We start from the raw sequence: 72089 nt of genomic DNA on the forward strand, positions 1-72089 counted from the left end.
AAAATTCACTGCCACCACCTCTCATCACTGCTGTCCATTCCCCTCAACACACAGGCTTCCTTTTGAGCCTTCATTTTCTGACAAAAGCACTTCCTCAGGGCCTTTGCATCGGCTGTTTCCTCTATCAGGAAGACCTCTCCCTTCCACCCACTCTTCCATGAAGTCTCATTTCAAAGGTCATCTTCTTAGCCAACCTTGACTGAACACCCAACATAACACCTGACATATTCTCTCCCTTAACCTGCTTTTGTTCTGTTCATATCATCTCTCCCCATCTCATGATTATTTAATCGTTATATATGCATCTACCCTATCACCGTCATTGAATTGTAGGGACTTTTGCTTTTCAACACCCACTACTTTATGACTAGAATTTCCAAAACATGGTCAACATTGTATATATTTTTCAAATGCATGAAATGTTTTCTTACTGAAACTGTAAAATACCCGACCTTTTGGGAAAACATTGGATGTTGTGATGAAAATTCCTAATCAGAGAGGATTAGGGATCCTCTTAAGGGGCCCAAATTCATTCACAAAATACTGTGATTACTTTCTTGACTGTAAAACAAAAATTGTTGCATTTCCACAATGTGAGCAAGGACTATTTGTGTAAAAATTAATTCTGTTACTTCTCACTGTGCTGGTAGTCACCTACAACACATGGACCCAGAAAACAACACAGGAATTTCAGAGTTCCACCTTCTTGGATTTACAGAGAAACCAGAACTGCAGCCCCTCATATTTGGGCTTTTCCTCTCCATGTATCTGATCACTGTGTTTGGAAACCTGCTCATCATCCTGGCTGTCAGCTCTGACTCCCACCTCCATACCCCCATGTACTTCTTCCTTGCAAACCTGTCTTTTGTAGACATCTGTTTCACCTCCACCACTATCCCCAAGATGCTGTGGAACATCCAAACTCAGAGCAAAGTCATTACCTATGCAGGCTGCATCACACAGATGTATTTTTTCATACTATTTACAGGATTAGACATGTTCCTCCTGACAGTGATGGCTTATGACCGCTTTGTGGCCATCTGTCACCCACTGCACTACACAGTCATCATGAACCCCTGGCTTTGTGGACTGCTGGTTCTGGTATGTTGGATCCTGAGTGTCTTTCATTCTTTACTACACACTTCCATGGTGTTGCGGTTGTCCTTCTGCACAGAGGTGGAAATCCCCCACTTTTTCTGTGAACTCAATCAGATGATCCAACTTGCATGTTCTGACACCTTTCTCAATAATATGGTGATGTATTTTGCAGCCATGTTGCTGGCTGTTGGCCCCTTCATTGGTATCCTTTACTCTTACTCCATGATTGTTTCCTCCATATGTGGGATCTCATCAGCTCAGGGCAAGTATAAAGCATTTTCCACCTGTACATCTCACCTCTCAGTTGTCTCTTTATTTTATTGTACGAGCCTAGGAGTGTACCTTAGCTCTGCTGCTACCAAGAGCTCCCACTCAAATACAGTAGCTTCGGTTATGTACACGGTGGTTACACCCATGCTGAACCCATTCATCTACAGCCTGAGAAATAAAGACATAAAGGAGGCTCTGATGAGATTCTCTAGGATGACAGCTCTAAAAGGGATAATTGTTCTGGCACTGAAGACGTGCCCATGAGTGCGGGGCCCAAAGCCTGATCCAAATGTTGAGATACATTGATCAGATTGTGGAAGTGGAACATCCCTCTTCTATTTTTTTTTCTGGGAATTTCTATTTTTTTAACCTCTCTGCATAATTTACATAACTCAGTTTATTAAGCTTTGTGATAACTCTGATATCCAAGAGATTTTCCCTTTGTCATTATCCTGTTCTCTCAATGTCATTCCTAATCTCAAATGTGAAATATTTGGATATTCTCACTTATTCAAAGGACTCCATGAATCTGTTAAGAATTATTTCTTCTTGGGCCTTCTGGGTGGCTAACGGGGTTAAAGCCTCTGACTTCAGCTCGGGTCATGATTCCAGGGTTCTGGAATTGAGCCCCACATTGGACTCTCTGCTCAGTAGGGAGCCTACTCCCTCCCAATGCCTCTCTGCCTACTTGTGATCTCTGTCAAGTGAATAAATACAATCTTTGAAAAAAAAATCTTCTCAAATTAAATACATCAGGATAAGTATAGTTTCTTTAGTTTGACTGAATACTACTCCTATGGAAAATCTACTCTTGCCCACCAGGGCTATTTATGTAAATTTATAATAGAGGAAATTCTAATACCACTGTGCTTCCCTCTCATGAACATCATTCCTTTGTATATTGTTATCTTTACTGTTCTGTCTGAGAATGGATATTTAGATATACTGGTGATGGTAGCTGTTCATGGAGATTTTTCTACACATTAGGATCCTGTTGTTACACAGCTTATGTTCATCATGCCTACCATAGTCTTTAGGGGAAAAAAAAGATAGTAAAATACATTCTCCAAGTGGAATCTATACAGAAATGGATAAAATAGAATGATAATATATGGCCTTATAATCAACTTTGGCTTTAAGTGTGATAAAGCAAAATATTAAAGCATACATTTGTTATTGGCACTTCATCTATTCATTGAATTATGGAATATCAGAATCCATTCTAAAAGAATGCTCATTAAGATGAAAAAGTGATAGACACGTTTGGGGTTTTATTAAATTATTTTCTGGATTCTGGTCCTTCCATTTCTCTAAATGAAGTATTTCCCACTATTCAAAATTTTGCCATAACCTCTAAAGTGTCAGTGAGTAAAGAGTATCATTATCATACATTATATATCATCCTCATAACTATGGCTGACTTACAAGCAAGCTTGGATTCCTGTCCATGATGTGACCTAGAGTCACAAGTTTTGTGCACACAGACTTGTCCTTCCAACTTTTCCATGTTACCTCAAAGAGGCCTCAATGGAGTCATTTTTATTTTTTATTTATTTTTTTAGATTTTTTTTTTATCTGAGAGAGAGAGAGAGATGGAACACAATAACGGGGAGTAGTAGGCAGGGAGAGGGAGAATCAGACTCCCTGATGAGTAGGGAGCCATGCAAGAGTGGATCCCAGGGTTCTGGGATTCTGACCTCAGCCGAAGGCAGCCACTTAAGGTACTGAGCCACTAGGCATCCTGGAGTCATTTTTATAATACATGAGATAAACTTGAAGAACAGAGTTCTTGAAAGCTAATTTCAAGTATCAGAAAAAATTCTTAGAATAAAAAGAATCAGATAATTACAAATGCTATGTGTTCTCCCTGAATTGATTATTATAACACTTAGCTATTGGTACATACAAAACACCCTAAAACAAAATGGATTAGTATAGGGGTGCCTGGATAACTCAGTTGGTTAAGCATATGCCTTTGGCTCAGATCATGATCCAGGGGTCCTGGAATTGAGCTTTCTACTCAGCAAGGAGTCTTTTTCTCCCTCTACTTCTTTCACCACCACCTGCCACCATGCTCCCTCTCTAGGTTATGCGCTCTCTCTCTCTCTCTTTCTCTCTCTCTCTCATGTAAATAAATGAAATCTAAAGAAGAAATGGCTAATATAACGTCTTTATTATAGAAGGGGACTGTAGGGTAGGCAGTTGTTCTGATCTGTGCAGGGCTTCTCATGAGTCTGAAGTCAGTTTTGACTCTCTACATTGTGTTTCTAAGGGTCATCAGAGGCATGTTGCTATAGTGCTTTTCCATCTTGAACCAATTCATGCAGTTTTATTCCTTTCAAATATGTAGGTAATTTTGGGGAGCCTCGTGCCTAGAAGGGGTTAACCCAATAAAGCAACAGTTCTTGGAACCTCTTCAACCGAGGACTTTCACAGGTGGCGAGCTAGAGTGCCACCGTTTTTCCCTGGTGATTGTTATGAGAACATTGTAAGGTTTGGCTTGTTGCCATTGCCGCTGCTGTCTCAAGACTAAGTTAATAAGGCTCCTGTGTTTTGTGAATATTGAGTTATGGCCTAGGTGTCCAAACCACGAAGGTCAAGGCTGTCTGATATCTCTGCATGGCCTGCTACTCTCAGGCCAAAATAGAAACTAGCACCAGATGTACAGGAGGTGATTCCCTTACTGTGTGGTATAAATCAAAACTCTGCTAAATAAACTTTGGCACTATGGGACATCCTCCTTGGTGCTCCTCCTGCCCCCATCTCTTTGACTCTTAATTTCTTTTCACCATCCTCTTACCCTCACTTTCCTGGTCGGTATGTCGTGCTGGCCATGACAGGTAATCTTCTAAATACAAAATAAATGAGTTTATGAAATGTGAATGGCCTTAATTTATTTCCACTATTTTTTTTTATAAACATATATTTTTATCCCCAGGGGTACAGGTCTGTGAATCACCAGGTTTACACACTTCACAGCACTCACCAAAGCACATACCCTCCCCAATGTCCATAATCCCACCCCCTTCTCCCAAACCCCCTCCCCCCAGCAACCCTCAGTTTGTTTTGTGAGACTAAGAGTCACTTATGGTTTGTCTCCCTCCCAATACCATCTTGTTTCATTGGATCATTTCTATAGTTTGTTATTTCCACTATTTTAACATGCAGATGTGAACCTTTGCTTTTCCACAGTTGGAAGAGACCTCTCTCACCTGGACAGGGGTGGCTCAGCTACCTGTGCTCCAGATCTGCCCTGAGTCATAAGCACTACTAGAATTTTTTAAATTCTCATTAATTTACTGGAGCATTATTACATGTGATAAACTGTACATGTTTAGGTATACAACTTTGGATGTGCTATGGTGAGTGCTGTGAAGTGTGTAAACCTGGCGATTCACAGATCTGTACCCCTGGGGATAAAAATATATTATATGTTTGTAAAATAATAATAATAATAAAATCAAGTATGTAAAAAAATGTATACAACTTTGGGAATTGAAAGAATCACTAAAAAATCATGGGTACATACAGCATTATTCCATTTCCATAGAACTCAAGAAGGTGCACAGAAAGCTCTAACTACTTCAATTTTTTTTAATTTATTATTTCTTTTCAGCATAACAGTTTTCATTGTTTTTGCACCACACCCAGTGCTCCATGCAATCCATGCCCTTTCCAATACCCAACACCTGGTTCCCCCAACCTCCCACCTCCTGCACCTACAAAACCTTCAGGTTGTTTTTCAGAGTCCATAGTCTCTCATCGTTCACCTCCCCTTCCAATTTCCCTCAACTCCCTTCTCTCCATCTCACCTTGTCGTCCATGTTATTTGTTATGCTCTCTCTGCTTGACTTATTTCACTCAGCATAATCTCTTCCAGTCCCATCCATGTTGCTACAAAAGTTGGGGATTCAAGTAATACCCCTAATGCGAGAGCATCCTTCCTGATGGAGGCATAATACCCCATTGTGTATATGGACCACATCTTCCTTATCCATTTGTCCACTGAAGGGCATCTTGGTTCTTTCCACAGTTTGGCGACTGTGGCCATTGCTGCTATAAACACTGGGTTACAGATGGCCCTTCTTTTCACTCCATCTGTATCTTTGGGGTAAATATTCAGGAGTGCAATGGCAGGGTCATAGGGAAGCTCTATTTTTAATTTCTTGAGGAATCTCCACACTGTTTTCCAAAATGGCTGCACCAACTTGCATTCCCACCAACAGTGGAAGAGGGTTCCCCTTTCTCCACATCCTTTCCAACACATGTTGTTTCCTGTCTTGCTAATTTTGGCCATTCTAACTGGTGTAAGGTGGTATCTCAATGTAGTTTTAATTTGAATCTCCCTGATGGCTAATGATGATGAACATTTTTTCATGTGTGTGATAGCCATTTGTATGTCTTCATTGGAGAAGTGTATCTACTTCATTATGCAATTGTTAGGGTGTAATCCCTCCACCTTTGCTTTCAGAAAAGGCAATTCACCTTGCCTTCAGAAAAGGCAATATTGAATCATAAACATAACTTCAAGAGATGTTTTAAGGCAAGAAGAAATGTGAAATACCTTGTTGGGTCCAAAGAAGCTTAAGATTAAGAGTTGTGTGTATGTAAATGTATGTATATTCATGTATATATTTATTTCAAGAAAACACACTCACATGCATGGATGTACATGCACAAGGTTCATAACCCTCATTATAACTCATTATACTTGTCTATTGTGTTGAAAGAAAGCTTGAGAGAAACTTGGAGGGTAAATGAATGAAAAGAATGAGCACTTGCTTTCACGTGGACTGCTAGGAATGTAGAAATTCAGACCCCAAAATTTAGAGAACAGGTGGCCTGAATTTTCACAATGTATCACTTTTCTTACCTACGTGCCCAGAGGCCTCAAAGACAAAACCACACTGACATTATGCAAGGAGAACTCCTCTGTACCAGCTAATTGGGCTGAGTATCTCCAAAGTGACTTTAGATTTAAATCTCATGATTATAACATTTCACTATAAAGACATTCTCTGTCAAAAAGCCATGTCAACATCCTGGCAGAAGACCCACAAAATAAGTTTTTTGTTGATCTGACTGCAGTAAACTCTTCAATGAAAAAAAAATGTATATATTTTTTTCTTATCCTTAAGGTAGGGTATCAGCACAAAATGCCCTTACCCAAAGAAGGTAAGTGAATGATTTGAGAGGCTTAAATTAAGCTTCTTCTTCTTCAAAAAAAAAAAGTATTGGAGAAATGTCTTTGTCCCTTTTTATTGCTGCTATCACCAATTACCACACTGAGGGGTTAATAGAAACAAATTTATACTCTTCTAGTCCTTGAGGTCAATGCAATGCAAAAATGAATCTTTTGGGGCTAAAATCAAGATGTCTCAGCAGGCATGGAGGTTTCTCAAAATGTTGAAAATAGAACTACTGGAGGGGGGAAAAGATGGCGGGGAAGTAGGAGGAGGCGCCTTTTCAACCTGTACCCCAAAGTGAGCTGGTTACCTACCAAAGAACTCCAATCACTCATGAAATCAGCCTGAGATCAGAATTATACACGTCTGGATCTCTACAGGGCCAGAAGATGCCAGTGGGCGAGAAAAGTGGTGTGGGAATGGTGAACTAATATCAGAAGATAAACAAAAGGGGGAGGGAGCCACCAGAGGTGACCTGTTGGAAAGTAATACCCCAATAAGAGTGAGAGTGCCCTGCGTCTGGGGACCAGCATTAACTTGGAGACTGGTTGAAAGCACTCCAAAAGAGCAAAGGATCACAGTGGGGAAATTGTGGGAATCAGGGCAGCTAGGGACAGGGGCTTAAGTCCCCAGTCCCAGGACAGCCTCCCCTGGCACTGAGCCAGAGAGAGTGCGGTGGAGAAACCAGCTCTTGGTCCCTAGCCTGCCAGTGCGCCCGAGAACGCATGGTCTCTGGCTCCTGTGAGGGCATGGGAGACACACCAGACAGCAGAACACTGGAGCCCTGCTATAGAGCCTGAGATGCATGCACCCCTCATCCTCCCCTGAGAGAGGTAGAAAGGCCCAGCCAGCGCCCTTTGATATGCGCCATTGTTTCAGAGCCTAAGATGTATGCCCCAAATTTTACCCCCAGAGAGGTGTGCGAAGGCCCAGCCTGGTGCTTTCAGACCTGTGCCCGGTTCTCAGAGCCTGAGACCCCCATGTGACCCACAGCCTCCCCTGAAAGAGGTGCGCACAAGCTGGGCACTCTTAAACCCAGATAGACCAGGCACTCCCAGCCTGGGGCCAGTGGGAAAATCTCAGTGTGCAATCACTGCTTGGAACCTCTCTGGCAGTCTGGAGCTGCCCAGACAGCCACCACTGCCATGGCTTTGGGTAAAAGCAAAAGATCCTGCATCCCCAGGGACCGCGACTTGAAACTTGCTCTGCCAGTGGCCAAGGGGGAACTTATTTGGGCTCTGCAGCCAGACTGAGGCTTCTTTCTGAGAGGGAGGTCAGAGTGCTATTTGTTTTCCTTTAAAACTACAAAAACCATCAAAAGCGGTCAAGGTGAGAGAAAAAAAAAGTGAACAAACATAAAAACCGTCAGAGAATGAAAGCCTGAAAAAAACCAGTTTCCTCAGAGCCCACCCTCTTGAGGGGGGAGGGAGGACTTAACTCAGGGAACATCATTGACTCACAACCCACGTGGCAGGCCCCTCCCCCAGAAAACAAACCAAAAAAGAAAAAGAAAAAAAAAGGACGACAAGAGAACAACCACCACTACTTCATAGGAAAACTTTTATTTTTTACTCATTCCCACTACTCTGGTTCATTTTTTTTGTATATAGATAATTTTTTTAACCTATTTACCATCACAGTGTGCTGTCCAGTACATCAAATTCCATAATAACATTCTAACCTGAACTTTTTGATACATACACCTGTGTTTTTCTTTTCCATTTCTATCTTTTGAATTTCTTTTTTTTAATTGTAGTTTAGTCTAGCTTATTCCTTTTTATTTTTATTTTCTAATATTCATATAGAGTTAAACTTCAAAGTAGTCCCCTTTTCCCAATCAATACTACCCATATAGGTAAACCAATTTTTAATATCCCTTTATCTTAGTTGAATCCTTTAACAAAGATATCAAGATACATCCAGGAAGAATCAAATCAAACTTCCTCGCCCACACTGAGAATGGATAACCACTCTCCCATCTTTTTATTCCACCACTGTTTCTATGTTTTTGTGTTTGTCCTGATAGTATATAAATCTTACACTTGGGGTTCTTTTTGACAAGGTGCTTCCTTTATTTACATATATTTTTATTTCTCTTGTCATATACTTTTATCAGTCTCTTTGTTTGTCTGCATTTGTTTGTATACTTCCTAAATCTTACCTTGGGGCCCATTTGGGCTGAACCTTCTCTTTAATCTTCCCTTTCTTTCCTGTCTCTCTCTCTCTCTTCTTTTTTTTTTTTTTTTTTTTTTTACTTTTCTTTTGTCTCTCGTTTGGGTGGGGAATCCTGATCGCTCAGAAGTGTCCCAGGGTGCACCTTGACTGCACCACAGTCAATACATCGAGCTATATCTGTTCAGTCATCTCTCACCAAAATGACTAGGAGGAGGAATGCCCAACAGAAGAAAAATACAGAGGATGGACCTTCTGCAACAGAGCTAACGGCTATCAACATAGACAATATGTCAGAGAAGAAATCAGGCTAACAATTATCCAGGCAATATCTAGGTTGGAGAAAGCCATGGATGACCAAACAGAATTGATTAGGGCTGAGCTGAAAGCAAACAGAGATAATGTTCAGAATGTTAGGGCAGAGCTTAAAGCTACCAAGGCTGAGGTACACAATCCTCTCAATGAGTTCCAACCTAATCTAAAGTCTCTCAAAGCTAGAGTAACTGAGACAGAAGATAGAGTTAGTGATCTGGAGGACAAACAGATAGAGAGAAAGGATCAGGAGGAAGCCTGGAACAAACAGCTTAGAAACCACGAAAACAGATTCAGGGAAATAGATGATGCCATGAAGCATTCCAACATCAGAATTATTGGAATCTTTGAAGGGGAGGAGAAAGAAAGAAGTCTAGAAGATATAGTGGAACAAGCTCTTCATGAAAATTTTCCCAATCTCGTGAATGGAACCAGCGCTCATGTACTAGAGGCTGAATGGTCTCCACAAAAGATTATACATTCCAAAAAAACATCACGACAACTGATAGCCAAATTGAAGAGACATAATTGTAGGTATAATCTCTCGAAAGCCTCTAGGACAAAGAGTCTCCTTACTTACAGAGGAAAGCCCATCAGAATAACGTCACACCTGTCCACAGACAGACCTGGCAAGCCAGAAAGGGCTGGCAAGATATATTCAGGGCACTAAATGAGAAGAACAGGCAGTCAAGAATACTTTATCCAGCAAGACTGACATTCAAAATGGATGGAGAGATAAAGAGTTTCCAAGACCGGCAAGCCTTAAAGGACTATGCAACCACCAAGCCGACACTGCAGTAAATATTAAGGGGGGTTCTATAAAAGAAAAAAAATCCTAAGAATAGCATTGAACAGAAATACAGAGACAATCTACAGAAAGAAGGACTTCAAAGGTAACTCGATGTCAATAAAAACGTTTCTATCAATAATCACTCTCAATGTGAATGGCCTAAATGTGCCCATAGAACAGCACAGGGTTGCAGATTGGATAAAACAACAGGACCCATCCATATGTTGTCTACAAGAGACCCATTTTGAATCTAAAGATACACCCAGACTGGAAGTGAAGGGATGGAGAAGAATTTCTCATGCCAGTGGACCTCAAAAGAAGGCTGGATTAGCGATTCTTGCATCATATAAATTGGATTTTAAACTAAAGACTGTAGTCAGAGATACAGAAGGACACTACATAATCCTTAAAGGGACTATCCACCAAGATGATATAACAATTGTAAATATCTATGCCCCCAATATGGGAAGAGCCAATTACATAAGAAAACTGTTAATCAAGATAAAGAGTCATATCGATATGAATACACTAATAGTAGGAAATCTTAACATGCCTCTCTCAGAAATAGACAGATCATAGTAGCAGAAAATCAATAAAGAAACAAGAGCACTGAATGACACATTGTAACAGATGGACCTCATAGATATTTGCAGAACATTCCACCCTAAAACAACAGAATACTCATTCTTCTCAAGTGACCATGGAACCTTCTCCAGAATAGACCACATACTGGGTCACAAATCAGGATGCATCCGATACCGAAAGACTGAGATGATTTCTTGCATATTCTCATATCACAATTCTTTGAAACTGAAACTCAATAACAAGGAAAAGTTTGGAAGGAACTCAAACACCTGGAAGCTAAAGACCACCTTGCTTAAGAATGCTTGGATCAACCAGGAGATCAAAGAAAAACTGAAACAATTCATGGAAACCCATTAGAATGAAGACACTTCGGTCCAAAACCTATGGGAAACAGCAAAGGTGGTCCTAAGGCAGAAATACATAGCCATCCAAGCCCCTCTCAAAAAAATTAATAAATCCAGAACACAGAAGCTGTCTCTACACCTTAAAGAACTGGAGAATCAACAATAAATCAAGCTCCACACGTAAGAAGGGAAATAATCAAGATTGGAGCTGAGATCAATGAGGTAGAAACCAGAGATACAGTAGAATGTATCAATGAAACTAGAAGCTGGTTTTTTGAGAAAATCAATAAGATCGATAAACCATTGGCTACACTAATCCAAAAAAAAAAAAATAGAGAAAGCACAAATTCAAAAATTATGAATGAAAAGGCAGAGATCACAACTAACACCAAGGAAGTAGAAACAATCATCAGAAGATATTATCAACAGTTAGATGCCAATAAGCTTAGCAACCTAGATGAAATGGTTGCATTCCTGGAAAACTATAAACTCTCAAAATTGAACCAGGAAGAAATCGACAACCTGAATAGACCGATATCTAGTAACGAGATTGAAGCAGTGATCAAAAACCTCCCAATAAACAAGAGCCCAGGACCTGACGGATTCTCTGGGAAATTCTACCAAACTTTCAAAGAAGAAATAAGACCTATGCCCCTGAAGCTGTTTCAAAAAATTGAAGCAGAAGGAAAACTTCCAGATTCTGTCTATGAAGCCAGCATCACCCTGATCCCCAAACGAGGCAAAGACCCTATCAAAAAGGAAAATTTCAGACCAATATCACTGATGAATATGTATGCTAAGATTCTCACCAAGATCCTAGCAAACAGGATCCAACAGTACATTAAAAAGATTATCCACCATGACCAGGTGGGATTCATCCCTGGGCTACAAGGATGGTTCAACATTCGCAAATCAATCAATGTGATAGAACAAATTAATATGAGAAGAGAGAAGAACCACATGGTCCTCTCAATAGATGCAGACAAAGCATTTGACAAAATCCAGCATCCGTTCCTGATTAAAACGCTTCAAAGTATAGGGATAGAGGGAACATTCCTGAACTTCATCAAATCTATCTATGAAAAAATCACAGCAAATATGATCCTCAATGGGAAAAAGCTTGCAGCCTTCCCGTTGAGATCAGGAACAAGACAAGGATGCCCACTCTCACCACTCTTGTTCAACATAGTATTAGAAGTCCTAGCAACAGGGCGCCTGGGTGGCTCAGTGGGTTAAGCCGCTGCCTTCGGCTCAGGTCATGATATCAGAGTCCTGGGATCGAGTCCCGCATCGGGCTCTCTGCTCAGCGGAGAGCCTGCTTCCCTCTCTCTCTCTCTGCCTGCCTCTCCATCTACTTGTGATTTCTCTCTGTCAAATAAATAAATAAAATCTTAAAAAAAAGAAAAAAGAAGTCCTAGCAACAGCAATCAGACAACAAAGAGAATTAAAAGGTATCCAAATTGTTAATGAAGTAGTCAAACTCTGTCTCTTCGCAGATAACATGATTCTTTAATGGAAAAACCAAATGACTCCACCCCCAAACTACTAGAACTCATATAGCAATTCAGCAACGTGGCAGGATACAAAGTCAATGTATAGAAATCAGTGGCTTTCTTATACACTAACAATGAAAATACAGAAAGGGAAATTAGAGAATCAATTCCATTTACTATAGCACCAAAAACTATAAGATACCTGGGAAATAAGCCTAACCAAAGAGGTAAAGAATCTATACTTGAAGAACTACAGAACACTCATGAAAGAAATTGAAGAAGACACAAAAAGATGAAAGACAACTCCATGCTCTTGGATCGGAAGAATAAACATTGTTAAAATGTCTATACTGCCTAGAGCAATCTATACTTTTAATGCCATTCCGATCAAAATTCCACTGGTATTCTTCAAAGAGCTGGAGCAAAGAATCCAAAAATTTGTATGGAATCAGAAGAGACCCCGAATCGCTAAGGAAATGTTAAAAAACAAAAATAAAGATGGGAGCATCACGTTACCTGATTTCAAGCTTTACTACAAAGCTGTGATCACCAAGACAGCATGGCACTGGCATAAAAACAGACACATAGAGTAGAGAGCCCAGATATGGACCCTCAACTCTATGGTCAATTAATCTTCAACAAAACAGGAAAAAATATACACTGGAAAAAAGACAGTCTGTTCAATAAATGGTGCTGGGAAAACTGGGCAGCTATATGTAGAAGAATGAAACTCGACCATTCTCTTACACTGTACACAAAGATCAACTCAAAATGGATAAAAGACCTCAACATGAGACAGGAATCCATCAGAATCCTAGAGGAGAACATAGGCAGTAACCTCTTTGATATCAGCCACAGCAACTTCTTTCAAGATATGTCTCCAAAGGCAAAGGAAACAAAAGGGAAAATAAACTTTGGGGACTTAATCAAAATTAAAAGCTTCTGCACAGCAAAGGAAACAGTCAAGAAAACAAAGAGGCAACCCACGGAATGGGAGAAGATATTTGCAAATGACAGTACAGACAAAAGGTTGATATCCAGGATCTATAATGAACTCCTCAAACTTAACACACACAAAACAGACAATCCTATCAAACAATGGGCAGAAGATATGAACACACACTTCGTCAATGAAGACATACAAATGGCTATCCGACACATGAAAAATGTTCATCATCACTAGCCCTCAGGGAGATTCAGATTAAATCCACATTGAGATATCATTAAATCCACATTGAGTTAGAATGGCCAAAATTAGCAAGACAGGAAACAACATGTTTTGGAGGGGATGTGGAGAAAGGAGAACCATTTTACACTGTTGGTGGGAATGCAAGTTGGTGCAGCCTCTTTGGAGAACAGTGTGGAGATTCCTCAAGAAATTAAAAATAAAGCTTCCCTATGACCCTGCCATTGCACTCCTGGGTATTTACCCCAAAGATACAGATGGAGTGAAAAGAAGGGCCATCTGTACCCCAATGTTTATAGCAGCAATGGCCACGGTCGCCAAACTGTGGAAAGAACCAAGATGCCCTTCAATGGACGAATGGATAAGGAAGATGTGGTCCATATACACTATAGAGTATTATGCCTCCATCAGAAAGGATGAATACCCAACTTTTGTAGCAACATGGACAGGACTGGAAGAGATTATGCTGAGTGAAATCAGTCAAGCAGAGAGAGTCAATTATCATGTGGTTTCACTTATTTGTGGAGCATAACAAATAGCATGGAGGACATGGGGAATTAGAGAGGAGAAGGGAGTTTGGGTAAATTGGAAGGGGAGGTGTACCATGAGAGACTTTGGATTCTGAAAAACAATCTGAGTGGTTTGAAGTGGGGCAGGTGGGAGGTTCGTGTACCAGGTGGTGGGTATTATAGAGGGCATGGATGGCATGGAGCACTGGATGTGGTGATAAAATAATGAATACTGTTATGCTGAAAATAAATATAAAATTAATTTTTAAAAAATGAAAAGAAAATAGAACTACCTTATGACCCAGCAGTTGCACTACTGGGTAGTTACCCTAAAGATACAAACGTAGTGATCCAAGGGGCACATGCACCCGAATGTTTATAGCAGCAATGTCTACAGTAGCCAAACTATGTAAAGAACCTATATTTTCATCAACAGATGGATGAATAAAGAAGAAGTGGTATATATACACAATGAAATACTATGCAGCCATCAAAAGAAATGAAATCTTGCCATTTGCAAGGATGTGGATGGAACTAGAGTGTATCGTGCTTAGTGAAATAAGTCAATCGGAGAAAGATAGCTATCACATGATCTCCCTGATATGATGAAGTGGAGATGCAACATGGGGGGTAAAGGGGGTAGGAGAAGAAATATGCAACAAGATGGGATTGGGATGGAGACAAACCATAAATGACTCTTAATCTCACAAAAAAAAAAAAAAAACTGAGGGTTGCTGGGGGGAGGGTGGTTGGGAGAAGGGAGGTGGGGTTATGGACATTGGGGAGGGTATGTGCTATTGTGAATGCTGTGAAGTGTGTAAACCTGGCGATTCACAGACATGTACCCCTGGAATAAAAATATATTATATGTTTATAAAAAATAAAAAAAAATTTTAAAAATGATGTCTCAGCAGGACACAGAGAGCAGTAATTTCTTCCACATTATGTGATTCTGAGGCACTATGTATTCTCCACAAAAATGAATATCCTTCCAAACTCTTCTTGGCACGTGAAAAAGATCTTCATTAGGTTCACCCTTTTTTGTGTGTGTTCAGTTAGCCAACATATAGAACATCATTAGTATTTGATGTAGTGTCCAATGATTCATTACTTGCATATAACACCCAGTGCTCATCACAACACACACCATTTAAGATTTACTTATTTATCTGATAGAGAGCAAGAAAAAGGAATGGGGCAAAAGGAGATTGAGAGAGAATCTCGAGCAGACTCCTAGCTGAGCATGGAGCCCAAAGTTGGGGTTCACCCCTGGAGCTGGAAATCATGATCCAAGCTGAAACCAAGAGTTGAAAGCACAACTGAATGAGCCACCCAGATGCCCTTAGAGTCACTTTTTAACAATTATCCAAAATTAACTTTAATAACTGAATGATTAAAAATGTTGCTGCATGGCAAGATATCCTAAAAACAAATGGCTTGCTATAATATCTATACTATCAAGTGAAATTGTATGGTGATGGATTGTTCTAATCTTTGTTGCTTTCCTCAAGAGTCTTGAACCAACTGTGTGTCAGCTGGGGGAGATCTGCTGATCTCTTCTGGGAATCCTAATATACCTGGGGATTAGCTAGCTTGTTGTGGCTGAGCTATGGTGGCCTTGGCTTTTACAGCTTAGCCCTGCTCCACCTGTCCTCACTTCCTCTAGCAGCCCACCTAGCTTAATCCCCTTTTTCAAGACAGAGTTCCAAGAAAGAGCAGCAGAAATGCACCAAGGCTCTCAGGTCCACTGTCACTCCTACCATATTCTGCTAGCCACAGCAAATAAAAAATCCTAACCCAGCCCAAATATAAGGCAGAGGAAAAGTCTTCACCACTTGAGGGAATGTGTTGGTCACATTGACAAAGACAGGGCTATAGAGAAAGATGAGGATCTAGGGCCATCTCTGAAAATAGTCTACCCCTGGTGTGAATTACAATCTGAAAGTTTTCATTTCCACTTTCCCTTTCAGCAGTGGAATGACCTCAGAGAAGACACTGAGACTGAATTATGTGTATATGGGGCTGTTATGGAAATTCTCCTTCACAGGGTCAGGCTTTCCCCCAAAGGAAAATATTTACCCCTTGCCTAGTGATTACCATTTCTACTCTAGGAAAAGATCAAATAAATAAAATCTTGTCATTCCAGATTCCTCAGAGAACAGGGACCTTGTATGTAACTCACTGATTAATGGAGCTAAGAACGGTTGCATCACTGATCCTATCTTCTTGGTATCCTTATGTAGATACTGTTTTCCTATTGACATATTCATAATGGTTTTCATCCTGGTACTGTGTTTTATTTATTTTTTTATGGGGAGTGCTCCACTGGAAGGAGGTGACATTTGAAATGCAAATAGAAGACAGAGACATAAGAATATTTTTCCACATTTACCCACTTTTATCGAAATACAATAGACAAACAAAAATTGTGAAAGTTGGAGGGCGGCCAAATGGCAGGGAAGTAGGAGGAGGCGCCTTTTTAACCTGTACCCCAAAGTGAGCTGATTACCTACCAAAGAACTCCAATCACCCATGAAATCAGCCTGAGATCAGAATTATACACATCTTGATCTCTACAGGGGCAGAAGACGCCAGTGGGCAGGTAAAGCGGAGTGGGAATGGTGGACTGATAATGGAAGATAAACAAAAGGGGGAGGGAGCCACCAGAGGTGACCAGTTAGAAAGTAATACCCCAATATGAGTGAGAGTGCCCTGCGTCTGGGGACCAGCATTAACTTGGAGACTGGTTGAAAGCACTCCAAAAGAGCAAAGGATTGCGGGGGGGGGGGGGGGGGGGGGGTTGTGAGAATCGGAGCGGCTAGGGACAGGGGCTTAAGTCCCCAGTCCCAGGACAGCCTCCCCTGGCGCTGAGCCAGAGAGAGTGTGGCGGAGAAACCAGCTCTTGGTCCTTAAGCGGCCAGCGTGCCTGAGAACACATGGGGTCTGGCTCCTGTGAGGGGATGGGAGACGCGCCAGAAGGCAGAACGCTGGAACCCTGCTATAGAGCCTGAGATACTCATTCCCCACATCCTCCCCTGAGGGACAAAGGCCCAGCCAGTGCCCTTTGATACGTGACATTGTTTCAGAGCCTGAGACGCCTGCACCAAACTCTCCCCCCAGAGAGTTGCACGAAGGCCCAGCCTGGTGCTTTCGGATCTGCGCCCCGTTCTCAGAGCCCGAGATGCACGCGGGACCCACAGCCTCCCCTGAAATTGGTGCACGTAAGCCGGGCGCTCTTAGACCCAGAAAGACCAGGCACTCACAACCCAGGCCAGCAGGAAAATCTCAGTGTGCGATTGCTGCTTGGAACCTCTCTGGCAGTCTGGAGCTGCCCAGACAGCCGCCACTGCCATGGTTTGGGTACAAGCAAAAGATCCTGCATCCCCAGGGACCGCGACTCGGAACTTGCTCTGCCAGTGGCCAAGGGGGAACTTATTTAGGCTCTGCAGCCAGACTGAGGCTTCTCTCTGAGAGAGAGAGGTCAGGGTGCCATTTGTTTTCCTCTAAAACTACAAAAACTGTCAAAAGCAAAGTGAGAGGAAAAAAAAAGTGAAACCACCAGAAAACAAAAGCCTGAAAAAAAACAGATCCTCAGAGCCCACTCCCTTGAGGGGGGCCGGGAGGACTTAACTCAGGGAACATCATTGACTGAAAACACAAGTGGCAGGCCCCTCCCCCAGAAAAAATACCAAGAAAGAAAAAAAAAAAAGAGAAAAAAAAAAGGACGACAAGAGAACAACCACTACTTCATAGAAAAACTTTCATTTTTCACTCGTTCCCACTATTCGGGTTCATTTTTTTTATATATAGGTAAATTTTTAACCTATTTACCATCACAGCGAGCTGTCCAGTACATCAAATTCCATAATAACCTTCTAACCTGAACTTTTTGATACATACACCTATGTTTTTCTCTTGCAATTTTATTTTTTGAATTCCTTTTTTTTATTTTATTTTAGTTTAGTCTAGTTTATTCCTTTTTATTTTTATTTTCTAATATTCATATAGAGTTAAACTTCAAAGTAATCCCCTTTTGCCAATCAATACTACCCCTATAGGGAAACCAATATTTAATCCCCCTTTATCTTAGGAAAGTTGAATCCTCTAACAAAGATATCAAGATACATCCAGGAAGAATAAAAAATAAAAAAACTTTCCTCGCACACACTGCGAATTTATAACCACTCTCCAATATTTTTCTTCCACCAGTGTTTCTGTGTTTTTGTGTTTGTCCTGATAGCATATAAATCTTACACTTGGGGTTCTTTTTGACAAGGTTCTTCCTTCATTTGCATATATATAGTTTTTTTTTCTCTTGTCATATACTTTTATCAGTCTTTTTCTTTGTCTGTTTTTGACTGTCTACTTTATAAATCTTACCTTGGGGCCAATTTGGTCTGAACCTTCTCTTTCAACTTTCCTTTCTTTCCTGTCTCCCTCTCTCTTCTTCTTTTTTTTCTTTTCTTTTCTTTCTTTTCTTTTCTTTTCTTTTTTTTTTTTTTTTTTTGTCTCTCTCTTTTTCTTTTCTTTTTTTTTCTTTTTTTTTGTCTCTCGTTTGGGTGTGGAATCCTGCTTGCTCGGAAGCGTTCCAGGGTGCACCTTGACTGCACCACGGTCGATACATCCAGCTACATCTGTTCAGTCATCTCTCACCAAAATGACTAGGAGGAGGAATGCCCAACAGAAGAAAAATACAGAGGACAGACCTTCTGCAACAGAGCTAACAGCTATCAACATAGACAATATGTCGGAAAGAGAATTCAGGCTAACAATTATCCAGGCAATAGGTAGGTTGGAGAAAGCCATGGATGACCAAACGGAACTGAGTAGGGCCGAGCTGAAAGCGATGAGAGATGATGTTCACAATGTTAGAGTGGAGCTTAAAGTTACCAGGGAGGACGTTCACAATGCTCTCAATGAGTTCCAATCTAATCTAAATGATCTCAAAGCTAGGGCAACTGAGAAAAAAGATAGAATTATGATCTGGAGGACGAACAGATAGAGAGAAAGGATCAGGATGAAGCCTGGAACAAACAGCTTAGAAGCCACGAAAACAGAATCAGGGAAATAATGATGGCATAAAACATTCCAACATGAGAATTATTGGAATCCCTGAAGGAGAGGAGAATGAAAGAAGTCTAGAAGATATAGTGGAACAAGTTCTTCAGGAAAATTTTCCCTCACGAATGGAACCAGCATTCATGTACTAGAGGCTGAATGGTCTCCACCCAAGATTATACATTCCAAAAAAACATCACGACAACTGATAGTCAAATTGAGCAGTCATGATTGTAGGTATAATCTCTTGAAAGATGCTAGGGCAAAGAGGCTCCTTACTTACAGAGGAAAGCCCACCAGAATAACATCAGACCTGTGCACAGAGACCTGGCAAGCCAGAAAAGGCTAGCAAGATATATTCAGGGCACTAAATGAGAAGAACATGCAGTCAAGAATACTTTATCCAGCAAGACTGACATTCAAAATGGATGGAGAGATAAAGAGTTTCCAAGATCGGCAAGGCTTAAAAGGCTATGCAACCACCAAGCTGACCCTGCAGGAAATATTAAGGGGGGTTCTATAAAAGAGAAAAAATCCTAAGAATAGCATTGAACAGAAATATAGAGACAGTCTACAGAAAGAAAGACATCTAAGGTAATACAATGTCAATAAAAATGTATCTATGGACATTGGGGAGGGTATGTGCTTTGGTGAGTGCTGTGAAGTGTGTAAACCTGGTGATTCACAGACCTGTACCCCTGGGGATAAAAATATATGTTTATAAAAAATAAAAAATTAATTTAAAAAAATGTATCTATCAATAATCACTCTCAATGTGAATGGCCTAAATGCGCCCATAAAACGCAACAGGGTTGCAAATTGGATAAAACGACAGGACCCATCCATATGTTGTCTACAAGAGACCCATTTTGAACCTAAAGATACACCCAGACTGAAAATGAAGGGATGGAGAAGAATTTTTCATGCCAATGGGCCTCAAAAGAAGGCTGGGTTAGTGATTCTCATATCAGATAAATTAGATTTTAAACTAAAGACTGTAGTCAGAGATACAGAAGGACACTACATAATCCTTAAAGGGACTATCCACCAAAATGATATAACAATTGTAAATATCTATGCCCCCAATAGGGGATCAGCCAACTACAAAGGAAAACTGTTAATTAAGATAAAGAGTCATATTGATATGAATACACTAATCGTAGGAGATCTTAACACGCCTCTCTCAGAAATAGACAGACCATCAAAGCAGAAATAAAGAAACAAGACCATTGAATGACATATTGGACCAGATGCACCTCATAGATATACACAAAACATTCCACCCTAAAGCAACAGAATACTCATTCTTCTCAAGTGCACACGGAACCTTTTCAAGAATAGACCACATACTGGGTCACAAATCAGGACTCAACTGATACCAAAAGACTGAGATGATTCCCTGCATATTCTCAGATCACAATGCTTTGAAACTGGAGCTCAGTCACAAGGAAAAGCTCAAAAGGAATTCAAACACCTGGAATCTAAAGGCCACCTTGCTTAAGAATGCTTGGATCAACCAGGATATCAAAGAAGAACTGAAACAATTCATGGAAATCAATGAGAATGAAGACACTTCTGTCCAAAACCTATGGGGTACAGCAAAGGCTGTCCTAAGGGGGAAATACATAGCCATCCAAGGCTCCCTCAAAAAAGTTGAAAAATCCAGAACACAGCACCTGTCTGTACACCTTAAAGAACTGGAGAATCAACAACAAGTCAAACCAACTCCACACATAAGAAGGAAAATATTCAAGATTAGAGCTGAGATCATGAGGTAGAAACCAGTGATACAGTAGAATGTATCAATGAAACTAGAAGCTGGTTTTTTGAAAGAATCAATAAGATCAATAAAACATTGATCACACTAATCCAAAAGAAAAGAGAGAAAGCCCTAATTCATAAAATTATGAATGTATTATGCCTCCATCAGAAAGGATGAATACCCAACTTTTGTAGCAACATGGACGGGACTGGAAAAGATTATGCTGAGTGAAATAAGTCAAGCAGAGAGAGTCAATTATCATATGGTTTCACTTATTTGTGGAGCATAACAAATGTCATGGAGGACAAGGGGTGTTAGAGAGGAGAAGGGAGTTGGGGTAAATTGGAAGGGGAGGTGAATCATGAGAGACTATGGTCTCTGAAAATCAATCTGTGGGATTTGAAGTGGCGGGGGTGTGGGAGGTTGTGGTACCAGGTGGTGGGTATTATAGAGGGCACAGATTGCATGAAGCACTGGGTGTGGTGAAAAAATAATGAATACTGTTTTTCTGAAAATAAATAAATTGAAAAAAATAAATAAATGTTAAAGAAAAATTTAAAAAAAATTATGAATGAAAAGGGAGAGATCACAACTAACACCATGGAAGTAGAAACAATCATCAGAAGTTACTATCAACAGTTATATGCCAATAAGCTTAGCAACCTAGATGAAATGGATGCATTTCCGGAAAACTATAAACTACCAAAATTGAACCAGGAAGAAATCAACAACCTGAATAGACTGATCTAGTAACGACATTGAAGCACTGACTAAAAACCTCCCACAAAAAAAAAAAAAAAAAGAGCCCAGGACCTGACATATTCCCTGGGGAATTATACCAAACTTTCAAAGAAGAAATAACACCTATGCTCCTGAAGCTGTTTCAAAAAATTGAAGTAGAAGGAAAACTTCCAGACTCTTTCTACGAAGCCAGCATTACCCTGATCCCCAAGCCAGGCAAAGACCCTACCAAAAAAAGAGAATTTCAGACCAATATCACTGATGAATATGGATGCTAAGATTCTCACCAAGATCCTAGCCAACAGGATCCAATAGCACATTAAAAAGATTATCCACCATGCCCAGGTGGGATTCATCCCTGGGCTACAAGGATGGTTCAACATTCGCAAATCAATCAATGTGATACAACAAATTAATAAGAGAAGAGAGAAGAACCACATGGTCCTCTCAATTAATGCAGAAAAAGCATTTGACGAAATCCAGAATCCGTTCCTGATTAAAACGCTTCAAAGTATAGGGATAGAGGGAACATTCCTGAACCTCATCAAATCTATCTATGAAAGACCCACAGCAATATCATCCTCAATGGGAAAAAGCTTGCAGCCTTCCCGTTGAGATCAGGAACAAGACAAGGATGCCCACTTTCACCACTCTTGTTCAACATAGTATTAGAAGTCCTAGCAACAGCAATCAGACAACAAAGAGAAATAAAAGGTATCCAAATTGGCAATGAAGAAGTCAACTCTCTCTCTTTGCAGACGACATGATTCTTTATATGGAAAACCCAAAAGACTCCACCCCCAAACTACTAGAACTCATACAGCAATGCAGCAATGTGGCAGGATACAAAGTCAATGTACAGAAATCAGTGGCTTTCTTATACACTAACAATGAAAATACAGAAAGGGAAATTAGAGAATCAATTCCATTTACTATAGCATAGTTTAAACATACAACTTGGTGATCACTACATATAGTTAGTAAATACATCCATCACTTCACAAAGTTATCATTTATTTTTGTTGTAGGAACATTCACTATGTACGCTGTTATCAACATTCAAGTATACAACATAATAGAATTAAGTGTATTGACAATGTTGTACATAAGTTCCCTGAACTCATTCATCTTATAACTGTTTGTAGGTTTTCACTAGCATCTTCTCATTTTTCCAAACCCCAGGCAAACATCAACCTACTGTTTGTTTCTTTTATTTTAAATCTTATTTATTAATAGAGAGAATGAAAAAAATAGAGAGAGAGTGAGTGAGCACGAACAGGGGAGTATCAGGCAGAGAAAGAAACAGGCTCTCTGCTGAGCAAGTAGCCTGATGGGAGATTCAGTCCCAGGCCCCAGAATTATGACCTGAGCCAAAGGCAGACAATTAACCAACTGACTCACTCATGCATCGCCTACTCTCTGTTTCTGAGTTCATATTTTTGAATTTTATTTATAAGAAAGATCACACAGTAATTGTCTTTCTCTGACTGATTATTTCACTTAGTGTAATGCCCTTGGATTCTTCCATGTTTTAGCTAAGGAAAGGCTGTCTTCCTCTTTTTTTAATTTGTTGAATTCCCTTGTACTGATATGCCATCATTATTAATTCCTCTGTTGATGGATACTGGGCTGTTTCCATGTCTTGGCTATTGTGAATAATGTTACACTGGATGTAAGGACACAGATATCCGATATGTTGACAAATATGTGGGAATTAAATCACTCCCACCAATCAATAAATGCCATACACCCCATTAATAAAATGAAATAGAAAAATCCTATGATCATCTCAATACATGCAGAAAAAAAGCTTTTGACAAAATACAACATCCTTTCATGATTGAAACAAAACAGAACAACAACAACAACAAACAAACAAACAAAACCTTCAACAAACTGGGTATATGAGGAACATACGTCAACATAAAAGAAAAACGTATATGACAATCCCACAATAACATTATATCAGTGTTGAATGGTTATAAAACACTTCTCTTTGGGATCAGAAGCAAGACAAGGGTGTCTATTTTTACCCTTTCTTAAAGTATGACAATTTTCAATGTCATTGATTTATTTTTAATTAGGGCAAGCATCAAAACTTTGTCCTTAGATTTATGAGTGGTTTTGTTTTTAAAGATTTTTTATTTATTTATTTGACAGACAGAGATTACAAGTAGGCAGAGAGGCAGTCAGAGAGAGGAAGAAGCATACTCCCTGCTGAGCAGAGAGCCTGATGTGGGGCTTGATCCCAAGACCCTGGGATCATGACCTGAGCTGAAGGCAGAGGTTTAACCGACTGAGCCACCCAGGCAGCCCCAGATTTATGAGTGTTTAATCAATCATCTCTTTTGTATACATCTATTAGATTGAATGTGTTGTTCAATTCTTTAATTGAAGTTCTGTCTATTCTGTTATTAAGAGATGTTTATTAAATTTTCCCACTGTGGTTAGAGATTCCTCTGTTTTTCCTGGGAGTTTTGCCAGATTAGTTTTTATATTTATAAACTGTGTTATTAAATGTATGCAAATTTGTACTTATTATTTATACCTGATAGATGGAAACGTTCTCTGTAAAAATATAGTCTTTCTCTCTAGGATGAAACTGGAGGGGATTACGCTAAGCGAAATAAGTCAAGAAGAGATAGACATTTATATTTTTTTAAAACACTTCTTTTTTGTTTAAAAGACTTTATTTATTTATTTGACAGAGAGAGATCACAAGTAGGCAGAGAGAGAGGAGGAAGCAGGCTCCCTGCTGAGCAAAGAGCCCGATGTGGGACTCGATCCCAGGACCCTGAGATCATGACCTGAGCCAAAGGCAGCGGCTTAACCCACTGAGCCACCCAGGCGCCCGAGATAGACATTTATTATATGGTTTCAATCATATGTGGAACATAAGCAATAGCACAGAGGATCATAGGGGAAGGGAGGGAAATCTGAAGGGGGAGAAATCAGAGAGGAAGATGAACCATGAGACACTATGGACACTGGGAAACAGACTGAGGGTTTCAAACAGGAGAGGGTGAGGGGAGGGCATTACAGGGTGATGGGTACTAAGGGAGGGCATGTGTTATGATGGGCACTGGGTGTTATACACAACTAATAAATCACTGATCACTACCTCAAAAACTAATGATGTCCTAAATAAATAAATTAAAAAACAATGAGATACCATTACACAACTATGAGAATGGCTAAAAGCCAAAACACTGAAAACAATAAATGATGCCAAGGATGTAAGCCAATGGACACTTATTCACTGCTGGTCAGAAGGAAAAACAGTACAGTCACATGAAGATGGCTTGGCAGTTTCTTGCAAAGTTAAGCATAGCCTTACTGTACAATCCAACAATCATGCTTCTAGGTATTTTCCCAAATTTATTGCAAATTTATGCTCCCATAAAAGTTATGCAGTTCCCAACAGGTGCTAAGTTGTTTGGACACAAGCAATTAACAAAGAATTTGTTTTGCTTCTAGGGGCACCTGAGTAACTCAGTCCTTAAGTGTCTGACTTTAGATCACATCATGATCCCAGAGTCCTAAGATTGAACCTCACATCAGGTTCCCTGCTCAGTGGAAAGCCTGCTTCTCCCTTTCCCACTCCAGTTGCTTGTGTTCCCTCTCTCACTGTCTCTCTCTGTGTGTCAAATAAATAAATAAAAGTCTTTTTAAATTTTTTTTTTGCTTTTCTTATGGTTTAGGATGACTATGAGAAAATTACTGAGACCCTGAAGTCATCATTAACTTCTGTGAGAACTCTTAACAAAAAACTACAATACTTATTACAAGAAAGCAAGAATAGCTTTATTATTAACAGACATAATAAACATTAAAGCACTCTCACCACTCTTATTCAACAAAATCCTAGCTATCAATCAGGTGAGATAAAGAAATAAAAAGCATCAAAATTAAAAAAAGGAAAGAAGTAAAATTGCATATTTATTTACAGATAATAGGAAATAAGTATATAAAATTCTGTAGACTCAACCATTATTTATTTTTATTTTGCTCATTTTATTTAATTTGTTTATTTTTTAATGTTTTAAATTTATTTTCAGTGTAAGAGTATTCACTTTTTTTGAGAAAATAAATTCTTTGTTTAATTTTTTAAATTAATTTATTTATTTTCCGCATAACAGTATTCATTGTTTTTGCACCAACCCAGTGCTCCATGCAAACCGTGTTGTCTCCATACCCACCAGCAGGTTCCCCCTACCTCCCACCCCCACCGCTTCAAACCCCTCAGATTGTTTTTCAGAGTCCACAGTCTCTCATGATTCACCTCCCTTGCAATGTCCCTCAACTCCCTTCTGTTCTCTAACTCCCGTTGTCCTCCAAGCTATTTGTTATGGTCCAAAAATAAGTGAGACCATATGATAATTGACTCTCTCTGCTTGACTGATTTCACTCAGCATAATCTCTTCCAGTCCTGTCCATGTTGCTACAAAAGTTGGGTATTCGTCCTTTCTGATGGAGGCATAATACTCCATAGTGTATATGGACCACATCTTCATTATCCATTCGTCCGTTGAAGAGCATCTTGGTTCTTTCCATAGTTTGGTGACCGTGGCCATTGCTGCTATAAACTTTGGGATACAGATGGCCCTTCTTTTCACTCCATCTGTATCTTTGGGGTAAATACCCAGGAGTACAATTGCAGGGTCATAGGGAAGCTCTATTTTTAATTTCTTGAGGAATCTCCACACTGTTCTCCAAAGAGGCTGGATCAACTTGCATTCCCACCAACAGTGTAAGAGGGTTCCCCTTTCTCCACATCCCCTCCAACACATGTTGGTTTCCTGTCTTGTTAATTATGGCCATTCTAACTGGTGTAAGGTGATATCTCAATGTGGTTTTAATTTGAATCTCCCTGATGGCTAAAGATGATGAATATTTTTCGTGTGTCTGATAGCCATTAGTATATCTTCCTTAGAAAACTGTCTGTTCATATGTTCTCCCCATTTTTTGATATGGTTGTCTGTTTTGTATGTGTTGAGTTTCAGGAGTTCATTATAGATCCTGGATATCAACTTTTTGTCTGTACTGTCATTTGCAAATATCTTCTCCCATTCCGTGGGTTGCCTCTTTGTTTTCTTGACTGTTTCCTTTGCTGTGCAGAAGCTTTGGTTTTGATGAAGTTCCAAAAGTTTATTTTCCCTTTTTGTTTCCTTTGCCTTTGGAGACATATCTTGAAAGAAGTTGCTGTGGCTGATATCGAAGAGATTACTGCCTATGTTCTCCTCTAGGATTCTGAGGGATTCCTGTCTCACGTTGAGGTCTTTTATCCATTTTGAGATTATCTTTGTGTACAGTGTAAGAGAATGGTCGAGTTTCATTCTTCTACATATAGCAGTCCAGTTTTCCCAGAACCATTTATTGAAGAGACTCTTTTTTCCACTGTATATTTTTTCCTGTTTTGTCAAAGATTAATTGACCATAGAGTTGAAGGTCCATATCTGGGCTCTCTACTCTGTTCCACTGGTCTATGTGTCTGTTTTTATGCCAGTACCATGCTATCTTGGTGATCACAGCTTTGTAGTAAAGCTTGAAATCAGGTAACGTGATGCCCCCAGTTTTATTTTTGTTTTTCAATATTTCCTTAGCAATTCGGGGTCTCTTCTGATTCCATATAAATTTTTGGATTCTTTGCTCCAGTGCTTTGAAGAATACTGGTGGAATTTTGATCAGAATGGCATTAAAAGGATAGTTTTCTCTAGGCAGTATAGACAATTTAACAATGTTTATTCCTCCAATCCAAGAGCATGGAATTGTCTTCCATCTTTTTGTGTCTTCTTCAGTTTCTTTCATGAGCGTTCTGTAGTTCCTCGAATACAGATCCTTTACCTCTTTGGTTAGGTTTATTCCCAGGTATCTTATGGCTCTTGGTGCTATAGTAAATGGAATCGATTCTCTAATGTCCCTTTCTGTATTTTCATTGTTAGTGTATAAGAAAGCCACTAATTTCTGCACATTGACTTTGTATCCTGCCACGTTGCTGAATTGCTGTATGAGTTCGAGTAGTTTGGGGGTGGAGTCTTTTGGGTTTTCCATATAAAGAATCATGTCATCTGCAAAGAGAGAGAGTTTGACTTCTTCATTGCCAATTTGGATACCTTTTATTTCTCTTTGTTGTCTGATTGCTGTTGCTAGGACTTCTAATACTATGTTGAACAAGAGTGGTGAGAGTGGGCATCCTTGTCATGCTTCTGATCTCAACAGGAAGGCTGCAAGCTTTTTCCCATTGAGTTCTCATTGTTTTCGCACCACACCCAGTGCTCCATGCAATCCGTGCCCTCTCCAATACCCACCACCTGGTTCCCCCAGCCTCCCACCCTCCACCCCTTCAAAACCCTCAGATTGTTTTTCAGAGTCCATAGTCTCTCATGGTTCACCTCCCCTTCCAATTTCCCTCAACTCCCTTCTCCTCTCCATCTCCCATTGTCCTCCATGCTATTTGTTGTACTCTACAAATAAGTGAAACCATATGAAAATTGACTCTCTCTGCTTGACTTATTTCACTCAGCATAATCTCTTCCAGTCCTGTCCATGTTGCTACAAAAGTTGGGTATTCACCCCCTCTGATGGAGGCATAATACTCCATAGTGTATATGGACCACATCTTCTTTATCCTTCGTCCGAGAAGGGCATCCTGGTTCTTTCCATGGTTTGGCGACTGTGGCCATTGCTGCTATAAACATTGGAGTACAGATGGCCCTTCTTTTCACTCCATCTGTATCTTTGGAGTAAATACCCAGAAGTGCAATTGCAGGGTCATAGCGAAGTTCTATTTTTAATTTCTTGAGGAATCTCCACACTTTTTTCCAAAGTGGCTGCCCCAACTTACATTCCCACCAACAGTGTAGGAGGTTTTCCCTTTCTCCACATCCTCTCCAACGCATGTTGCTTCCTGTCTTGTTAATTTGGGCCATTCTCTCTGGTGTAAGGTGGTATCTCAATGTGTTTTTAATTTGAATCTCCATGATGACTAGTGATGATGAACATTTTTCCATGTGTCTGATAGCCATTTAGAAAGATAAACTTGAAATGGATAAAAGACTTCAACGTGAGACAGGTATCCATCAGAACCCTAGAGAATATAGGCAGTAACCTCTTCAATATCAACCCCAGCAACTTCTTTCAAGATATGTCTCCAAAGGCAAAGGAAACAAAAGTGAAGATGAACTTTTGGGACTTCATCAAGATCAGAAGCTTCTGCACAGCAAAGGAAACAATCAACAAACCAAAGAGGCAACCCACAGAAAGGGAGAAGATATTTGCAAATGACAGTACAGACAAAAGGTTGATTTCCAGGATCTATAAAGAACTCCTCAAACTCAACACACACAAAACAGACAATCATATATTAAAAAAATGGGCAGATGATATGAACAGAGACTTCTCTGGAGGTTTTTATGTTTGTTCACTTTTTTTTTTTCTCTCGCCTTGACCGCATTTGATCATTTTTGTAGGTTAGAGGAAATCAAACTGCACCCTGACCTCCCTCTCAGAGAGAAGCCTCAGTCTGCTCTCCTGTGAGTGCTCCAGAGCCCTTCTAAATTCCCCCTTGGCCGCTGGCAAAGCAGGTTCTGAGTCATGGTCCCTGGGGCACAGAATCTTCTGCTTGTACCCAAAACCACAGCAGCGGTGGCTGTCTGGGCAGCTCCAGACCGCCAGAGATGTTCCAAGCAGCGATTGCACACTGAGATTTTCCTGCTGGCCTGGGCTGGGAGTGCCTGGTTCCTCTGGGTCTAAGTGTGCTGGGTTTGTGTGCACCTCTTTCAGGGAAGGCTGGGGGTCAAGCATGCATCTCAGGCTGATAGCTGGGCACGGGTCCAAGAACACCAGGCTGGGCCTTCGTGCACCCATCTCAGGGGAGAGTTTGGGGCACGAGCACGTCTCAGGTTCTGAATGGCGCGGGTCTAAGAGAGCCAGGTGGGCCTTCGCGCACCTCTCTCAAGGGAAGGTGTGGCCCATGTGCATCTCCAGCTCTGTTAGCACAGCTCGGTGTTCTGCCATCTGGCGAGGCTCCCAGCCCCTCACAGGAGCCAGACCCCATGAGTTCTCTGGCACGCTGGCAGCTCAGGGACCAAGACCTGATTTCTCCGCCACACTCTCTCTGGCTCAGCACCATGGAAAGCTGTCCTGGGTCCAGGGAACCCCCTCCCCCTAGCCACCCCGATTCCCACAGTATCCCCCCCCCACGATCCTTTGCTCTTTCTGAGTGCTTTCAACCAGTCTCCAAGTTAATGCTGGTCCCCAGATCCAGGGCACTCTCGTATTAGGGGTATTACTTTCCAATCAGTCGCCTCTGGTGGCTCCCTCCCCCCTTTGTTTATCTTCTGATATCAGTCCAATGTTCCCACTCCGCTTCACCTGCCCACTGGCGTCTTCTGCCCCTGTAGAGATACAGACATGTATAATTCTGATCTCAGGCTGATTTCATGGGTGATCGGAGTTCTTTGGTAGGTAATCATCTCACTTTAGGGTACAGGTTGGAAAGACGCCTCCTCCTACTTCCCCGCCATCTTCTATTTTGTTCATTTTTTTTTTTAAAAGAAAATTTATTTTTATTCCATTTCCATTTTAATTTTTCTTAATTTTTTAATATGTTCAGTTAGCCAGTATATAGTTCATCTTTAGTTTTGATGTAGAGCATACTCACAATCATGAGTCCAAGTCATGTGTAGAATTATTAAATTACTGTATTATACTTACTAGATTGTTCTCTATGTTGGCTTTATGTTCTACACCAATAAAATTTTATTAAATTGAAAATTGTACAGGCTGTAGACCTTTTTGCTGAGATGCCCACAATTCAACACTTATCTCTGTATCCACGTACTTGGCAATGTGACTGTGAAGCTCCTTCCATTGAGAGGTAGAGTCTATTTCTCCAACTTTGAATCTGTACTGAACTTAGTTGGGGTGTTTTTGCCTTGACTATTAGTATCTGCTGAAAATGACAATGTGCTTCAAGGGGTCATTGTGTCTTTTTGCTGATGCCTTGTAACTCTGCCTCTGCCATGTACACAAGACCAGACTACCTTTCTGTGAAAGGTAAAAACATGTAAAACAGAGCTCAGCAACTGTAACCATGGTCAACCTAGACCAGCCTATCACCAGCAAGACACCAAATGCGAGAATGCAGCTAGGATGAATGGAGCATTTCCAGCTGAGCTACAGCTGACCACAGCCTCAAGAGACCAGTGGAGACCAAAAGACTTCCCCATCATAGGCCCCATGCTATTTTAAAGGAAACATAATCTTATATCTTTTACTTTTAGCATGGCTTTTCAAACAGCAATTGGTGACTGATTCAATAACCAATGTAAACAGAACTGAGAATATTAAGAATAATCAACTGCTTTTTAGTTTTGATATTTTTCTGATATATGAAAGCACTATTCATAATGGCCTAGTTATTCACATTTATTTCAAATATCTGTACTAAAAATTGAACACCATTGAGACTCCCATTCAGGTAACTGGGAGAGTTTGGAAAGACCTCTATTTTTTTACAGGAATAACTTGTGGGACCCTAAGTCACAAGTTTCCACTCTCAGGGCATTACTGAGCAGTAATTCCAGCTCTTGTCTGAAATTGATCTATGATCCTCTGATCATAGGATGAAAGAGAGTTTAGAACAAAAAAATGGTAAAGAAATTAATGACAGGGAGGAGTCAAGATGGCGGAGAAGTAGCAGGCTGAGACTGCTTCAGCTAGCCGGAGATCAGCTAGATAGCTTATCTAAAGATTGCAAACACCTGAAAATCCATCGGCAGATCGAAGAGAAGAAGAGCAGCAATTCTGGAAACAGAAAAACAACCACTTTCTGAAAGGTAGGACCGGCAGAGAAGTGAATCCAAAGCGACGGGAAGATAGACCCCGGGGGGAGGGGCCGGCTCCCGGCAAGCAGCGGAGCAACCGCGCACAAAATCAGGACTTTTAAAAGTCTGTTCCGCTGAGGGACATCGCTCTAGAGGCTAAACCGGGGCGAAGCCAAAGCGGGTTCAGCATGGCCTCAGGTCCCACAGGGTCACAGAAGGATCGGGGGTGTCTGAGTGTCACAGACCTTGCGGGTATTGGAACGGGAAAGCCGGCTACAGAGACAGAGCCGACAGTAAGCTCACAGCTCGGTGTTACCTTGAACTGGTCGCAGGCTCGGTGAGCTCGGAGCGCGGCCGGAGGTCAGGCAAACGGGAGTAACTGGCGCTGTTCTCTGAGGGCGCACTGAGGAGTGGGGCCCTGGGCTCTCGGCTCCTCCGGCCAGAGACCAGGAGGCCGCCATTTGTATTCCCGTCCTCCGGAACTCTACGGAAAGCACTCAGGGAACAAAAGCTCCTGAAAGCAAACCCGAGCGGATTACTCACCCGGCCCCGGGTAAGGGCGGTGTCATTCCGCCTGGGGTAAAGACACTTGAGAATCACTACAACAGGCCCCTCCCCCAGAAGATCAACAAGAAATCCAGCCGACACCAAGTTCACCTAACAAGGAGTGCGGTTTCAATACCAAGGAGAGCAGCGGAATTCCAGAGGAGGAGAAAGCCAAGCACGGAACTCATGGATTTTTCCCTGTGATTTTTTTTTTAGTCTTGCAGTTAATTTAATTTTTTTTCTTTTTTTTTTTTTTTTTTTCCCTCGCCTTCGGGTAAAATTTTTTTTTTTTAACTGTTACCTTTTTCTTTTTTAACGATTTTTTACTAGTTTATCTAATATATATATTTTTTCTTTTTTACATTTTTCTTAGGTGTTTTCTTTTTTTTTTAATTCTTTTCTTTTCCTTTTTTTTCTTTTTCTTTTTTCTTTTTTTTCTTTCTTCCTTTTTGAACCTCTTTTTATCCCCTTTCTCCCCCCTCACGATTTTGGATCTCTTCTAATTTGGTTAAAGCATTTTTTCCTGGGGTTGTTGCCACCCTTTTAGTATTTTACTTGCCCCTTCATATACTCTTATCTGGACAAAATGACAAGACGGAAAAATTCAACACAAAAAAAAGAACAAGAGGCAGTACTGAAGGCTAGGGACCTAATCAATACAGACATTGGTAATATGTCAGATCTAGAGTTCAGAATGACAATTCTCAAGGTTCTAGCCGGGCTCGAAAAAGGCATGGAAGATATAAGAGAAACCCTCTCAAGAGATATAAAAGCCCTTTCTGGAGAAATAAAAGAACTAAAATCTAACCAAGTTGAAATCAAAAAAGCTATTAATGAGGTGCATCAAAAATGGAGGCTCTCACTGCTAGGATAAATGAGGCAGAAGAAAGAATTAGTGATATAGAAGACCAAATGACAGAGAATAAAGAAGCTGAGCAAAAGAGGGAAAAACAGCTACTGGACCACGAGGGGAGAATTCGAGAGATAAGTGACACCATAAGACGAAACAACGTTAGAATAATTGGGATTCCAGAAGAAGAAGAAAGAGAGAGGGGAGCAGAAGGTATACTGGAGAGAATTATTGGGGAGAATTTCCCCAATATGGCAAAGGGAACGAGCATCAAAATTCAGGAGGTTCAGAGAACGCCCCTCCAAATCAATAAGAATAGGCCCACACCCCGTCACCTAATAGTAAAATTTACAAGTCTCAGTGACAAAGAGAAAATCCTGAAAGCAGCCCGGGAAAAGAAGTCTGTAACATACAATGGTAAAAATATTAGATTGGCAGCTGACTTATCCACAGAGACCTGGCAGGCCAGAAAGAGCTGGCATGATATTTTCAGAGCACTAAACAAGAAAAACATGCAGCCAAGAATACTATATCCAGCTAGGCTATCATTGAAAATAGAAAGAGAGATTAAAAGCTTCCAGGACAAACAAAAACTGAAAGAATTTGCAAACACCAAACCAGCTCTACAGGAAATATTGAAAGGGGTCCTCTAAGCAAAGAGAGAGCCTACAAGTGGTAGATCAGAAAGGAACAGAGACCATATACAGTAACAGTCACCTTACAGGCAATACAATGGCACTAAATTCATATCTCTCAATAGTTACCCTGAATGTTAATGGGCTAAATGTCCCTGTCAAAAGACACAGGCTATCAGAATGGATAAAAAAACAAAACCCATCTATATGTTGCCTCCAAGAAACTCATTTTAAGCCCGAAGACACCTCCAGATTTAAAGTGAGGGGGTGGAAAAGAATTTACCATGCTAATGGACATCAGAAGAAAGCAGGAGTGGCAATCCTTATATCAGATCAATTAGATTTTAAGCCAAAGACTAAAATAAGAGATGAGGAAGGACACTATATCATACTCAAAGGGTCTGTCCAACAAGAAGATTTAACAATTTTAAATATCTATGCCCCCAACGTGGGAGCAGCCAACTATATAAACCAATTAATAACAAAATCAAAGAAACACATCAACAATAATACAATAATAGTAGGGGACTTTAACACTCCCCTCACTGAAATGGACAGATCATCCAAGCAAAAGATCAGCAAGGAAATAAAAGCCTTAAACGACACACTGGACCAGATGGACATCACAGATATATTTAGAATATTTCATCCCAAAGCAACAGAATACACATTCTTCTCTAGTGCACATGGAACATTCTCCAGAATAGATCACATCCTCGGTCCTAAATCAGGACTCAACCGGTATCAAAAGATTGGGATCATTCCCTGCATATTTTCAGACCACAATGCTCTAAAGCTAGAACTCAACCACAAAAGGAAGTTTGGAAAGAACCCAAATACATGGAGACTAAACAGCATCCTTCTAAAGAATGAATGGGTCAACCGGGAAATTAAAGAAGAATTGAAAAAAATCATGGAAACAAATGATAATGAAAATACAACGGTTCAAAACCTGTGGGACGCAACAAAGGCAGTCCTGAGAGGAAAATATATAGCGGTACAAGCCTTTCTCAAGAAACAAGAAAGGTCTCAGGTACACAACCTAACCCTACACCTAAAGGAGTTGGAGAAAGAACAAGAAAGAAACCCTAAGCCCAGCAGGAGAAGAGAAATCATAAAGATCAGAGCAGAAATCAATGAAATAGAAACCAAAAAAACAATAGAACAAATCAACGAAACGAGGAGCTGGTTCTTTGAAAGAATTAATAAAATTGATAAACCCCTGGCCCGACTTATCAAAAAGAAAAGAGAAAGGACCCAAATAAATAAAATCATGAATGAAAGAGGAGAGATCACAACTAACACCAAAGAAATACAAACTATTATAAGAACATACTATGAGCAACTCTACGCCAATAAATTTGACAATCTGGAAGAAATGGATGCATTCCTAGAAACATATAAACTACCACAACTGAACCAGGAAGAAATAGAAAGCCTGAACAGACCCATAACCAGTAAGGAGATTGAAACAGTCATTAAAAATCTCCAAACAAACAAAAGCCCAGGGCCAGGCGGCTTCCCGGGGGAATTCTACCAAACATTTAAAGAAGAACTAATTCCTATTCTCCTGAAACTGTTCCAAAAAATAGAAATGGAAGGAAAACTTCCAAACTCATTTTATGAGGCCAGCATCACCTTGATCCCAAAACCAGACAAGGATCCCACCAAAAAAGAGAGCTATAGACCGATATCCTTGATGAACACAGATGCGAAAATACTCAACAAAATACTAGCCAATAGGATTCAACAGTACATTAAAAAGATTATTCACCACGACAAGTGGGATTTATTCCAGGACTGCAAGGTTGGTTCAACATCCGCAAATCAGTCAATGTGATACAACACATCAATAAAAGAAAGAACAAGAACCATATGATACTCTCAATAGATGCTGAAAAAGCATTTGACAAAGTACAGCATCCCTTCCTGATCAAAACTCTTCAAAGTGTAGGGATAGAGGGCACATACCTCAATATCATCAAAGCCATCTATGAAAAACCCACCGCAAATATCATTCTCAATGGAGAAAAACTGAAAGCTTTTCCGCTAAGGTCAGGAACACGGCAGGGATGTCCATTATCACCACTGCTATTCAACATAGTACTAGAGGTCCTAGCCTCAGCAATCAGACAACAAAAGGAAATTAAAGGCATCCAAATCGGCAAAGAAGAAGTCAAATTATCACTCTTCGCAGATGATATGATACTATATGTGGAAAACCCAAAAGACTCCACTCCAAAACTGCTAGAACTTATACAGGAATTCAGTAAAGTGTCAGGATATAAAATCAATGCACAGAAATCAGTTGCATTTCTCTACACCAACAGCAAGACAGAAGAAAGAGAAATTAAGGAGTCAATCCCATTTACAATTGCACCCAAAACCATAAGATACCTAGGAATAAACCTAACCAAAGAGGCACAGGATCTATACTCAGAAAACTATAAAGTACTCATGAAAGAAATTGAGGAAGACACAAAGAAATGGAAAAATGTTCCATGCTCCTGGATTGGAAGAATAAATATTGTGAAAATGTCTATGCTACCTAAAGCAATCTACACATTTAATGCAATTCCTATCAAAGTACCATCCATCTTTTTCAAAGAAATGGAACAAATAATGCTAAAATTTATATGGAACCAGAAAAGACCTCGAATAGCCAAAGGGATATTGAAAAAGAAAGCCAACGTTGGTGGCATCACAATTCCGGACTTCAAGCTCTATTACAAAGCTGTCGTCATCAAGACAGCATGGTACTGGCACAAAAACAGACACATAGATCAATGGAACAGAATAGAGAGCCCAGAAATAGACCCTCAACTCTATGGTCAACTAATCTTCGACAAAGCAGGAAAGAATGTCCAATGGCAAAAAGACAGCCTCTTCAATAAATGGTGCTGGGAAAATTGGACAGCCACATGCAGAAAAATGAAATTGGACCATTTCCTTACACCACACACAAAAATAGACTCAAAATGGATGAAGGACCTCAATGTGAGAAAGGAATCCATCAAAATCCTTGAGGAGAACACAGGCAGCAACCACTTTGACCTCTGCCGCAGCAACATCTTCCTAGGAACAACGCAAAAGGCAAGGGAAGCAAGGGCAAAAATGAACTATTGGGATTTCATCAAGATCAAAAGCTTTTGCACAGCAAAGGAAACAGTTAACAAAATCAAAAGACAACTGACAGAATGGGAGAAGATATTTGCAAATGGCATATCAGATAAAGGACTCGTGTCCAGAATCTATAAAGAACTTAGCAAACTCAACACCCAAAGAACAAATAATCCAATCAAGAAATGGGCAGAGGACATGAACAGACATTTCTGCAAAGAAGACATCCAGATGGCCAACAGACACATGAAAAAGTGCTCCATATCACTCGGCATCAGGGAAATACAAATCAAAACCACAATGAGATATCACCTCACACCAGTCAGAATGGCTAAAATCAACAAGTCAGGAAATGACAGATGCTGGCGAGGATGCGGAGAAAGGGGAACCCTCCTACATTGTTGGTGGGAATGCAAGCTGGTGCAGCCACTCTGGAAAACAGCATGGAGGTTCCTCAAAATGTTGAAAATAGAACTGCCCTATGACCCAGCAATTGCACTATTGGGTATTTACCCTAAAGATACAAACGTAGTGATCCAAAGGGGCACATGCACCCGAATGTTTATAGCAGCAATGTCCACAATAGCCAAACTATGGAAAGAACCTAGATGTCCATCAACAGATGAATGGATCAAGAAGATGTGGTATATATACACAATGGAATACTATGCAGCCATCAAAAGAAATGAAATCTTGCCATTTGCGACAACATGGATGGAACTAGAGCGTATCATGCTTAGCGAAATAAGTCAAGCAGAGAAAGACAACTATCATATGATCTCCCTGATATGAGGAAGTGGTGATGCAACATGGGGGCTTAAGTGAGTAGGAGAAGAATAAATGAAACAAGATGGGATTGGGAGGGAGACAAACCATAAGTGACTCTTAATCTCACAAAACAAACTGAGGGTTGCTGGGGGGAGGGGGTTTGGGAGAAGGGGGTGGGATTATGGACATTGGGGAGGGTATGTGTTTTGGTGAGTGCTGTGAAGTGTGTAAACCTGGTGATTCACAGACCTGTACCCCTGGGGATAAAAATATATGTTTATTAAAAAAATTAAAAAATTAATTAAAAAAAAAAAAAGAAATTAATGACAGAATGAATGCACCAATTGTTCACTCACTCACACTATGATATTGATGACAACATTTTTAAAGGGGGAGAGTTTAGGGCAATGGAAGGAGTAATATTTGTAGGCAGGGCTTGAATTTTTCAAGTAGAAACAGGATGTCATCCAATTAAATAACCCATATTCTACCACTAAATTCTTCAGTACAATTAATAAAACCCTTTAAACATGGACACCGTAAGGAATAGATGTTCATGATCAAAAACACATTATCCACAAAAAAAAAATATGGTGTGATAGAAAATTTAACATCATATTTCAGGTATTCTCTGACACGTGTTTATGTATTAAGTAAATTGGTTTGTGCAAATTTGTCTTTCCATAGATTACACTTGAGGGGCGTTTTTCATAAGCAATTTCTGCCTTACTATTCTCTGACAGAGATACTGTGGATGCTTAGCTGATAGGATCAGGAACATGATCTTAAGGAGGATCATAAAGTCCCATGACTACCTATGAAACAAAATAGTAGGTTAAAGCTTGTATTACCAGGAAGGGCATTTAAGTTATTAACATAGAAAGAATGACAGACAGAGTGAAAAACTGTGATCTCAGAATTTCCTCTGCAAAAAAAATTATAAAAATGACCTCAGTTGCCAATGACATTTAGTTTATAAAACTAGGACCATTCATTACTATATGAGGCAAATGGGAATCTCCAAATAGTTTTTTTTTTTAATTTTTTTTTAATAAACATATATTTTTATCCTCAGGGGTACAGGTCTGTGAATCACCAGGTTTACACACTTCACAGCACTCACCAAAGCACATACCCTCCCCAATGTCCATAATCCCACCCCCTTCTCCCAAACCCCCTCCCCCCAGCAACCCTCAGTTTGTTTTGTGAGATTAAGAGTCACTTATGGTTTGTCTCCCTCCCAATCCCATCTTGTTTCATTTATTCTTCTCTTACCCACTTAAGCCCCCATGTTGCATCACCACTAATTCAAGGTTGGGACGAACTTTGGAAATTAAGGAAACAAAAAAAAATTGTTAGCTCTCAGAAGCAGTAGAAAATTTAACAGACACTTATTTAAATTCCATAAAGCAGTTGATCTTTAGAAAAATTGAAACTCCAGGATATAAAAGAGAGATTAAGTTCCTCTTTCATGATCTGATTAAAGAATCACAATTTCTGGGTATTAGGCACTAAGCCTGCAAGCACAGGTACTTGTTGAAAAATGGCCTCTTGCAAAAATGAACTATTGGGATTTCATCAAGATCAAAAGCTTTTGCACAGCAAAGGAAACAGTTAACAAAATCAAAAGACAACTGACAGAATGGGAGAAAATATTTGCAAACGACATATCAGATAAAGGACTCGTGTCCAGAATCTATAAAGAACTTAGCAAACTCAACACCCAAAGAACAAATAATCCAATCAAGAAATGGGCAGAGGACATGAACAGACATTTCTGCAAAGAAGACATCCAGATGGCCAACAGACACATGAAAAAGTGCTCCATATCACTCGGCATCAGGGAAATACAAATCAAAACCACAATGAGATATCACCTCACACCAGTCAGAATGGCTAAAATCAACAAGTCAGGAAATGACAGATGCTGGCGAGAATGCGGAGAAAGGGGAACCCTCCTACACTGTTGGTGGGAATGCAAGCTGGTGCAGCCACTCTGGAAAACAGCATGGAGGTTCCTCAAAATGTTGAAAATAGAACTGCCCTATGACCCAGCAATTGCACTACTGGGTATTTACCCTAAAGATACAATCGTGGTGATCCAAAGGGGCACATGCACCCGAATGTTTATAGCAGCAATGTCCACAATAGCCAAACTATGGAAAGAACCTAGATGTCCATCAACAGATGAATGGATCAAGAAGAAGTGGTATATATACACAATGGAATACTATGCAGCCATCAAAAGAAATGAAATCTTGCCATTTGCGACAACATGGATGGAACTAGAGCGTATCATGCTTAGTGAAATAAGTCAAGCAGAGAAAGACAACTATCATATGATCTCCCTGATATGAGGAAGTGGTGATGCAACATGGGGGCTTAAGTGGGTAGGAGAAGAATCAATGAAACAAGATGGGATTGGGAGGGAGACAAACCATAAGTGACTCTTAATCTCACAAAACAAACTGAGGGTTGCTGGGGGGAGGGGGTTTGGGAGAAGGGGGAGGGATTATGGACATTGGGGAGGGTATGTGCTTTGGTGAGTGCTGTGAAGTGTGTAAACCTGGTGATTCACAGACCTGTACCCCTGGGGATAAAAATATATGTTTATAAAAAATTAAAAATTAAAAAAAAAAGAAAAATGGCCTCTTTATGGATGCTCTGAAAAATACATTTAGAGCCTCCTTTATATCTTTGTTCCTCAAACTATAGATGAAGGGATTCAGCATAGGTGTGACCATCGTGTACATCACCGTGGCTACTGCACTTGAGTGGGAGCTCTGGGTAGCAGCAGAGCTAAGGTACACTCCTAGGCTAGTACAATAAAATAAGGAGACAACCAAGAGATGTGACGCACATGTGGAAAATGCCTTATGCTTGCCCTGAGATGATGAAATCCCACATATGGAGGAAACTATCTTAGAATAAGAGTAAAGGACCCTGGCTAGGGGAACACCAGTCAGGAGGATAGCTGCAGAATACATCACCATGTTATTGAGAAAGGTGTCAGAACATGCAAGTTAGATCATCTGATTGAGCTCACAGAAAAAGTGGGGGATTTCCACCTCTGTACAGAAGGATTGCTGCAACACCATTAAGGTTTGTAACAAAGAATGCAGAACACTCATGATCCAGGATACCAGAACCAGCAGTCCACAAGGCTGAGGGCTCATTGTTGCCATGTAGTGTAGGGGGTGGCAGATTGCCACAAAGCGATCATAAGCCATCACAGTCAAGAGGAAGTTGTCCAAAGTTGCAAGAAGTATAAAAAAGAACATCTGCATGATGCAGCTGCCATAAGGTATGACTTTTTTCTGTGTTTCTATATTCACCAACATCTTGGGAATGGTGGTGAAGGTGAAACAGATGTCTACAAAGGACAGGTTGGCAAGGAAGAAGTATATGGGCATATGGAGATGGGAATCTGAACTAACAGCCAAGAAGATGAGCAGATTCCCAAGTATGGTAACCAGGTACATGGACAGGAACAGCCCAAAGAGGAAGGGTTGCAATTCTGGTCCCTCTGAAAATCCCAGAAGAAGAAATCCCAAAATTTGTGTATCATTCTCCAGTTTCATGTCATTGATGTGACTACAAAAATAAGAAAGAAAGAGCACAACACAATCATGCATTACTAACCTGAAGATATATTATTGTTTATATTCTGCACTCAGGATGTTAATGTTCATATGTGTGTATAGAACATGATAAAAACATTAAGAACTGTGAAAAACAATCTCTGGTTTTTGGAGGGGCAGGAGTTGGGAGGTTGGGTAAGCCTGGTAGTGGGTATTATGGAGGGCACATATTGCATGGAGCACTGGGTGTGATGTACAAACAATGAATTCTGGAACACTGAAAAGAAATTTTAAAAAAAAGAACGAGGAATAAGAATAGAAGAAAACTATCTCAACATAAAACCATTTAAAGAAAACCCACAGGAAGCATAATACTCAATGGGGATACAGTCGACATTCTTCCTTTATGATCAGAAACAAGGAAAGGATGCCCACTTTCCTGATGTCTGCTCAACATAACACTGGAAGTTCTAGCCAGAACAATTAAAGAAAGAAAAAGAAATAAAAGACATCCAACCTGGAAAGGAAGAAATACATTTATATATGCAGGTGTTTTGATCTTATATGTAGAAAATCATAAAGATCCCACAGAACACTAACAGAACTAATAAATTAATTCAGCCAAGTACTGGATATAAAGCAACTCTTCGACAAATAATTGTATTTCTACATGCAAACAGTGAAGAGTCTGAGAAGGGAATAAAATAATTCCATTTGTGGGACATCCAAAAGAGTATCACCTTACACTAGTCAAATGGCTAATATAAAAAGACAAGAAATAACAAGTGTTAGTGCAGAGGTGGTGAAAAGAGAACAGTCATGCACTGTTGGTGGGAGTTCAACTGCTTCAGCTACGGTGGAAACAGAATGGAGGTTCCTTAAAAATTTAAAAATAGAAATACCACAAGATCAACTAATCCTACTATTGGGTATTTACCCAAAGAAGATAAAAACACTAATTCAAAAATACAAATGAACCCTATGTTTTGCAACATTATTTTCAAAAACCAAGGTATGGAAGCACCTCAAGTGTCCATTTATAGATGAATGGATACGGAAGATTGATTGATATATATGCAATGGAATATTATGCAGCCATTAAAAAGAATGATGTTTTGCCAAAAGCAACAACATGGGTGGCTCTAGAGGTTATAGTGATAAGTGAAATAACTCAGTCAAAGAAATACAAATACCATATGATTTTACTCATATAGAATTTAAGAAACAAAACAAATGAACAGCAACAACAAAAAGAAAACCAAACAAAAAACAGACTTTTCAATGTGGAGAACAAATTGGTGGTTGCCAGATGGGAGGTGGATGGGGGAATGGGTGAAATAGGTGAAGGGAATGAAAAGTAGACTTACCATGATGAGCACTGAGTAATGTATACAATTACTGAATCACTATACTGTACACCTAAAACTAATATAACACTGCATGTCAATTATATGGAAATTAAAAATAAATTTTAAAAAAATACAAAAAATCACCCAAAGTCCTTTAAAAAAAAACAAAAATTCCCAAAAATTAAAAAAAAATAAACAACTAAAATCTACAGGCAATCTTAATTAAGGCAAGAAATTGAAAAAGAAAAAGTTATACATCAACTCATAGAATTAAAAACATTTTTATGGCCCAAATATCTCCATAGAATTCAATAGAGAAACAATCTGTAAAAATCATTTGAAATGCTGGCAACTGTAGAAAGTGGGCATATAATATATGGGCATATAATAATAATGGGTAAATCAAAATGGTGACCAAATATATGAATTTGCTCAAACTCACTAATTGCTCATGAAAAGAATAAGAAATTCCTTCCATACCCAACAGGCTATAACAAAACTTAAAAAGCTATCACATCAATTGGAATTGGAACTTTTAAACAGGCAGCAAAGTGGTGTTCTTTAATTTCCATCACAGAAATGTGAGGTCCTATAACATTTGGGGAATAATCTGAAAACAGCTGTAAGTATTAAAAATATAGAAAGCATTATTTACCTCAGGGTTTCTCAATCTCAGCACTATTATTATTCAGGCCCAGATTAGTCTCTGTGCTGGGGTTTGTCCTGGGCAATGTAGGATGTCTAGAGGACTACCACGTCTAGTGATACCACCCTTACCTGACAGCCTAAGATGTCCCTGAACATTGTTCAATGTCCCCAGAAGGACAAAATTGCCCCCAGTGGAGAGCCAGCATTTTAACTCGGTCTCAAAATATTTTTGTACCATTGATAAAATAGCAATTTAATGAGAAAGAATATGAAAAATCTTCAAAAGTGTAAATGACCCAGCCAAACCTTGAAATACTATGCAATCACTGAAATAATGAATTATCACTATACAAGATGGTGGAAGCAAGTCTGTAAGGTACTATTGAGGGAGACAAGCTATTAAAAAAATACTGTACTAAAGCCTAAAGACAATTTATAACGTGTATAAGTTCTATTCATGAATTTGTATGAAAGTGTATGAACAGGAGCATATGGGTAGTTCAATCAGGTAAGCGTGTATCTTGGGCTCAGATCAGGATCCTGGGGTGCTGAGATCCAGCCCCCTGTCTGGCTCCCTACTCAGCGGGAGCCTGCTTCTCCCTCTCCCTCTGCCTCTCCACTCTGCTTGTGCCTTCTCACACATACTTTTTCTCTCTGTGTCTCTCTCAAATAAACACATAAAATCTTTTCTTAAGGATATGAATATTTGTGTGTGCATAATATAGAAACACAACATTTTGGGGGGAGAAAGAGAGAGTACAGAAGCTAAGTGGAAGCAGGATAGAGGGACAGGCAGAGAGACAAACTCAAGAAGACTCCATAATCAGCCCAGAGCGAAACTCAGGGCTCCATCTCATGACCCTAACAGCATGGCCTGAGCTAAAATAATAGGTCACATGCTTGATCAACTGAGCTACCCAGCACCCCTAGAAATGTAAGTTTTAAAAGAAACTAAAAGTTTATGGAACAATGAATAACAGTAGGAGTAAGAATAGATTAGGCATGAAGCTATCTCAAACAACAGTCTGAAACACAACAATCTAAAACTAACTTTCTAGACAGGCATAAAGTAGTATTAATTTAATGACATCAACATGGGTCACTAATTCAAGAGTAAAGTACAAAAGACATGTAAACAGGGGCATCTGTCTGGTTCAGTCAGTAAAGAGTACAGCTCCTGATTTTGGGTTTGTCAGTTTGACACCCACATTGGGTGTACAGATTAGTTTTTAAAAGTTATAACAAAACAGCGGGTAGGAAGCATTATCTAAAGTGATGCTTTCATTTCATATAGAGATATATATTACTTCATATTTATTTAAGAAAGTGAATGTTGGTCAAATGATAAAAAAGAATACCTTAAAAACATTGGCTGCCAATGACATGACTGAGAAATAGGTCTAATCACAAAAGGCCAAAAGGTACAATAACAAATAACAGAAATGTAAACACAAGGTGAAAATATGTATAAAAAGTGATTTATTACTTTAAATGTTGTGGAACTTTCTACACTTAAACAAGCAAGAGAGGGAGGAAAATATGATCAAATGATAGGTTTGAGCACACAAAATGTATTAACTTTCCTACTACCCTCAGATACATCTACACGTACATAAAGGAACTGAAGGTCAGATAACAAAATTGAAAGAAAAACTTCAATTCCTATGCTTGAAAAAATGCAATCAAAAACAGGAATATGAACGCTTGAAACCCACAAAACAAAAGAGAAAACAAACGTCTAGGAAACACACAAATATACTCATCCTCCCAGGAAGGAAATAATTGTAATGTAAAGCTTTTCTCTTATACCCCTTTCACATATTAATTTTACATATTATTAATTACATATTTACATATTAATTTTACATATTTCACATATTAATTTATTGGAATGCTCAGCAAGAAAAAGGTCACTGTGAAATGTATGTCTTATGATCTATTGGTCTGGGTCTTTCTCATCAATATGAGAACATACTCAAATTTTCTCTGGCTTAAAAGAATAAAAGAATGCTTTCATTTGACTGCCTAGCTATTGTAGATAATACCCTATAACTTCATTCCTCTTAATTGCAAAGATTCTTAGACTGTTGTTCTACTCACTGCAATCACTTTCTGTCACCCATCATCACTTTTCCATCAATACTACTTAATTCTCAGCAATCTCTCCTGCATGGCTGATTTCAGTGTTTACTTTTCTTTTTAGGATTATAATTTAATCTAATCATTAACTAATCAAACAACCCAACAACCTTAGCAATGTCGTGGTGCTGGGCTAGGTTGAGTTGGCTCTCAGGCGGTTTCAGGTAAATGTTCCCACCCTTCTATTCTCTCTGTCCCTTTCTTGCAATGTGTGCTGGGCTCTCAGACTTACCTTTGTGGGGTTCTTTATGTAGAAGTCCTGATTCCTCCCTAGACAGTTGATGATGGACGCTGAAGTCTGTTCTCAAACAATAGAACAGGCATCTCCTATCCAAAAGAAATGACCATGCCCCAGCAGCACAAGGTTGCACCTGTTGAGAGACAACAGCAAAAGAGATATTTAAAGCTCCCTATCTGCTCCTTAAGTGTATTTCCCTCCTGTTTCTCCAAACTTTGAGCACATCATCCCCCATGGGACATTGTTCTGGACAGATAGGACTTTTTTTCAGTAGTTTTTCTGGTCCCAAAAGACCAAATTACAAGTCAGGAGAATCCAGTTATTATTTTTCCCTGAACTCACCTGCTTCCCATAGAAGTAACCTTCTAGCACCTTATCACAACCCTGATTTAAAGATTTCTCCAAATCTAAGAGTGAAGAGCTGTTCGTTACTAGGATCCTTGGGTCTCCAAAATATTGATTTGTGATGGAACACAGAACTGGTATCTCCAAAAAATGGCTATCCCCTCTTCAGTGCGGTGAAGAACTGTATTCCTCTGACATAAAACCATGAGTATTAGGTCCTTGGCTTCCATGACAGTTTTGCCAAAACAGTTAAGAATTAATGCTTTAAGACAAATTAAAAGGTATTGTTTCTTCTTTTTTATAACTTACATAATATTTTGGTAATTAAAAATATATATATTTAGGTTTAGAGCTTGAGGTTCCCTAGAAGAAAAAAGTTCTGGAGATAGATGGTGATGTCAGCTCACAACAATGTGAATGTATTTAATCCCACTGAGCTGTGTACTTAAAAATGATTGCGGGGCACCAGGGTGCCTTAGTCACTCTGGCCTCTGACTCAGGATCTCAACTCAGGTTTTGATCTCAGGTTCCTGAATTCAAGCCCTGTGTTGGGCTCCCCACTGGACATAGGGCCTACTTAAAAATAAAACAAACTGAGGGTTTTGGATGGGAGGGGATTGGAGGGTGGGGTGAGCCTAGTGGTGGGTATTAAAGAGGGCACATATTGCATGGAGCACTGGGTGTGGTGCATAAACAATAAATTTTGGAACACTGAAAAAAATAAAGTATTTTTTAAATAAAATAAAAATAGATGGTTAAGAGGTGGGTAAAATAGATCATTGGGATTGAGCAGCACACTTGATTTGATGAGCATGGGGTGATGTAAGGAAGTGTTAAATTACTAAATTGTACACTTGAAACTACTATTCTGCTATATATATTAATGAAATGGAATTTTTTATTTAAATTCAGTTAGCCAACATATAGTGTACATCCTTGGTTTTTGGCTTTCCTGGAAACTTATAAACTACCAAGACTGAAACAGGAAGAAATAGACAATCTGAACAGACCAATAAATGCAAGGAAATTGAACCAGTAATCAAAACCTTCCCCCAAAACAGGAGTCCGGGGCCAAATGGCATCCCAGGGGAATTCTACCAAAATTTTAAAGAAGAAATCATACCTATTCTACTGTATCTGTTTCAAAAAATAGAAATGGAGGGACAACTACCAAACTCATTCTTTGAGTCCAGCATTACCCTGATCAGAAAACCACACAAAAAGCCCATCGAAAAGAATTACAGACCAATACCCATGATGAACATGGTCCCAAAATACTCAAGTTCCCAGTTAATATAGTTAATACTATATTCCACCATGGATTGACCAATATGCATTTTAACCAACAGTACAAAGAGTTCCAATTTCTCAGTTCCTCACTGTTTTATCTGAATTTAAGTTGAGTGGCAATGCTTTTAAAGCTGCCACCTTAATTCTCTCTTGCAATATACAATATCATGTGCATAGGTACTAGGGATTAGGATGTGCACATATTTTGGAGGTCCTTATTCTGCTTTCTAAAATGGTTTTTCTTTTCATTCTCTGATTAACTTAGTTCACTTAGCATAATGCCCTCCAGTTCCATCTATGTCCATGTAAATGGTAGGCATTCATCTTTTCTGATGACTGGGTAATATTCCATTGTATATATGAAACACATCTTCCTTATCTATTCATCTGTTGAAGGACATCTCAGCTCCTTCCACAGTTTAGCTATGGTGGACATTGCTGCTATGAACACTGGGGTCCAGGTGTCCCTTCTTTTCACTACATCTGTATCTTTGGGGTAAATAACTACTTGTGCAATTGCTAGATCATATGGTAGCTCTATTTTGAACTTCCTGAGGAACCTCCATACTGTTTTCCAGAGTGGCTGTATAACTTGGTATCCTACCAACAGTGTGGGGAAAGGGTTCCCATTTCTCCACATCCTCGCCAACACTTGTTGCTTCCTGTCTTGTTAATTTTTGCCATTCTGACTGGTGTAAGGTGGTATCTCATTGTGGTTTTGATCTATATTTCCCTGATGAGAAGTGATGGAGAGCATTTATTCATGTGTCTATTGACCACATGTATGTGTTCTTTGGAGAAATGTCTGTTCATGTCTTCTGCCCATTTCTTGACTGGACCATTTGTTTTTTGGATGTTGAGTTTGAGAAGTTCTTTATAGATCTTGAATACCTTGATTTTCTCTGATATGACATTGCAAATATCTTCTCCCATTCAATATGTTTCCTTTTAGTTTTGTTGATTGATTTTTGTTGATTCCTTTTAGTTTTGCTGTGCAGAAGGTTTTTTATCTTCATGAAGTCCCAAAAGTTCATTTTTCTTTTGCTTCCCTTGCCTTTCAGAGACATGTCTTGAAAGAATTTGCTGTGGCTGAGGTAGAAGAGGTTACTGTGTATGTTCTCCTCTAGGATTTTGATGGATTTCTATCTCACATATGATCCTTCAACCATTTTGAGTTTAATTAGCTCCCTTTATTAAGCTTCTTCTCTGTCTGATACACACAGAATTTCCCCTTTGTCAATTACATGGCTTCCTATGATTCATGAACACTGTATCACAAATGCCTAGTAAATTCTGTATCTTAGCTGGGGCAATTAGGATTCTTTAAACTAATTTCATTTCAAATGAAACTATTTCATTTGGAATGAATTATGACATGCCAAGTAAATTATGCCTAGATTTCCCAGGAGAATAATCCTGAGCTGTATTCCTCATATTTAAGAAACTATGTGTGGCCACTGAGCCCTCACATAACTTTGTTGCAGAGGGATATATAAAACCTCAATTTTCACCTAGAGTCTGTCAGTTCTTTTACATCAATACCCTCACTCCTCTTCCTGATAATGTGGACTCTAACCTCCTTCCCTTTAAGGCTCAGGCTACAGACAAGGATGCTCAGGCTAGGAAAGCCTAGTTACTTCCCTGTACTCCTGTGCATGTGGACATTCCCACAGAGACTTCCCTGACCAAAGCCTCTGCTATGGCTGAACCAGCCCTTAGGTTCTTACTGTGATTTCAAGACACACCTCAGCAAAACCCATCTGGGAAGTCTAACAAAACCAGGTATATTTTTAACAGGTCCTGGAGGGCAGAGGGGATGCCCAAAGGCGATTCAGGGAGGTCTCAGAAGGAAAGAAGCATTGAGAGGGAGGGAAAGAAATTGCTGCTGAAGGATATGCACTTATCCAGGTCCATGGCCAGAATGGTAGGGGACTGTATGATCAGGATTTATTGGTAAATTTTATATGAGTAGAATTTAGCTGCTGAAGGGGAAAGCAGAGTCACTCATGTGTCAGTATGGAGGTTACCCAAGGCTTTCTGAAGAGGTATTTCATGACTGGGGCAGACTGAGTGTTTCTTTGATAATTGTGTCCCATACCTGACTGTGTTTACTCCACATGGTTGTCTCTGAAATAACCAGAAACTTAATATGAGGCACTTACTCTACAGACATGCTACTGTGTCCTAATGAGTCTCCTGTTTTTACCTGGTGATTCAGCTTAGTGTCCAGAAAACCTACCATAGCCCCTGCAAACACTGATTAGCAAACATATATCTCCCAATGGAGACTACATGGAAAAGACAAATTTGAATAAATACATGAACCTGTTATGTTCTTAATGTCATGGTGATCATAACTATGATGAAACAAAATTTCAAAATACTCATTTTGTTACTACTCAAATATTTCTTTTTTCTTTTTTGCATTTTTTATATCACAGTTCATGCTGTGCATCTATTTATTAAAACATAGAACATCGGTGTCTGCAAAGGGTTTATTCATTGACATGAAGGATTGCTTAGTGTCTTGTATGTTTTATCACCAAGTGATCTTCCTGTTTCTACATGAATATTTCAACTGCTCCCTGATAATATGATTCTCTTTATGGTTACATGAGATAACTCCCATTTCCATTTGCCACAAATGCTAAGGGATCTTAGTATCATCTATTTCATAATTCCTTCCTGCTCAGAAATCTCTTCCACTTGTGTGATCAGAGGATGCTTCACAGGACAGCTGGATGTCCTGCCCATCATGTAGTTAAGGGTCACCAGTTCTTCTGCACAAAAGTTAAATGTCTATGTCATTCAAACTCTTCCAGTGACCCTGAAGGAAGCCCACATACAGTCACTTATTCATAAAGTCACGGGAAATAAACTTCAGTAATAGGATGATCACAACGGCTCTCCTCATTTGTCAGATCATGGGCCACAAATAAAGAGCAGCACAATGCTCTAGTTGCCTCACATGTGTTCACTTGGATTATTATGTCAATCAGCACTTGATGTGTAACAGGCTGTCCTTTTCAAAGGGAAGAGCAACTGATTGAAGCTCATGGAACACAACAGTCAAGAGAGAATTGTTGAGCCATTTCACAATAGAAGAAGATGCTTTTATTATAGCATAAGAATAAGACCCATGGACAGAAAGAGCTGCACTGGGATTGTGAGGAGAGACTGGTTACTTCCTTTTAAATTTGTGGAGGAAAGGGTGATAGAGATAACATAAGTTTCTAAGGAATTTCTGTATGCTGAATGTGAGATTTACAGGACCTCGAGGTCTTACTATTGAAAGCTAAGGTTGTTTTAGTCTCTAATGAAACACCAATATTAAGGCAGCCATGAGTTGCTGGGGTGATGTCACACTCTGAATGTCTAAATGATTCCTCAGAGGCTGAAGATTGTAAGGAGATGGACTCTTAGCTACATTTCTCTTGCACTTATTCTCATCATCAGTAATATCTTTACAGTCAAGTGACATTATACTTTGGGAAGCATTTCTGATCTCTACTGAGATGCTCATGAATCTGTGGTCAGTAGCATATCTCTACAGTGCATTACTAAGGCTCACCCAAGATGTGGTGTGGCCTGAGTGCTCTTCTGTCTCAGACAATCCATGGTCTTATTACTACATTTCTATATGTAGGTTATTCTTCTATTAACAATTTAAATATACTTATGTGAATTATTTGAATTTGAATATCACCCCACTGTTCCCATTTCAGTAATTAAAACTTGCTTTCCTTCCTTGTTAGAAGAGCTATCTTACAAAACTTCAGTGGAAAGTCAGGTACCTGTGCTCTATATCATACCCTTATCCATGTGCCATAGATATTTTTTGACTTATCCAACTATGGAATATAATTACATACAGTAAACTGCATATTTAAAGTGTAGAAGTTGATGAATTGAAGGAGCTATCCCCAAATGAGGAACACATAGTCCAAGTTTCCATTTATGTATGATTAAGACTTTTACATAAACTTTAACTGCTTTGTTAAGTAATCATTAAAAATTTCAAGCCCCTGAGCCTCTGTCCTTATTTCTTTTTTTTTCTTTTTTTTTTTTGTCCTTATTTCTGAAGGCAATGTGGAATGCCAAACATGGCTTCATATGAACGTTGTAAGAAAAGAATGAAATTTGTGGAAATTAATTTTTTACTCCAAAGAAAATAGCCAAGTGTAGTGATTGTGGAAAGAATGAATTCTGAATCAACATGAAATAGAAGGATGCAGAAATATAGACATAAAATTATAAATTACAGTGATGACCTTAATTTGAACCACAAATTTCTTTCCTATGTCACTGTCTCAAAGGCCTAGTAGTCAGGCCACATGCTCATTTAAGCCTGGAGGCATTTACTGAACCATCATATAGGGTAGAATATCTCCAAATAGTTTTAGTTTTTTATCTACTTAACTGTGGGTTCTGTATTGCAATTTTCCCTTATCCAAGGGAAGCTACAAGTGAATTGGAAGACTTAAAATAACTATTCTCAAACAATTTTATTTTTATTGACTATGTTCATATGAGATCCCTCCTGCTTCTGTAAAACATCCCCACAGTAGTTACTTAAAACAAACACATACATGCTCTTACAGTTCTGGAGTAAAAAGCTTGGAAGGAGTCTCATCGGGCTAATAGCAAGATGTCTGCAGGGCTGAGTTCATTCTAGAGGAGAATCTGTTCCCTTTCCAATTCCAGTTGCTCTTGCTGGCCACCTGCATTCCTGGGCTCTAGCTCTTCCTTTTCCTTCAGAGCCAACAGGGCAGCATTTTCAATCTCTCTCTAACACAAAGTCTTTTATACCCTTCCTGAACATTCAGAGGACTGTTGTGATGACCTTGGTCCCACCTGGATAATCATAACTAATCTCTTTATCTTAATGGCAGACTGATTATCAACCTCGTTCAACCTGCTACCTTGACTCTTCTGTGTTATAACAAGTAATACATGAAAGGCAGTGGACATCAGGATGTGGACATATCTGGGAGGGCATTATCCTTCATACTGCAAAGTGCTTTTCATATGTGTATTACTTCGGTCACTTACAAAAACAATAAACATGGACTTTACACAGCCTGAAGAATGAGTGAATATAGGGTCCGTCATAATTTCATGCAATGACCATATATGGTGCAGAAGACTTAAAACTCCCTACACCTATCTTTAACACAGGATCACAGCCTTGCTAATGAATAGTTATCTGTATTCTAGGATCCACACATCAACATAGCCTGGAAGCTTGCTGGAAATACAGAATCTCTGAGCACCCTGGAACTATGATAAGATCCCAAATATTTAGTGGGATCTGTGTGGATTCACAGGCACACTGAAGTTGGAGAGATGCTAGTCTGGATGGGTTTCTCAGGTTTTATGGTTGATATTTGTGGTAGGATAATAATATTTTGGGGTGCTTTCCTTTGGATTGTGAGTGTTCAGCAGCATCCCTTCAGAAATTGCCAGACATGCCCAGAGATAAACTCATTTCTCATTGAGAAACTGCCCGAGAGCTTGAAAGCTAGAAGCATCCTGCAGAATGACACTCCAGGCCCACAACATACCCATATATTCAATGTGGACAGGTCACTAGACAGCATCAAGCACCATTTTGGAAACATAGATTGGAGATCATAGTGTACTTGCTCAGGGATGATATTTTTATAAAAATTATTATGGCCATTGGGGAGGGTATGTGCTATGATGAGTGCTGTGAAACGTGTAAGCCTGATGATTCATGGACCTGTACACCTGGGGCAAATAATACATTGTATTTAATAAAAATAATTAAATTTAAAATATTAAATCAAACAATCCCTATAAGATGCAAGCTCACATTATAGCACATAAAATGATCTAAACATGTCTGTTATGATTACAACCATTTTATGACAAAGGACTAAGTGATAGCCCTTTACTTGTGTAAAGTAAGAAAATCCTAATTTTAACAGCAAATGTGTCTTAAAGCCAATGTGTGTACTGGCCAAAGTTTATTATCAGAAGAGCCCTCTCCTCTGCCTTATTGAAAAGAACAACAAACTGTGTCTGGAGATAACAGGGCTGGGTCCCCAAAACATATCAGTGCTTTGAAGATAAAGAGACCTAATCCAAGTGGACACTGGGTCATAGACTTGGAGAAAATTGTAACTTGAAGCTGAGGTGAGATGCTAGAAGATTCACATATCAGGAAGGGGGCAAGTTCGGGGAAAGACACTAGAAAAGAAAAGAAAAACTGATTTTACATGACCTCTAACCTAGTCTTTTGGGAACTGAGAGGTTCATTGGAAAAATAACCTTTCTGTCCAGAGGACTTTCCCACTTGGGAATCATGTGCTTAGAGTTTGGAGTCATGAGAGGGAAGTGTGCCTAATGAGCACACACAGGAAGTTGTAAATACCTTCTTGTCTCCAGTCCCTCAGTCCTGGCAACTTTGGAAAGGAAGGACCATGCTTCTTGTCTATTTGTTACAACTCCTTATTCTGGCTGGAGGCCAATGTTTTATTCCTTCCTGCTGCCTCAGCTGAGGACAGAGCTTGAGTCCCTATCATCTGTCATCCAGGGAGGAATTCAGACTTCCACAAGGACACCGTGCTGTCACACAGCCCAGCCAGGTGAGTCCAGCGTCCCAGTGATCCCTGGATGACAGGGTCAGAGAGAATGGAAGCCAAGAACATTGACCCATCACCATGTGAGAGACAATTCGACTTAGCCCAGAACAACTGATCACTGTATTTGTCTGTTTGTTTGATTAAGTAACTAATATATTATTAGTGTGAATGTCAATTTCACAGAGTGACTTCTGCTCACACTTTTGAAGGTCTTTCATATTTGCTATTATTAAACCTCTAATATAGCAATGCTAGAAAAAGTATAAAAGTACACTTTATTTAGCGTAAAAGTTACACTAAATGTGTGGTTCTAACTGGGTTTAATTTTGTCCCCTAGGGGTTATTGATCCCTGCCTGGAGCCAGCTTTTCCTGTCACACTGGAGAAGGGTTCGTGGAGACAGGAATATCTAAACATCCTACAATGTACAGGACACACCCCACCCCTGGGCATACTCTGAGCAGAATGTCCATATGCAGGGACAGAGAAACCCTGAGGTAAAGAATATCACTATTTGGATCACAGCTATCTTCAGGTTCTGCCTTCAAACTTGTAACACTTACTTCCTGCTAGCAAATTCACAGTAATCCCTTAGCTACCAGTTTAAAAGTTTTAACCACAGTGGTACCTGGGTGGCTCAGATAGTTAAGCATCTGCCTTCAACCCAGGTAATGATCTCTAGGTCCTGGGATCCAGCACCACAGAGGGCCTTCAGCTCAGCAGACAGTCAGCTTCTCCCTTTTGCTCTGCCTGTCCACAGGCTTATTCTCTCTCTCTTAGATGAATAAATGAGATCTTTAAAATAAAATTAGTTTCAACCACAAACAATGCAATAGCTCTGTAATTTTTTTCCCTACAGGCTACTGGTGATAGAGATGTTTCTGGTTTTCTTAAAGTGTCCTTCAGGTTCAGCAAATTTGATAGCTATCTGATTGGCCTTTATCATTAGATGCCCATAAGTTATTCTCTCTCTGTGTTTTTATTTTTAAAACATTATCAGCATTTCAAATTATTTCCTCTGATCATTGTTTCTCAATTGACATTTGGAATATATTTTGACCATTAAATCTTTACATTTTATGTAAATATGTCTACCTTCCTAATTCTGAATTTCTTGCTTTATTTAGTGGTGTTGCCCATCTGTAACTTTTATATGTAGTTTTATTGATGTCCTACTGTGTTGTTTGGTTACACTTACCCTGAGGTCATAAGCCCTGTGGGTTTTTGTAAGGTCTGAGGGAAGGGACAGATTTCATATTTTTCCAGACAGATACCCCTTATGCCATCATTTACTGAGAAATTCAACCTTTTCCAAGAAAACTAAAATACAACCTCACCATGTGGTAAATGTCCTTATACATTGAGACCTGATTTCTAACTAATTTAACAAGTAAATACTGAGCATTCTAGGAACATATATATTATATTCTTTTGTGTCTAGTACTTCTACAATTTAATTATTAACCCATATTGACATCATTAATTATTGCTATTTTGTATTCTATTTTAGTTCATTTTGGTTTTTCATGCAGTTTTGCCTAGAATAGGTGTTTTGAAATGGCTCAATTTACATTTTAACCTGGTTTTGTGATCCCTTCATTCTGTTCATTCTATACCTATCCACATTCAAAGGGATTTTTACATTAAACACATATATTCACAAAACTTGGTGAAAAAAAACATAAACGAACAAAGAAGGCAAAGTCCTTGCACTTTTGAATCATGAACCCTTACAATGAGGACACGACACAATGAAATAAATGTGTGTATGAAATGATATCCACAGACAAAATGATGTGAAGAAAATTATTTAGTACAAAAAGATAGAATTGTCATGGTGTGGACAGGAGTGTAGAGCATGGTCTATGGACCCCTTTGCACATTGGGTGAAATCCAGAATGAGGATTAGAGTGTGCCCACTGGGTTCATAAAAGAGAGATCTATACCCAAATCTCAAGAATCTCAATAAAATATGCCATATAGAGAAGGGATAAAGGGACCGACCTCATCCCCTATCAGACCACATAGAAATGAATTGGCCAGAAATGATGCAGGAGACTATGGACTCTGAAAAACAATCTGAGGGGTTTGAAGTGGGGTGGGGGGGAGGTCGGGGTACCAGGTGGTGGGTATTATAGAGGGCACGGATTGCATGGAGCAGTGGGTGTGGTGAAAAAATAATGATACTGTTATGCTGAAAATAAATAAATGAAAAAAATTTAAAAAAAAAATAAGCCTTCTATGCTTGATGTGAAAGTGCTCAACTTTTGTTGTGTTACGTACACTTCCTTTTGTGAAGTGTTTGTTTAACCCATTGCTCAATTTTGAGAAAAAAAAAAAATATATATATATAGGCATATATTTTAATATTTAAATATATTATTTATCCATTGGAGGTTTAAGAATTGGCAACTTTGCGTTTTGTAGGGGAAAGGTCACTCATCTGGCCTATGTGGGTTGGATCCATTCCTGGCATAATCAAGATGGCAGGGGCAGAGAAAGACAAGGAAAGGAGACAGGAAAGAAAGACAGCCAGGAAAGGATGGTGGTGGTGGTGTGTGTGTGTGTGTGTGTGTGTGTGTGTGTGTGTGTGTGTCTTGTAGAGTGTGAGTGGTCCCCACAAAAAGGTGCCAGGACTGACAACTCCCAAGGTGAAATCCACAGGGGCCAGAATTCAATCAAGAGAGTCCACTAAGAAGGCGATTTGGTTCAATTCATGAGATGCCTTTGCAACACGAGGAATACAGTGGGAGAGGCAGTGTGGACAAGGAGGCCCCTGTGCCTTGAGGTTTCAGAGTTAGCAGAGAGGTCACTTCTTTCCTCAGTGTGTCTGACGACTTTTCTCCACAGGCTCTCTCTTGCTCATTCCCCTTATAGCACTGGCTTTGCTTTTTTGATTTGAGCATTGGAAAGAAGTACCTTACTTGAGGCCTTTGCGCTCATCATTTCCTCTGCTGGGCACACACTTACCCCATAATTCTTGATTTGCCTCTGTCTCTTACTTCAGATTTTTGTTCCAATGTCACCTTGTTCACAGAATTGGTTTACATACCCAAGAAAATAGCATGCCCTATTCACTCTGCTTTATCCTTGTTTTCCTTTTCTTCATACCATCTGCCACCCTCTGAAATGCTATTTATTTTCTTATTTGTTAATGTATTCCTTCTCCATTATTGAGTGATAGGGAATTTTGTTTTTTAGCACCCTATACTCATCACCTAGAAAATGTCTAAATCACGGCCAGGATGTAATTTGCATTTCTGGGATTTGGTAATTTTTTTTTTAATTAAAAGTGTGGAGAAGGGGGTGGGATTATGGACATTGGGGAGGGTATGTGCTTTGGTGAGTGCTGTGAAGTGTGTAAACCTGGTGATTCACAGACCTGTACCCCTGGGGATAAAAATATATGTTTATAAAAAATAAAAAATTATAAAAAAAAATAATAATAAAAGCTAAAAAAAAAAAAAGTGTGGAATACATGGCCTTTTGTCAATTAAGTGACTGAAACAAAAATCCCATAACTATTGTAGTACAGGGGATTCCCTGAATTGTATCATATCTATGTACAAAATATTAAAATGAACATTTAGACTACAAAATTAAAGGTAGCATTTTAATGCTGTGAGTAATACAACTGTGTGAAAATTAATCATGCTATTTGCCTCTATCCTTGAAGTCACCTCCACCACATGAAACCCAGCAATGATACACAAATTTCAGAGTTTCTTCTTCTGGGATTTTCAAAGGAACCAGAACTGCAACCCCTCATATTTGGGCTTTTCTTCTCCATGTACCTGATCACTGTGTGTGGAAACCTGCTCATCATCCTAGCCATCCACTCTGACTCCCACCTCCACACCCCCATGTACTTCTTCCTGGCCAACCTCTCCTTTGTAGACATCTCTTCCACTTCCACCACTGTCCCTAAGATGCTGATGAATATACAGACAGAAAGTGAAGTCATAACCTATGCAGGCTGTGTCACACAGATTTATTTTTTCATACTCTTTGCTGTTTTGGATATCTGTCTTCTGGCCGTGATGGCCTATGATCGCTATGTGGCCATCTGTCACCCCCTACACTACATGATCATCATGAACTCTCAGCTCTGTGGACTGCTGGTTCTGATGTCCTGGATCATGTGTATCCTGCATTCCCTGTTACAAACCTTAATGGTGTTGCGGCTATCCTTCTGTACAGAGGTAAAAATCCCCCACTATTTCTGTGAACTCAATCAGATGATCCAACTTGCCTGTTCTGATACCTTTCTTAATAATTTGGTGATGTATTTTGCAGCTGTCTTGCTGGGTGTTGGTCCTTTTGCTGGTATCCTTTACTCTTATTCTAAGATTGTTTCCTCCTTATGTGGAATATCATCAGCTCAGGGCAAGTATAAAGCATTTTCCACCTGTGCATCTCACCTTTCTGTTGTCTCCTTATTTTATTGTACAAGCCTAGGAGTGTACCTTAGCTCTGCAGCTACCCAGACCTCCCATGCAAGTGCAGTAGCCTCGGTGATGTACACTGTGGTCACACCCATGCTGAACCCCTTCATCTACAGCCTGAGGAACAAAGATGTAAAGAGGGCTCTGAAAACATTCTTTGTGAAGGAGACTCTATGTGGCCAATTGTCATAGGAAAGAACAAGTTCCTAAGGTTGCTTAGGCTTAGCTTCCTGAGCAAAATTTTATTGAACAAGTGTTTTTATTCAGTTCCTAATGCCAACGTAAAATGACTACATTAGTGTTTCAAGCACATTTATGCTCTGACAATTCAAGGGGTTAAACTCTGAAATGGTTCTCATTGGGCTAAAAAAATGTTTGCAAGATTTAGTTCATTCTGGAAGCTACAGGGAAGAATCTGTTTACTTTTTTATTCCTAAATCATTAAAATAGTGTAAAAAAATTCTAAATATATTTTTTATAAATAACAAATGCTTCACAATAAGGGATGAAATGACAGCTCTAAATTTACAAGTATGAAATTCCTAATCATTTGGCAAATGTGTCAAAAGCTGAGGTATGTCTTGCTCAAGGCATTTGTTTGGTTGGGGTTTACCTGATTTCAAGCTTTATCACAAAGCTGTGATCACCAAGACAGCATGGTACTGGCATAAAAACAGACACATAGACCAGTGGAACAGAGTAGAGAGCCCAGATATGGACCCTCAACTCTATGGTCAATTAATCTTCGACAAAACAGGAAAAAATATACAGTGGAAAAAAGACAGTCTCTTCAATAAATGGTGCTGGGAAAACTGGACAGCTATAAGTAAAAGAATGAAACTCGACCATTCTCTTACACCGTACACAAAGATAAACTCAAAATGGATAAGAGACCTCAATGTGAGACAGGAATCCATCAGAATCCTAGAGGAGAACATAGGCAGTAATCTCTTCGATATCAGCCACAGCAAATTCTTTCAAGAAATGTCTCCAAAGGCAAAGGAAACAAAAGTGAAAATAAACTTTTGGAACTTCATCAACATCAAAAACTTCTGCACAGCAAAGGAAACAGTCAAGAAAACAAAGAGGCAACCCACGGAATGGGAGAAGATACTTGAAAATGGCAGTACAGACAAAAGGTTGATATCCAGGATCTATAATGAACTCCTCAAACTCAACACACATGAAACAGGCAAACATATCAAAAAATGGGCAGAAGATATCAACAGACACTTCTCCAATGAAGACATACAAATGGTATCAGATACCTTAAAAAATGTTCATCATCACTAGCCATCAGGGAGATTCAAATTAAAACCACATTGAGATATCACCTTACACCAGTTAGAAAGGCTAAAATTAACAAAACAGGAAACAACATGTGTTGGAGAGGATGTGGAGAAGTGGGAACCTTCTTCCACTGTTGGTGGGAATGCAAGTTGGTGCAGCCTCTTTGAAGAACAGTGTGGAGAATCCTCAAGAAACTAAAAATAGAACTTCCCTATGACCCTGCCATTGCACTCCTGGGTATTTACCCCCAAGAATACCGATGTCATGAAAAGAAGGGCCATCTGTACCCCAATGTTTATAGCAGCAATGGCCACGGTCGCCAAAAGATGCCCTTCAACGGACGAATGGATAAGGAAGATGTGGTCCATATACACTATGGAGTATTATGCCTCCATCAGAAAGGATGAATACCCAACTTTTGTAGCAACATGGACGGGACTGGAAGAGATTATGCTGAGTGAAATAAATCAAGCAGAGAGAGTCAATTATCATATGGTTTCACTTATTTGTGGAGCATAACAAAAATCGTGGAGGACAAGGGGTGTTAGAGAGGAGAGGGAGGTGGGCTAAATTGGAAGGGGAGGTGAATCATGAGAGACTATGGACTCTGAAAAACAATCTGAGGGGTTTGAAGTGGCGGGGGTTGGGATGTTGGGGTACCAGGTGTTTGGTATTATAGAGGGCACGGATTGCATGGAGCACTGGATGTGGTGAAAAAATAATGAATACTGTTTTTCTGAAAATAAATAAATTGAAAAAATTAAAAAAAATAAAATTGTTTCCTTTTTCCCTCCCTTCCTCTATGAAAAAAAAAAAAGAAAATATTTTTTTAAAAAATTCTAAAAATGTTGGGGCGCCTGGGTGGCTCAGTGGGTTAAGCCTCTGCCTTCGGCTCAGGTCATGATCTCAGGGTCCTGGGATCTAGCCCTACGTCAGGCTCTCTCCCCAGCGGGGAGCCTGTTTCCCTTCCTCTCTCTCTGCCTGCCTCTCTGCTTACTTGTGATCTCTGTCTGTCAAATAAATAAATAAAAACTTTTAAAAATAAATAAATAAATAAATCTAAAAATGAAATTGATAAGATAGTTAGTTGGGAGAGAAAAATAAAAAGAAAGTGGAGAGGACCACATGGTCCTCTCAATTGATGCAGAAAAAGCATTTGACAAAATCCAGCATCCGTTCCTGATCAAAACGCTTCAAAGTATAGGGATAGAGGGAACATTCCTGAACCTCATCAAATCTATCTATGAAAGACCGACAGAAAATATTATCCTCAATGGGAAAAGCTTGCAGCCTTCCCGTTGAGATCAGGAACAAGACAAGGATGCCCACTCTCACCACTCTTGTTCAACATAGTATTAGAAGTCCTAGCAACAGCAATCAGACAACAAAGAGAAATAAAAGGTATCCAAATTGGCAATGAAGAAGTCAAAATCTCTCTCTTCGCAGATGACATGATTCTTTATATGGAAAACCCAAAAGACTCCACCCCCAAACTATTAGAACTCATACAGCAATTCAGCAATGTGGCAGGATACAAAGTCAATGTGCAGAAATCAGTGCCTTTCTTATACACTAACAATGAAAATACAGAAAGGGAAATTAGAGAATCGATTCCATTTACTATAGCACCAAGAACCATAAGATACCTGGGAATAAACCTAACCAAAGAGGTAAAGGATCTGTACTTGAGGAACTACAGAACACTCATGAAAGAAATTGAAGAAGACACAAAAAGATGGAAGACCATTCCATGCTCTTGGATTGGAAGAATAAACATGGTTAAAATGTCTCTACTGCCTAGAGCAATGTATACTTTTAATGCCATTCCGATCAAAATTCCACGAGTATTCTTCAAAGAGCTGGAGCAAATAATCCAAAAATTGTATGGAATCAGAAGAGACCCCGAATCACTAAGGAAATGTTGAAAAACAAAAATAAAGCTGGGGGAATCACGTTACCTGATTTCAAGCTTTATTACAAAGCTGTGATCACCAAGATAGCATGGTACTGGCATAAAAACAGACACATAGACCAGTGGAACAGAGTAGAGATCCCAGATATGGACCCTCAACTCTATGGGCAATTAATTTTCGACAAAACAGGAAAAAATATACACTGGAAAAAAGACAGTCTCTTCAATAAATGATGCTGGGAAAACTGGACACCTATAAGCAGAAGAATGAAACTCGACCATTCTCTTACACCATACACAAAGATAAACTCAAAATGGATAAGAGACCTCAATGTGAATAGGGAATCCATCAGAATCCTAGTGGAGAACATAGGCAGTAGCCTCTTCGATATCAGCCACAGCATCTTGTTTCAAGATATGTCTCCAAAGGCAAAGGAAACAAAAGTGAAAATAAACTTTTGGGACTTCATCAAAATCAAAAGCTTCTGCACAGCAAAGGAAACAGTCCAAAAAACAAAGAGGCAACCCACGGAATGGGAGAAGATATTTGCAAATGACAGTACAGACAAAAGGTTGATATCCAGGATCTATAATGAACTCCTTAAACTCAACACACATGAAACAGGCAAACATATCAAAAAATGGGCAGAAGATATCAACAGACACTTCTCCAATGAAGACATACAAATGGTCAGACACATGAAAAAATGTTCATCATCACTAGCCATCAGGGAGATTCAAATTAAAACCACATTGAGATATCACCTTACATCAGTTAGAATGGCCAAAATTAACAAAACAGGAAACAACATGTGTTGGAGAGGATGTGGAGAAAGAGGAACCCTCTTCCACTGTTGGTGGGAATGCAAGTTGGTGCAGCCTCTTTGGAGAACAGTGTGGAGATTCCTCAAGAAATTAAAAATAGAACTTCCCTATGACCCTGCCATTGCACTCCTGGGTATTTACCCCCAAGAATACAGATGTCGTGAAAAAAAAGGCCATCTGTACCCCAATGTTTATAGCAGCAATGGCCACGGTCGCCAAACTATGGAAAGAACCAAGATGCCCTTCAACGGACGAATGGATAAGGAAGATGTGGTCCATATACACACTATGGAGTATTATGCCTCCATCAGAAAGGATGAATACCCAACTTTTGTAGCAACATGGACGGGACTGGAAGAAATTATGCTGAGTGAAATAAGTCAATCAGAGCAAGTGAATTATCATATGGTTTCACTTATTTTTGGAGCATAACAAATATCATGGAGGACAAGGGGTGTTAGAGAGGAGAGGAGAGTTGGAGTAAATTGGAAGGGGAGGTGAATCATGAGAGACTATGGACTCTGAAAAACAATCTGAGGGGTTTGAAGTGGAGGGGGTTGGGAGGTTGGGGTACCAGGTGGTGGGTATTATAGAGGGAACAGATTGCATGGAGCACTGGGTTTGGTGAAAAAATAATGAATACTGTTTTTCTGAAAATAAATTAAATAATTTAATTAAAAAAATTTTTTTAAAGTTCAGTTTAGAAGATTATTATGGAATTGGATGTACTGGACATCTCACTGTGACAGTAAATAGGTTAAAAAATTATCTATATAATAATAAAAAATTAACTATATAAAAAAATGAGCCAGAATAGTGGGATCGAATTAATAATAATAATTGCCGTATGAAGTAGTGGTGGTTGTTCTCTTGTTGTCTTTTTGTTTGTTTTTCCTTTCCTGGTTGGTTTTCTAGGAGAGGGGCCTTCCACGTGGGATTTCAGTCTATGATGTTCTCTGAGTTAAGTCCTCCCGCCCCCCCCTCAAGGGGGTGGGCTCTGAGGAAACCGGTTTTTTCAGACTTTTGTTCTCTGAAGGTTTTTATATTTGTTCACTTTTGTTTTTCTCTCTCGCCTTGACCGCTTTTGATGGTTTTTGTAGGTTTAGAGGAAAGCAAACTGCACCCTGACCTCCCTCTCAGAGAGAAGCCACAGTCTGGCTGCAGAGCCCAAATAAATCCCCCCTTGGCCACTGGCAGAGCAGGTTCCCTGTAGCGGTCCATGAAGACTCAGGATTTTTTGCTTGTACCAAAAACCGTGGCAGTGGCAGCTGTCTGAGCAGCTCCAGACGGCCAGAGAAGTTCCAAGCAGTGATCGCACACTGAGATTTTACCGCTGGCCTGGGCTGGGAGTTCCGGGTCTTCCTGGTCTGGGAGCAGCCGGCTGGCGCCTGTGTGAACCTCTCTCAGGGGAGGGAGCGAGGCACGACTCTGACTCGGATGGCTTGGTAGGGCACTCGCATGGGGACTGCAAAAAGGCTATGCTTCTGTTGGCTGGTGAGGCTCCCTGCCACTCTCCGGAGCCCGGTGCAACGCACTCTCAGGCGCGCTGGTGGTTCAAGGACTGAGACCTGGTTTCTCTGCTGCACTCTCTCTGGCTCTGCGCCAGGGGTGGCTGTCCTGGCTCTCCAGACTTAAGCCCCGACCCTAACACCCCAATTCCTGCAATTCCCCCCCGCCCCGTGATCCTTTGCTCTTTTGGAGTGCTTTCTACCAGACTCCCGAGTTAATGCTGGTCCCCAGGCACAGGGCACTCTCGTATTGGGGTATTAATTTCCAATGGGTCGCCTCTGGTGACTTCCTCCCCCTTTTGTGTATCTTCCGATATCAGTCCGACTTTCCCACTCTGCTTTACCTGCCCACTGGCGTCTTCTGCTCCAGTAGAGATCCAGACGTGTATAATTCTGATCTCAGGCTGATTTCATGAGTGATTGGCGTTCTTTGGAAGGTAATCAGCTCACTTTAGGGTACAGGTTGAAAGGGTGCCTCCTCCTACTTCCCCGCAATCTTGTCTCCCCTTATTCACACCATTAGTTTTTGATGTACCATTCAAGGATTTGTTAGTTTTATATAATTTAAATTTTAATCATGAATTACTTTTACCTTAATTCTTCAAAGGCCTCAAAATCAGAACCATATTTATATCTATGCAGTGGGAAATTCTCTGTACCATCAAATGGGGCCAAATCTCTCCAAAATTAACTTCAATGTCTCTATTTAATGTGTGATGTCAACACAAAATGCCTTGGCCCAAGGGCAGGTAAGTGAATGATTTGGGAGACTCAAACTCAGTTCCTGTGAACAATATCTTATTAGATAAATATGTGATAGATTCCTTTTACTGTTGCAACAAATATCCATGTAAGTGTCTCAAAACCAATAATTCTCTGAAAGTTCTAGGGATCAGAAGCATGAAAGGCATCTGATGGGCTAAAATAATGATTTTCTTTGGGCCATGATACTTCTGGATGCTCTGGGGAGAAAATTCGCTTTCCCACTCCAGTGTCTAGTGGCTTCTGCATTGCTAGGCATATGGCCTTTCCTCCACCTGCAAAACCAGCACAATAGTAGTTTCAGGTGTCTCTCCGACTCCATTCTTCTTCCTCACTCTTCCACATTTAGAGGGCCATTTTAATTGTACTAGTTCAACATGGATAATCCAGGCTTATTTTCTTGTTGTAGAATAATGATTAGTAGCTTTATTCTATCTGCTATCTTAATTACCCCACTAAGTAAGCTAACATTTTCAAATGTTCTTCCAGATGACATCTTTTGGAGGCCATTCTTGTGCCTACTATAAAATTTTCTCAGTATATATTACTTGGTATCTCCCAAGAGCCTTTTCACTTAAAAAATTGAGTGTAGAATTTTTTTCCACCCAAAGAGTGAGTGAAAAAATATTCTTTCAAAAATACGTGCAAGGAAGATTCCCAGTGGAGAAGCCCTGAAACTACCTACATGTGACTCTAACACAGCCCACAGCCTTGCTCTCAAATTATGCTACACAGACCAAGACCTGTAGCATCAACACCACCTAGGAGCTTATTAGAAATACAAGGTCTTGGGTGCCTGGGTTTCTCAGTTGGCTAGGCAACTGCCTTCAGTTCAGGTCGTGATCCTGGAGTCCCAGAACCGAGTCCCACATTGGGCTTCCAGCTTGCCAGGGAGTCGGATTCTCCCTCTGACTCTCTCCCCATCTCATACTCTCTCATTCTCTCATTTCTCTCATTCTCTCTCTCTCTCTCAAATAAATAAAATCTTTAAAATAAAAAAGATTAAAAAAAAAAAAAAAAGAAATGCAGTGTCTCTAGGGGATCCTGCATGGATGTTGGAGAGGCTCAGTCAGTTAAGTGTCCACTCTTGGATTTGGCTCAGGTCTTGATCTCAGAGTCCTGAGATTGAGCCTCATGTCAGGCTCCATGTTCAGCTCAGTCGGCTTGACATTCTCTTTCTCCCTCTGCCCATCCCCCAGCTCTCAATAGATAAACAAATCAATAAAATCTTGTTAAAAATGCAGTCTCCAGGCCCACTGCAGTCCTGATGAGTCAGAATTTGCATTTTAACTACAAACTTCAGTGATTTGTGTGTAGAATGAAGGTGAGACCTGGTCTAGAATCCTATTTCTCATCTTCTCACTGTCAGCAGTGGGGCTGGATAATTACTTTTGCTGGGTGCTGGCATGTGGGTTACAGGTATTTGGCAGCAGCCTTTCAGACATGGACAAATATTCCCAGTTGAGAACCACCATACCATTGGATGTTCTTTCCTATTTTACTGAAGATTAGTTGATCTTAGAGTTGAGGGTCATTTCTGGGGTCTCTATTGTGTCCCATTCATCTATGTATCTTTTTTTTGTGACAATATCATGCTGTCTTGATGATCACAGTTTTGTAAAATGGTTTGAAGTCAGGCATTGTGATGCCACCACCTTTGATTTTTTTTAATTTATTTTTTAATTTATTTTCAGCATAACGGTATTCATTATTTTTGCACCACATCCAGTGCTCCATGTAATCCATGCCCTCTCTAATACCCACCACCTGGTTCCCGCAACCTCCCACCCCCCGCCATTTCAAACCCCTCAGATTGTTTTTCAGAGTCCATAGTCTCTCGTGTTTTTTTTTAAACAATCTTTTTTTAAATTAAATTAATTTATTTATTTTCAGAAAAACAGTATTCATTATTTTTTCACCACACCCAGTGCTCCATGCAATCCATGCCCTCTATAATACCCACCACCTGGTACCCCAACCACCCACCCCCCCGCCACTTCAAACCCCTCAGATTGTTTTTTAGAGTTCATATTCTCTCATGATTCATCTCCCCTAAACAATCTTATGGTAATTCAGAGTCTTTTCTTGGTTCATACACATTTTAGGATTGTTCCTTCCAGCTCTGTGAAAATGTCAATGGTATTTTGGTAGGAATTGCATTTAAAGTGTAGATTTCTCTGGGCAGCATAGATATTTTAATGATGTTTATTCTTCCAATCCATGAGCATGGAATGTTTTTCCATCTCTTTGTGTCTTCCTCGATTTCTTTCATAAGCATTCTGTAGTTTCTAAGGTGATCAGGATGACATTGAAAGTATAGCTTGCTCTAGGCAGCATAGACATTTTAACAATGTTTATTCTTCCAATCCATGAGCATGTACTGTTTTTTCCATCTTTTTGTGTCTTCTTCAATTTCTTTCATGAGTGTTCTGTAGTTCTTTGAGTATAGATCCTTTACCACTTTGGTTAGGTTTTTTCCCAAGGTATCTTGTGGTTTTTGGTGCTACTATAAAAGGAATCAATTCCCCAATTTCCCTTTCTACGTTTCGTTGTTAGTGTAAAAGAAAGGAACTGATTTCTGTGCATTTATTTTGTATCCTGCCACACTACTAAATTGCTGTGTGAGTTCTAGTAATTTGGGGGTGGAGTCTTTTCGGTTTTCCACCTAAAATATCATGTCATTTTCAAAGTGTTGGAACAAACAATCCTAAAAGTTGTATGGAACCAGAAAAGACCCTGAATTGCAAAGGAAATGTTGAAAAAGAAAAACAAAGATAGGGGCATCAAATTGTCTGATTTTGAGCTTTATTACAAAGCTGTGATCACCAAGAGAGCATGTTACTGGCATAAAAACAGACACAAAGACAAATGGAACAAAGTAGAGAGCCCAGATATGGACCTTCAACTTTATGGTCAAATAATCTTCGACAAAGCAGGAAAAAATTTACAGTGGAAAAGACAGCCTCTTCAATAAATTGTGCTGGGAAAATTGAACAACTATGTATAGAAGAATGAAACTCAACCATTCTCTCACACCATACACAAAAATGAACTCAAAATGGATGGAAGACCTCAATGTGAGACAGGAATCCATCAGAATCCTAGAGAAGATCACAGGCAGTAACCTCTTCGACATTGGCCACTGCAACTTTTTCAAGACATGTCTCCAAAGGCAAGGGAAACAGAAGTGAAAATGAACTTTTGGGACTTCATCAAGTTAAAACGCTTCTGAATAGCAAAGTAAACAGTCAACAAAACTAAGAAGTAACCCATGATATGGGGGAAGACACTACAGATGAAGGGCTGATATCCAAGATCTATAAAGAACTTCTTAAACTCACCACGCAAAAAACAGATAATCAAGTGAAAAAATGGGCAGAACATACGAACAGTCTCTTCAATGAAGAGATACAAATGGCTAGCAGACACATGAAAAAATGTTCATCATCATTAGCCATCAGGGAAATTAAATAAAAATGTCATTGAGATACCACCTTAAACCAGTTAGAATGTTAAAGATTAACAAGGCAAGAAACAATAAATATTGGACAGGATGTGGAGAAAGGGGAACCCTCTTACACTGTTGATGGGAATGCAAGTTGGTGCACTTTGGAAAACGGTGTGGAGATTCCTCAAAAAATTTAAAAAATAGAGCTACCCTATGACCTGGCAATTGTACTACTGGGTATTTACCCCAAAGATACTGATGGAGTGAAAAGAAGGGCCATCTGTACCCCAATTTTCATAGCAGTAAGGTCCACAATGGCCCAACTGTGGAAAGAGCTGAGACAGCCTTCAATTGACAAATGGATAAAGAAGATGCAGTCCAGACTCAGCTATGCCACTTCCTCCACCACTTCCTTCTCCTCACCAGCACTAAACCTGGGACTGGACAGAGCGGAGTTGTGCATGTTGCAGAAGGGGGGTATGGGCCAGGGGAGGATAGGTTTGTTTCATGGACCCAGAGCCAGAACTGGGATCAGGAATTACCTTGAGACCTATGTGGTGAAATGTTGCTGGAAATTAAGGAAGAAAACATACCCTTTGAGATGGAAGAGAAGAAAAGCAGAAATCCTAGAAACAGAAAATCAATCACTTTCTGAAAGGTAGGACCTGTGGAGAAGTGAATTCAAAGTGATGGGAAAATAGACCGCAGGGGGAGGGGCTGGCTCCTGGGAAGTGGCGGAGCAATAGAGCACAAAATCAGAACTTTTAAAAGTCTGCTACACTGAGGGACATCACTCCAGAGGCTAAACCGGGTGAAGCTCACGTGGGGACAGCGTGGTCTCAGGTCCTGCAGGGTCACAGAAGGATTGGGGGGTGTCTGAGTATCACAGAGCTCACATGTATTAGAGTGGGGAAGCTACAGGATGGAGCTGAGGAGTGAGCTCTCAATCGGGTGTACCTTAAACTATGATCTGTGCCACAGTAAGGCCACTGCTCTTTGAGCAGGAACCCCATAAGTGGCAGATCTGGGGAGACCCCCCTGGAACAGTATGAAGGGTTTGAGACTCTGGGTGGGGCTGTGTACCAGAGACAGAGAGGCTCAGTCTCAGGCTGGATGAGCTTGGAGCATGGCCTGAGACGGGGAGATGGGAGTGATTGAGCACTATTTTCTGAGGGTGCACTGAGGAGTGGGGCGCCGAGCTCTTGGCTCCTGTGGGCTAGAGATTGGGAAGCTCCATTTTCATTCCTCTCCTCCAGAATTCTATGGAAAGTATTCAGGGAATAAAAGCACCCAAGAGCTAGTGAACCCGAGCAGATTACATAGCCCGGCCCCTGGCAGGAGTGGTGCAATTCCACCTCAGGCAAAGACCATTGAGAATCACTACAGTAGGCCCCCTATTGCAGATGATCAGCAATAAATCCAGCCAAACCAAGTTCACTTATCAAGAAGAGTGGAATTCCGGAGGAGGAATGTTTTGTTTTTTTGACTGTTTCCTTTGCTGTGCAGAAGCTTTTGATTTTGATGAAGTCCCAAAAGTTTATTTTCCCTTTTGTTTCCTTTGCCTTTGCAGACATAACTTGAAAGAAGTTGCTGTGGCTGATATCAAAGAGATTACTGCCTATGTTCTCCTCTAGGATTCTGAAAGATTCCTGTCTCATGTTGAGGTCTTTTATCCATTTTGAGTTAATCTTTGTGTACGGTGAAAGAGAATGATCGAGTTTCATTCTTCTACTTATAGCAGTCCAGTTTTCCAAGCACCATTTATAGAAGAGACTGTCTTTTTTCCAGTGTATATTTTTTTCCTTTTTTGTCGAAGATTAATTGACCATAGAGTTGAGGGTCCATATCTGGGCTCCCTACTCTGTTCCACTGGTCTATGTGTCTGTTTCTATGCCAGTACCATGCTGTCTTGGTGATCACAGCTTTGTAATAAAGCTTGAAATCAGGTAACGTGATGTCCCCAGCTTTATTTTTGTTTTTCAATATATCCTAAGCAATTCAGGGTCTCTTCTAATTCCATACAATTTTTGGATTATTTGCTCCAGTTCTTTGAAGAATACCGGTGGAATTTTGGTCGGAATGGCATTAAAAGTATACATTGCTCTAGGCAGTATAGACATTTTAACCATGTTTATTCTTCCAATCCAAGAGCATGGAATGGTCTTCCATCTTTTTGTGTCTTCTTCAATTTCTTTCATGAGTGTTCTGTAGTTCCTCAAGTACAGATCCTTTACCTCTTTGGTTAGGTTTATTCCCAGGTATCTTATGGTTCTTGGTGCTATAGTAAATGGAATCGATTCTCTAATTTCCCTTTCTGTATTTTCATTGTTAGTGTATAAGGAAGCCACTGATTTCTGCACATTGACTTTGTATCCTGCCACGTTGCTGAATTGCTGTATGAGTAGTTTGGGGGTGGAGTCTTTTGGGTTTTCCATATAAAGAATCATGTCATCTGCGAAGAGAGAGATTTTGACTTCTTCATTGCCAATTTGGATACCTTTATTTCTCTTTTTTGTCTGATTGCTGTTGCTAGGACTTCTAATACTATATTGAACAAGAGTGGTGAAAGTGGGCATCCTTGTCTTGTTCCTGATCTCAACGGGAAGGCTGAAAACTTTTTCCCATTGAGGATGAAATTTCCTGCGGGTCTTTCATAGATAGATTTGATGATGTTCAGGAATGTTCCCTCTATCCCTATACTTTGAAGCGTTTTAATCAGGAACGGATGCTGGATTTTGTCACATGCTTTTTCTGTATTGATTGAGAGAACCATCTGGTTCTTCTCTCTTCTCATATTAATTTGTTGTATCACATTGATTGATTTGCGAATGTTGAACCATCCTTGAAGCCCAGGAATGAATCCCAACTGATCATGGTGGATAATCTTTTTAATGTGCTGTTGGATCCTGTTGGCTAGGATCTTGTTGAGAATCTTAGCATCCATATTCATCAGTGATATTGGTCTGAAATTTTCCTTTTTGGTAGGGTCTTTGCCTGGTTTGGTGATCAGGGTAATGCTGGCTTCATAGAAAGAGTCTGGAAGTTTTCTTTCTGCTTCCATTTTTTTGAAACAGCTTCAGGAGAATAGGTGTTATTTCTTCTTTGAAAGTCTGGTAGAATTCCTCAGGGAATCCATCAGGTCCTGGGCTCTTGTTTTTTGGGAAGTTTTTGATCACTGTTTCAATCTCGTTACTAGATATCGGTCTAATCAGGTTGTTGATTTCTTCTTGGTTCAATTTTGGTAGTTTAGTTTTCCAGTAGTGCATCCATTTCATCTAGGTTGCTAAGCTTATTGGCATCTAACTGTTGATAATAACTTCTGATGATTGTTTCTACTCCTTGGTGTTACTTGTGATCGCTCCCTTTTCATTCATAACTTTATGAATTTGGGCTTTCTCTCTTTTCCTTTGGATTAGTGTGGCCAATGTTTGATCCTCCAGTTCTTTAAGGTGTAGAGATAGCTGGTGTATTCTGGATTTTTACATTTTTTTAAGGGAGGCTTGGATGGCTATGTATTTCCCCCTTAGGACCACCTTTGCTGTATCCCATAGGTTTTGGACTGAAGTGTCTTCATTGTCATTGGTTTCCATGAATTGTTTCAGTTCTTCTTTGATCTCTTGGTTGATCCAAGCATTCTTAAGCAAGGTGGTCTTTAGCTTCCAGGTGTTTGAGTTCCTTCTGAATTTCCTTGTGATTGAGCTCCAGTTTCAAAACATTGTGATCTGAGAATATGCAGGGAATAATCTCAGTCTTTTGGTATCAGTTGAGTCTTGATTTGTGACCCAGTATGTGGTCTATTCTGGAGAAGGCTCTGTGTGCACTTGAGAAGATTGAGTATTCTGTTGTTTTAGGGTGGAATATTCTGCAAATATCTATGAGGTCCATCTGGTCCAATGTGTCATTCAATGCTCTTGTTTCTTTATTGATTTTCTGCTTCGATGATCTGTCTATTTCTGAGAGAGGGGTGTTAAGATCTCCTATGATTAGTGTATTCATATCAATATCTGCAACAGAGCTAACAGCTATCAACATAGACAATATGTCGTAAAGAGAATTCAGGCTAACAATTATCCAGGCAATAGCTAGGTTGGAGAAAGCCATGGATGACCAAACGGAATTGATTAAGGCCGAACTGAAAGCGACCAGACAGGATGTTCACAATGTTAGGGTGGAGCTTAAAGCTGCCAGGGAGGATGTCAATAAAAACGTATCTATCAATAATCACTCTCAATGTGAAAAGACTTCAAAGGTAACTCGATGTCAATAAAAACATATCTATCAATAATCACTCTCAACGTGAATGGCCTAAATGCACCCATAAAACGATACAGGGTTGCAGATTGGATATAACGACAGGACCCATCCATATGTTGTCACCAAAAGACCCATTCTGAACCTAAAGATACACCCAGACTGAAAGTGAAGGGATGGAGAAGCATCTTTCATGCCA

General features: G+C 39.8%; 3 protein-coding genes across 3 annotated transcripts; 2 read left to right on the forward strand and 1 right to left on the reverse strand.

Moving 5' to 3' along the window:
• The first annotated feature begins 663 nt into the window (after nucleotides 1-663).
• On the forward strand, nucleotides 664-6133 carry LOC116568222 (olfactory receptor-like protein OLF4). The gene is made up of 2 exons (XM_032303744.1): nucleotides 664-1574; nucleotides 6034-6133. Exons 1-2 carry the CDS (start codon nucleotides 664-666, stop codon nucleotides 6131-6133), a joined length of 1011 nt encoding a protein of 336 aa, XP_032159635.1.
• Nucleotides 6134-38037: 31904 nt separating this feature from the next.
• LOC116568233 (olfactory receptor-like protein OLF4) lies at nucleotides 38038-40734 on the reverse strand. The gene is made up of 3 exons (XM_032303751.1): nucleotides 40380-40734; nucleotides 39928-40094; nucleotides 38038-38067 (listed from the first exon to the last, which is right to left on the reverse strand). The coding sequence occupies exons 1-3, from the start codon at nucleotides 40732-40734 to the stop codon at nucleotides 38038-38040; spliced, it is 552 nt and encodes a 183-aa protein (XP_032159642.1).
• Nucleotides 40735-57138: 16404 nt separating this feature from the next.
• Nucleotides 57139-58086, forward strand: LOC116568244 (olfactory receptor-like protein OLF4). The gene has a single exon (XM_032303756.1). The coding sequence runs from the start codon at nucleotides 57139-57141 to the stop codon at nucleotides 58084-58086; it is 948 nt and encodes a 315-aa protein (XP_032159647.1).
• The last annotated feature ends 14003 nt before the right edge of the window (nucleotides 58087-72089 follow it).

Source organism: Mustela erminea, chromosome 1, assembly GCF_009829155.1.
Source record: "Mustela erminea isolate mMusErm1 chromosome 1, mMusErm1.Pri, whole genome shotgun sequence".
Taxonomy (NCBI): domain Eukaryota; kingdom Metazoa; phylum Chordata; class Mammalia; order Carnivora; family Mustelidae; genus Mustela; species Mustela erminea.

Excerpts from the sequence above, each read along its gene's own strand:
- LOC116568222 (XM_032303744.1), top strand. The coding sequence starts at position 664 with ATGGACCCAGAAAACAACACAGGAATTTCAGAGTTCCACCTTCTTGGA. Across the intron at positions 1,575-6,033 it reads AAGGAGGCTCTGATGAGATT|GATGTACATGCACAAGGTTC; the intron begins CTCTAGGATGAC and ends CTCACATGCATG.
- LOC116568233 (XM_032303751.1), bottom strand. The coding sequence starts at position 40,734 with ATGTACCTGGTTACCATACTTGGGAATCTGCTCATCTTCTTGGCTGTT. Across the intron at positions 40,095-40,379 it reads TCTGGTATCCTGGATCATGA|TTGTCTCCTTATTTTATTGT; the intron begins GTGTTCTGCATT and ends CACATCTCTTGG. Across the intron at positions 38,068-39,927 it reads ATATAAAGGAGGCTCTAAAT|GTAGTCATGGGACTTTATGA; the intron begins GTATTTTTCAGA and ends TTTGTTTCATAG.
- LOC116568244 (XM_032303756.1), top strand. The coding sequence starts at position 57,139 with ATGAAACCCAGCAATGATACACAAATTTCAGAGTTTCTTCTTCTGGGA.